The following is a 54,923-nucleotide window of genomic DNA, read 5'->3' as shown; positions in this document are numbered from 1 at the left end:
CCTCCCCACCTGCCCCAGGAGACATTTAGTACATTTTCAAGCACGCAGGCCTTTCTGGAGAACTCCCCTAATTCAGGAAGATTTGTCCTCTACTGTCTTGTAAGGATTAGAAAGCTTCTGCCCTCTGCCAAAAGACTTTCCTGTAACCCGGTGTTAGGGCGCATCATTCCTTCTTAGGCACGCACTAGATCCTGCTGTTCTAATCCACCGGGAGGCTTCCTTTCTGTGGCCACCTAGTCCAGCCAGGGAGGGTGGCTAGGGACGGGAGTCTGTCCCTGGGACACCCCTCCTAAGTCAGTTCCAGTCTGGGTAGATGGTCTTTCTGTCTGGGTTTTCCCTCTCCATCTCCCAAAGGATTCCTATCCCCCTGTGCTGGCCCTCCTCAGCCATCTATTCTTTTTTCTTGATTCACTCACCTGTTCGGGTGGAGCTGAAAAGCCGTGTCTGGGAGATCATTTTTCTAATGATACTGCAAGCCTGAAAATGTCTTGGTTTCACCCTCACACTTGATTTGTAGTTTGCCTAAGCATAGAACTCTACGTTAGAGACCTCTTCCTTCAGACTGTGAAGGCATTGTCTCCTCCCTTCTAGGAGTGTCATTAAGAAATTCACAAGCAAGGGCACCTGGGGGGCTCAGTGTGTTAAGCCTCTGACTTTCGGCTCAGATCATGATCTCAGGGTCCTGGGATTGAGCCCTACATTGGGCTCTCTGCTCAGTAGGGAGTCTGCTTGTCCCTCTTCCTCTGTCCATTCCCCCACTCGTGCTCTCTTTCTAAGTAAATTAAATCTAAAAAAAGAAAGAAAGAAAGAAATTCACAGGCACTCGAATTTACAATCCTTTACCACAGTGGAGGCTTGTTCCTCCCTGAAAATTTTTAGGATCATCTGTTGAAATTTCAGGGTGGTGCCTCCATGTGCCTGGACTTTCTTTCACTATGTTGGGAACTCAAAGACCCCTCAGTCTGGACACTCCTGTCCTCCAGTCCTGGGAACCTGTTTCATAGGTTATTTCATTAATCAATTATTTCCACCAATGACTTGTCCCCCATTTGCTGTTACCTCTTTCTAAAATTCCTATTTTAGGGTGTCAGAGGTTTGAGACTGAACCTTGAATGTTCAATGTATTCTCTCCTGCTTTCCATCTTTACCTGTTGCTCTGCTTTCTGAAGGGTTTCTGCCCATGAGGCTTTTGTTTCTGCTGTCACAGTGTTTAATTTCCAAGAGCTCTTCTTCCACACACGTCTCTTTTTAGAGAAATGTTCTGTTCTTGCTTCAAGAGAGCAATGTCTGAGGATATGAGTGAGAAACGTTGAAGTGTCATTCTCCTGCTTGGTAGGTTTGCTCCATTGTTTCTTCTGTTTCTACCTTCCAGGAAGACACTTTGCATGCTGGCAGGTAGTTTTTTGCTCATGAGGAAGAATAGGCCAGAGAGCTATTTGGAAATACTAGGCTTGTAAGTGGGGCTCATCGAATTTGAGGTTAACTCTGGGGTGCTCAGGGTGTGGGGGCTGTTAATTGGGGAACCCCCATCAGTATCTCTAAGTCCTTCCTTTGGGCTGGCCAGGCTCCCCAGTAAGAGTCTTCCAGTGTCCTTCCTGCAGCATATAGGTCTGGCTGCTAGTATTTTTGAAGCCAAAGAGTGGACAGGAGCGGGGAGGGTCAGCATTCTGGGTACTGGAGACCCACCTCCAACTACGCCTCCTTCTGGAATCCCTGTGTGCAAAGACAGACGTCCAGGCTGCTGCCAGGATGGCACCAGGGCCACTGCCTGTAATCTAAGAGCTTCTTAAACATGAGAATACCTATTCTAATAATTCAAGGTGCTGAGGACTCATCCCGGAATAAAAGACAAATCCCAGCCCTCATGGAATTCAGAAAATGGACATATAAATATATATTAATATGTGATTCTCAATGAAACGTACATGCAAGGGATGCATGCACTTTAAAGGAATGATGTTGGGAGAGGTGTTGCCATAGGAGGACAAGAAGTGGTGTCCGAAAATTCTTACAGAGTGCCCAGACCACAGGCTGACCCCTCTCCTGATACTGAACAGTTTCTGTGGCTGGTCATATAAGCAACCAAGCAGGTCAAGGCGCCCGTGAGTGACTGCCAGGAGCGAACTGCTGTCCTGGGGACCGCAACAGTGGGGAGCAGCTTTTGTGCAACCGCTTGCTGGGCGGGTGGCCCTGGGACCCCCACACCCCCCACACACACTCCTCCCTCTGCACCCCATCCCAGGTCCCGGACAGGGTCCTTGACGGCTGGCTGGTGCACCGCCCCCACCGCCCCCTGCCTGCCTGGGGCTTTTGTCACGGTCGCTCAGGGAAAGCACCTGGATGGCAAGACTCGTCACACTGTGCTGGTCCCGCGAGGTACACCCTGAGTCCGAAGGCATGCACTTAACCACTGCACAACCCCCACGTGGGGACACAAAGCCCTGGGAGGAAACCGGAAGTCATGGGGACCCAGAAATGGGCTGCTGCACTGGGCCTAGGACCAGTTCACAGAGCTGACCGCCTAACCCCTGGCCTTGTCACTCAACCTGACATCTCAGGCAATCTGACCGAGTCCAGTGAAACTGGGATGCAGCCACCCTGCCCCTAGTGTCACCTGTTTGCTGGGAAGAACAACTCTTTCTTTGGGGGAAACTTTACCCCTACCCACTATGGCACCTGAAGCAAAGCTGCTGGTTCAGGGGGCTTCCTTCTCAAAGGTTCCCCTACATGCCATCTGGTTCCCCAGGGTTCAACTCAGCAGGGTCACTGGGCTGCATCTGGTCTACTACAGGGGACACTTCAGCCCACAGATTAAAGATTCTTTGAGGTCCCAAACTCGGCAAAGTGGCCGCTAGTCTCTGGGTTTCTCACAGGTATGCCCATGGTGAGGGCCCTGAAGTGACCCCTGAAATCAAGATGGTGGTGGAGCCCAAGTGGCCCACCTGTTACCAAAGTGGCCAGTTCTTTTCCTACTCAAGATTGTTTGCCAAATAACCAAACCACATTTGATGGCAAGCTGGTGATTTATTCAATGACCAGAGAATGGAGAAGGGAAGTTCATGGTCTAAAGTCATCTTCTTCTCGATTAGGTCTCATGGTCAGGGTTATACGGGTTTAGGGTAATTAAAGGGCTGGTAAGCAAGCTGACCAGGGGTGTTTTAGGGAAGAGGAAGGGAGCTTTCTTGGAATCAGACTGCCACCTCTTTTTTTCCCTTAAATGGGCGCAGTTGGATCTGTCAGGGCACTAGTAGGTGTTTGGGTTTTTTTAAGATTTTATTTATTTATTTGATGAGAGAGAGAGGGGCAGAGCGGCAGGCAGAGGCAGAGGGAGAAGGAGATTCCCCGCTGAGCAGGGAGCCTGATGCGGGACTCGATCCCAGGACCCTGAGATCATGACCTGATCACCGACTGAGACGCCCAGGCGCCCCTAGGTGTTTTTTGTTATTACAGTGATACGGTAATGTCCTGAGGTCATCTGGAGGGTTAGCACAGTGTCTGAACTGAATCAAACTGGTCCAAAACTGGGTCACTGGGGCTTGTTTGGAGCTTGTGGCTTCTGGCTGTACCTTAGTTTCTTGTGGCAAGCAGCACCTGTAAGCAGGGTGAGAACTGTGGGTTATTGTGGCCTGTTTGGAGCTTGTTAGAGAGTCTCTAGGGACACGCCCACTGCCCCTTACAAGGCAGCACGGTGCCACCTTCATGGACCTGACTGTGGGACTGTGAGGGACAAATCTACATGCTCGTCCTTGGTGAAGGAGGCCCCCTAGCACGGGCCTTGGCCACTCTGGGCAGACCAACTGGCTAGACACTGGCCCTCTCTCCAGGTGGCTGGCAGTACCTCAAGGCTCCAGCCCCATTTTCAGGTTGCATTGTCACTGTCCTCGACTTTATCACCCTTGAAATTACCGTGTCATGTTTTCAGCTACCCTGTCCCTTGGTAGGTAGTCTGCCAGTGGCCACCACCAGTGGGCCCTAGTGAAGGTATTCCAATACTCTCCAGGTCTTACCAGTCGTTTTGGTCATAGCCATTCTAGGATGTAGGAAGTGGTATCTCATTGTGGTTCTGATTTGCATTTCCTCAGTGACTAATGATATTGAGCACCTATATGTGTGTGCATTGGCCATTTGTATATCTTTATTGGAGAAATTTCTGTCCAATCCTTTGCCCATTTTTTTAAGTTTATTTTTTTTAGTAATCTCTACGCCGAACATAGGGCTCAAACCCATATCCTTCCAACTGAGCCAGCCAGGCACCCCTCCTTTGCCCATTTTGTAATGGTTTGTCTTTTTATTATGGAGGTGAACATGTTCTTTATATATTCTAGAAAGAAGACCCTTACCAGATATATGATTTGCAAAAATTTTAATTTTGCTGAGGCCCAATTTACATATACATATATATGAAAAAAAAATAAAGGGAAACCTCACCAAAATGGAATCAGGAGCCAGAAGGGGAGCCATGCCACTCCATGGTATTGATTACAGGAAGAATTGTGAATTACAGACCCCTACAAAACGATCCTCAACAGGAGAGTCAACTACAGGCCCCAACAGGGGGTGAGCCCAACAGGTGAACATACAGCCTCCACAAAAAATGGCCCACCCCGCGCCTCAGCCAAGAAGCCCTCTTCACCTGGAACTCTTGCTTCTCTCCGGTGGACTTTAGTTCAAAGCAACCCCTCCCAATGCCCTCCTCCTCCATAAAGTTCCTCACCTTTGCTGGACTGGCACATGGTTTTTCTATAGCTTGCATGTCCCTAATTGCAATTCTCTGCTATTCCCAAATAAACCCATTTTTGCTGGTAAAATACGGGACTTTTATTTTGAAGGTTAATACATTTTTTTTTTTTTTTGGTCACTTGTTCTTTTGTCCCTAATTTTATGTAGGACAACAGCTGCTCGACTGGACACCAGCCCTGGGGGCTTAGAAAAACTTCTTTTATGCCGCAACCATTTCATTTTGTGTGCCTGTCACAGCGGTGTAGCCCACACTGACGCAGTCTCCTTTAGCACCGGGTTGGTAATCTGCATGAAAATGTCTTTATTCTACCCTCAGCCTTGAAATAAACTTTGCTGAGTATTCAATTCTGGTTTGAATTTTACTATTTATTTGGAAAACATCAGTTTTACTTTTCATTTATCTGTTTTGTCTCCGCTATTTGCAGAACCTGAACAAGAATTCAAACGGAGGCCTGGTAATACATGTCTGAACACCTACGTGTTATAACCAAAAAAATTTAAATACATTTAAAATGTCATTGTTAAAAATTAAGTCTTACTTTAATAAGCTACATAATCTTGCTGCCACTTTTTTTTTTTAAGATATTTATTTGACAGAGTGAGTGAGAGCGAGAGAGCACCAGCAGGCGGACGGGGAGAGGGAGAAGCCGACTCCCCACTGAGCAGGGAGCCCGAGGTGGGGCTCGATCCCCGGACCCCGGGAATCAGGACCCCAGCCGAAGGCAGACGCGTAACTGCCTGAGCCGCGCAGGCGCCCCTTGCTGCCACCGTCTTCTCCGTGTCTACGCGCTTCCTTCTGCCTGGACTCGTTTGCAGCCCGCAAACCCGGTTTCCGCTGACTTCGCGGAGGTGCCAGCCCCGCAGCGGGCGGGCTGATAGGAGGGAAGCGCGTCCCTGGGAGCGTGGGGGCGTCGGGGCTCCTGGTTCCAAGAGCGGCGCCCTCGCGTCCAGCCCGGAGCCTGGCCTCCGGCCCCCAGGGCTCGTCCCGGAAGTGGGGGAACGAGCCCCGGACGTGGGGGCAAAGGTCGAAGGCCAAAGGTCAAGAGGAGGTGCGGGCAGGCCCGGGGGTCTCTGCGGGCGGTAAGAGGCAGCCGGGCCGAGGCGCGGCTGGACGCGGCAAGCCTGCCCTCCGGGGCCTTCCGGGCTGCCGCCCCACGGCTCAGGGTCATCGACGACCGGCATAGGGCTGGGGGCACGCCACAAGGCCGACACTCGGAGCCCCGCTCCCCCCCCGCCCCCCGCCAGCCTCCTTGGGCTCCGGGACCCTCGGCCCCGCCCCCACCTCGCCACGCCCCCTTCCGGGGCCCGCTGGTCTCGCGATGCCTGCGCCGTCTCGCGACGCCGGACCGGAGGCGGGCCGGGCCCTGACTGGTGCAGCCGGGGGCGGCTCCGCGGGGCGGGGCCAGCCGTCCCCACAGCGCCATGGCTGCCCTGCGCGCCCTGCTGCCCCGCGTCCGCTGCCCGCCGCGTCCCCGGCCCGGCTGCACGGCCTTGCGCCCCTTCGTCTCGGGTGAGTACGGGACTTAGGGCGCGTGGGAGGCCGGCACCGCGGCCGCCCCGGGACTCCCGGACCTCCCTCCGGGGCCCGACCCTGGCCGTCCCTGGAAGCCCCGTGCCTCCCGGCCCCCGCTCCGGCGCCCCCGATCCCGTCGGCGCCCCCCCGTGCACGCAGGGCCCGGCCCCGCCCCTCTGCCGTCCGGCCGCGCTCGCAGCACCTGCTGCCTCGGTTCGCTGGTCTCTGCGGTTACCGGGGGCCCCTCAGTTGGTGGGACTCCTGACGAAGCGCTAAGACCTCTGGCCATTTCCGTCTGGTTGTCGGTGGTGAAATGGTGCAGGGTTTACGGGACTCAGAGGACGTGCGCTCGGGGCCTCCGGGGTGGGCACGGCCGCGTGCTCCGAACGGCAGCGCCGCCCGCGCAGGCCTGCCCGCATCCGCGGCTTTTCCCAAGTCTGCTCTTCAGACTCTGCGTCCCGCAGCCAGCCGGGCGTGCCCTCCACGCGGGTCAGGGCCCTCAGTCAGGGCCGCAGTGCTCCCGAGGCACTCCGGGCCCTGTCCCTCCCTGCGCCGGGGCATGGAGGCCCTGCACCCTAACCCTCACCCGGGTATCCACTTCCTGCCCCGCTACCGGAGCACGTTGATTTTACCCTGAGTTCCCTTTGCTGACCCGCTTCCTCGGGTCCTGACCTGCCACCAGCAATCACTCCCTGGGCTGCAGACACCCTGCTGCTAAGCATCTCGCCCGTTACTCCCACCAAACCCCCGGGGTGTTCGCAGACACACAGACCTGCGGCTTCTGAGGTTAGCCTTCTTTCTCTCCCGGCCATACTGACCCTCCCCCCGCCCCGGGTCAGCAGCCTGCCCTCTGGCCCGTGGTGTGCCTGCCGCTCTGCTCCCTCACCCAGCTGGTGTTTCTGGAAGGAGCCTATTTCCCCATCCCTTGTTTCTGATGAATCACAGGGTGTCTGTAGTGCAGGTTCTGGGAAATGTTCAAACTTCTGTGGAGGTAGAGAGTGGTGCACTGGCCACCATGAGGCTGAGAGCTGTGTGCTGCTGCCCGAGGACTGGGCAGCGGACGTGTCGGGGTCACTCTGCCCACGACGGGTCTGATGCCTACACGAATGGAAATCCCTTCTTCCCCCAGGTGCTGACTTTCAGTACATCATCGCAGAAAAGAAGGGCAAGAACAGCAGCGTGGGCTTCATCCAACTGAACCGCCCCAAAGCACTCAACGCACTCTGCAACGGCCTGATCACGGAGCTCAACCAGGCCCTGGAGGCCTTCGAGGAGGATCCGGCTGTGGGGGCCATCGTTGTCACGGGTGGGGAGAAGGCCTTTGCAGGTGTGTGGGCAGCATGGCAGCAGTTGCCCAGGTGTGCGAGGTGCGGTCTGACTGCGGCATGTGGCATTGTGAACAGACTTACACCTGCATGGTAGCGTCAGAAGAGTTAGGACAACTTGGGGTTTACTTAAACCTAGTGTAAAAAGACACAGGTACTTCTCAGAGAGCCGCTCTGCCTGTTTAACGTTCACGCATGCTCTGCCAGCAAAATAAGATTATTCAGAGTGATTCGGGTCCTTGACAGTTAGGTTTTGGGTGTGTCAAGCACTTAAGTGACTGATGAATAAGCCTAGCCTTCCCAATCCAGCTTGCATCTGTTTCCCTCCGCATCACCTCCATCAACACATAGCATGGCACGTTGCCACCATCCCTGCTGCCCTACTCTGTCCAGATGGCCAGCACCTCACAGGCCCCTTAAGCATGGGGCCCTGTGTCAACCATTCCCAGCAGCCCCCAGTGCCTACACACAGTGCACACTCATAGCTCCGTGCTGGTTTGGGGGTGCAGCAATAGTGGGGTCTCTGCTCTCTAGTAACTGGGACTCGTTTCCACCCCCAGCTGGAGCTGATATCAAGGAGATGCAGAACCAAACGTTCCAGGACTGTTACTCTGGGAAGTTCTTGAGCCACTGGGACCGACTTGCCCAGGCCAAGAAGCCGATCATAGCTGCTGTCAATGGCTACGCTGTGAGTGTCAGACCAAATCTCTTCTCAGCACACTGGGAGGCATCAGATAACCTATTTTTATTCTGAAAAGGCTGGAGTTTAGTTACAGCCACACCGTTCCTGCCGAGCAACACCACAGATCCAGGATGTGCGGAGAGGAGGTGCTGTAGCACCAGCTTTCGTTAGCGGGTGTTCCGCTGCCAGCTCTCCCATGCTCAGCCCTCCCGCGGTCCCTGTGACTCCTGGGAACGTCTCCCCTCTGCTAGGCTGGAGGCCACACGTTGGCTTTTCTGTATGGTTTTCAGTGGTTCCAGCCTGCTCTGCACCTGTAGGCTGACCTCTTCTGCCACCCTCGAGAGCTCGGTGTCCTCTGCGTGGTGTCTGGGTCTCTGGGCACAAGGACACTCATGGGCACTGGGGCCGGTGGTAGTGAAGCAGTGTGGGCAGCTCAGCTCGTGATCACTTAATAAAGCTCCCTGTGGGTAAGGCGAGGTCAGCCAGTCATGTTCACTGGGACCACAGTCCAGCCTGCTGGTTCACAGACTCTCTCTGGCTGCTCTCGAGCCCCCACAGCAGAGCAGAGACTGTGGGACCCCAAAGCTGAAAGAGCTTGCTGTAGGGTCCTTCTCAGAGGGAGGTCGCCAGCATCAGCCAATTGTAACTAACTTAAAACTTTGCATCTCTTTTAATCTTTGCTACACCCTGGGCCATGTTCATTTTGACGGGAAATTTAAATAAGCAAATGGAGTAAATTTCTGACTGGGTCCCCTGGCGGCGCCTCGTGTTTTGCAGCTTGGTGGCGGCTGCGAACTCGCTATGATGTGTGACATTATTTATGCTGGAGAAAAAGCCCAGTTTGCACAGCCAGAAATCCTACTGGGAACCATCCCAGGTAAAGAGTGATGACATCTCTATAGCCTAAACTCTCCAGGTAATTCTCCAGAATCTCCCCACACCTCAGGAGCTTATCGGCTTTTCCAGTAATAGACAAAAGTGTGTAGCTTACATCTGACAAGGGGTCCCGGCTGTGATATGAGTCCTGGCTGGTGGCCACCTGGCTATGCCCATTGCTCCCTCTGCTGACCAGCACACTAAGCCCCAGGGGCACAGCGGCACTCAGAGAATGGCCCTGGGGGCCTTGGGTCTCTTCAGGCTCCTCTGATGACCGCCAGATCCTTTGTCAGACGCTATTAGGAAATGCTGGCCACATACCACACTATAACTGCAGTGATTCCTGCTTGTGACCCTAAGTTCAGCAGAGCGGGGATTCCTCCCCCACGTGGAGGGTGACGGGAGCCATGGGCAAACAGTGACTCCTTTGTGTCCCGGGGGGCCACCTGATGAGAGCTTCAGGCTTATGGCCCCACAAGTCTCTGCCCTGCATGTAGAGCCTGGAGCCGAGGGCATCTGCTGAGCAGCTGTCAGGTCAGGAGAGGGTGTCTGGGGTCGGCTGAGGGCGAGCAAAGCCCTATATGACCTCTGCTCTCTGCTGGGCTCTTTCCATCCCAGTGCCCAAGGCCTCTGCTTAATTGAGGCAGCACCTGAGTCTGTTGGACTGCGGGTGTCTCCATTAGGTGGTCCCCTTGGCTCACCCTGGCAGCCCGGGGTTCACTGTGGGCCGGACAACAGGGTAGACCACTCTCGGTTCAGCTGCAGAGCGTCAGGTGAGCAGGAGGATGAACAAGGCGTGTGGAGGCACTGGGACAGAAGACCACACTCAGAGCGGCCTGGGAGGCAGAAGCCTTGCTCTCGCGTCAGACCCTGAGGGGAGCAGGCAACACTCGGAGGCCACCCCAGCTGCCCTCCAGGTTGAGCTGGGCCAGGGTCTGAGCTGCAGGGGACCCGATGTGCTGGGCATAGGGCCCGAGTATGGAAAGGAGCCTCTCCTGAGGTTTCTTGGGTTACCTCCTTTCTGTCCACCTGCCCCACCCAAGGGGCCCCATCTTCATCCCTCGTAACTTGCTGGAAGTGTGTCTGGCATCTGGGCATGCGCTGGCCGTGAGCCAACTATGACCGGTAGCCCTCCGCCCCTGCAGGTGCAGGGGGCACCCAGAGACTGACCCGCGCTGTTGGAAAGTCACTGGCCATGGAGATGATTCTCACTGGTGACCGGATCTCTGCCCAGGACGCCAAGCAAGCAGGTGTGGGCCAGGGCTGCCCCACGGAGCCACCCTCACGGGGAGCTGAGTGGAGATGGGAAGAAGGGGGCTGCATCCAGGTGTGCCCATGGGCGATCAGCACGTTGACTTCAGGTGTCCTGAGAACCCGGGGGACAACTGCCTTTATTTGGAATGCCACACGTACAAGAGTAACTGAAGTGTATATCAGCTTCAAGAGTCAAAACCATCTTTTTTCCCAAGCCCAGCGTCAGCAGTGGGGGCTCTCCAAGACCCTCGCAGGCACACCCTCTCCCTGCCCCAGGTGACCCACTCTCCCTCCCTTTTGGTGTGTCTGTAGGAGCCTTGTGGCCCCGCCTCAGGGGTGGTGTGGACCCTGCACCCCCGCAGCCCTCTTGGCCCCCAGAACACCCCAGCTCTAGGAGTGGTCTTGTGACTCAGAGAAGCACAGCCATTGCTGTTTGCTATTCACCTGTTTGTGTTTTAGGTCTCGTAAGCAAAATCTTTCCTGTGGAGAGACTGGTCGAAGAAGCCATCCAGTGTGCAGAGAAAATTGCCAGCAATTCTAAAATCGTAGCAGCAATGGCCAAAGAATCCGTGAACGCAGGTAGGGGTTCTGCCGGGAGGAGATTTCGGAGGGCTGGGAGCCGTGGTTCTAAATGATGCATTTTAAGCCTCCCTGGACAGAAATTGGGAGGATTCTTAACATTGGGATTCTGGCTCTTTGTAGCGTCCCAGTCTTTGGTTGCTGGCTCACAGATTCTCCTGAAATGTTCTGAGTTGTCCTTGGTATCAGGACCCAAGAAAGGAGCCGGCCTGAGGGACAAGAGTGACAGGCACTGGGGTGCAGGGAAACGGTTGGGAAGGGCAGGGCAGTCCCTTAGGCAAAGCCAGTCTGGCTCCTGAGAAGCCCGGCTCGCCTCCTGGAACCTGGTGGAAGATGCTCCTCTCGGCCAGCAGTTGTGCCTGCAGCCTGGTGGCCGCACAGACTCACGGGACACCAGCGTGAACTGGGGACAGTTCACGCTGCTCCTGGTTGCTCTGGACTCTCCGTCCTCTATACAGGCAAAGCAGCTCCAAGCCCTCCTGAGAATTTCTTGAGTCTTAATGTAGCGTGTTGTGCTCAGCATTGGGGTAATACTGCCCAGTGCTGCCTGTTGAGAAGGCCGTGAGCCCAGGATAGCTGAGCTGCGTCAGGTCTGTGTGCTCTTCTGCAGGGAGGCGGTCAAGGCCCCTGGGCTGCTGCCGGCCTTAGTTGGCTGAGCTGTTGTTTGTGACGTGGCCACAAGGGTGAGCAGGTAGCACTCGCTTAAGAGGTGGACACTGCTGTTCGTGCACAGGGCCAGTGAGGCCACGGTCAGAGGCACGTGCCATCACCCCAGCTGCTCACCCAGGGAAGATGCTTCACCTTCACTGGAAGGACGGCCCGGAGCAGTGGTATTCTTACCACCCGGGACTCTGTTCTGGCACAGTGTTCCTTTTTCAGGTTTTCATTCTTAATTTTTATGCTTTTTAAAACATATTTAATTCTGGGGTGCCTGGGTAGCTCAGTCCGTTGAGCATCCTGCTCTTGGTTTTGGCTCAGGTGGTGGTCTCAGGGTTGTGGGATTGAGCTCCATGTCCGGCTCTGCACTCAGCCGGGTATCTGCTTGTGAGCTCTTCCTCTCTCTCAGCCCTCCCCCTGCTCATGCACACACGTGTTCTCTCTCTCAAAATAAAATCTTTAAAGAAAACAGAAAGTAATAAAATATATGTAGTTCTGCAGGTTCTCAAATCCTCTTGTGATTGGACAGAGTTGGCCTTTATTCAGTTCCTCGTGCCTCTCTTCTTGGGGCCACCAGCGGTGAAGCTCCGAGTAGGTTGCTCTGCTGGCATCTCAGCCGGGGTGGGGCATTGAGACGGGGGTGCTTCCCAGGCTGTGGTCTAAATCACAACGAAATTAAGGTTGATGTGGGTCAGTGGGGAGTGTTTCCTATCACCATAAAAAAAGTTGCATGTTCCCACATCTAACACCTGAGTTCATAACTTCAGGGTTCTCTTTTTCAGCTTTTGAAATGACATTAACAGAGGGAAACAAGCTGGAGAAGAAGCTCTTCTATTCAACTTTCGCTACCGTGAGTAAACATTCAGTGGAGACACACATGGTCCAGCTGTAGAAATCACTGGGAATTTCCTTCTAGGTTTTTTCATTAAATAGCATTTCTCTTTGGTCAAACTGTTCGCTTTCCCTGTAGCTGGATCCGATGTGTCCCGTCCACGAGCATGATTTTTGCAAATGAGTACAGTGTGTAGAAGTTCACAAGTGTGAAGGGTGACTTCCTATTACAAAAGGTCTGATGAATCGCACCTTTAAACAGCAAGCTCCTGTATTTAAATGCAGTGTATCTGCCCATAATTTTCTGCATCATTCCAGTTACTTGGAATGGAGTTCGAATGTATTCTAATACTGCAATCTGAAGCTTCAGATCAATGTTTTCTAGGATTTGACAGTCACTGAAAGGGAGTCCTTCTTGTAAGTCATTAAAACCCATCTCTCAGTATCGGATAGTCATGTGTAGGTGTTTCATGAAAGAGAGATTAAGAAATGACTTTGGCTCTTGAGGAAGTGAAGGTGTGTTTGTGTATATATGCACACATGCAGGCGATGAATTAGTGAATGAACCAAACAGGTGCATCTGAGGTTCTCTGTGGGTGACAGTTTATTTGACACACAAATTAGTGGTTTCTGAATGATCACACCTAGGGGCTGGGAGGCGGGGGGGGGCGGCATATAAAAATGTCATTTCCAGGCCAACCCTAAGTGGTCAGGGAATCCAGGCCATTCCCAAGTTTCCAGGTAGTCCTGATGCAGGACCCTCCCTCCCTGAGCTCCTCCACTCTGTGAAATCTGAGTTTCAGAGGAACCCACAGACTGTGAGCAAACCACAGAGACAGGCAGAGCCCCACACCTTGACTCCAGAGGAAAACATGAACGTCTATCCGTGCCTGTTTTCCCTTTCCCACAGGAAGACCAGAAAGAAGGGATGACCGCATTTGTGGAAAAGAGAAAGGCCAGCTTCAAAGACCAGTGAGCGCCTCCACCTCTGCCTAGAACCTTCTACTTAAAGACAGATTTAGAGTCTGACAGTCTTAGAAGCAAGTAAATCCTTCTTTTATAAAGGGCCGTGTAGGTGACACACAGTTTATCTGACGCTTGGGTCGCTCACTCCTGGGTGGTAGGCAGTCTTCACCCAGCGGCCATGAGAGTCCGTATCTGGAGCATGTTCACACTCTGACCGTATTCTTCTTAATCAAAAATTATGGGGCGCCTGGGTGGCTCAGTTGGTTAAGCGACTGCCTTCGGCTCAGGTCATGATCCTGGAGTCCCGGGATCGAGTCCCACATCGGGCTCCCTGCTCAGCAGGGAGTCTGCTTCTCCCTCTGACCCTCTTCCCTCTCGTGCTCTCTATCTCTCATTCTCTCTCTCTCTCAAATAAATAAAATCTTAAAAAAAAAAAATTATGAGGGGAGCCTGGGTGGCACAGATGGGTAAGTGACTGACTGTCGGCTCAGGTCGTGGGATCAAGCCCCACATCGGGCTCTGTGCTCAGCGGAGAGTCTGCTTCAGATCCCTCTCCCTCTGCCCCTCCCCCACTTGTGTGCGTGCGCTCGATCACACTCTCAAACCAATAAAAATCTTTTTAAAAATTCCACTCATGAGTCTTTGGTGATGTGTTTAAGTTTTACTCGATTTCAGGAGCTGAGAGAGATTTGATGCCAAGCAGTCACTTTGTACAGCTGCCTTCAGGTGGAAGCACATCCCCTGCCTGGTGGCTGTGCAGTCTCACAGCCAGTGACTGTGACCGCTCAGAGGGCGGGTGCTACCAACCACGCGGCAGATGCGGATCCCGTTGTGCCTCTCTGGAGGCAAACGCCATGTCACTCTGCAAGCTTGTTTTGTCATTGTGACCTCAGTCAAACAGAGTCCATAAAGTAAGTCACCTGGCACACTCCCAGGGTAACCACTGTTAATAGGTATGTAGCTTTCTAGATGTTTCTCTGCACACGTGTGCAGACACACGAGGATAGCAGTTTTCTTATAAAAATGGAATTGCGCATCCACACTTCTGCACGGCGTGCTGACCCGTTACCTTCTGCTCCGGTCCCACAGGTGCACCCTCTTCTATTTGAATTGTGCTGGAGTCTAGGAAACAAAGCTTACCATCTCAACCATTTTTAAATCTGCAGTTCAGAGGCATTGAGCATGGTGACAGTTACGCAGCCGTCCCCACCATCACCATCCATCTCCACGCTGCTTTGTCCTCCCAAACGGAGACTGTCCCCAACAAACGCTAACCCTCGTCCCCCCAGCAGCCCTGGCGCTGTCTCGGCTACCTTCCTTCTGTATCTGAATTCAGCGTTTCCGGGCTCCATTAGGTTCTAGCAGGTCCTCAAGCTTGCTTGCTTCTCATTGCTCGGTATTATTCCTGTGAGCGTTCCGCTCGATGGCCCTGAAATACGTGATGATACAGGAATGTCGCTTACTTATCCCCGTGGTGTTGGATGTTTAGGCTCGTTTCTTGTTATCAGGACTCCCATGGGTAACACTGCAGTGACCATTCTGTGCATGAATCCTTGCACTGCGGTGCGAGCATGTCTGTTAAGATTTCGAGAACTGAGCCTACCGCCTGCGGTGGGGACCTGCCCACTCTGCCCCATCAGCAGCAGTCGACAGGGCCCGTCTTCTGGTGCTTGTCAGTCTGCAAGATTGGTGTTAGGGCTGCTTGTATCCAAATCCCTAGGGTGCTTGCTTAAATACACATGCCCAGACCTGGATCAGAACTATGGGAGGCCCTGGAATGCGCGGTCTCCAGCGGTTTCTGGTGCCCAGCAGAACTGTGTTCGGGGCTATAACACTTGAGTGTCATTTGCTGTGGGAGACAGAATTTCCACAGCAAGCTTTCTCTGCTGGCTTCGGACTGGTGGGCCAGCTGCATCCCCCAGATCACACCTCACAGGGCACTGGGTGACCGAGGGACCCCAGTTACAGGAAGCCCCCTCTGCCCCACCAAACATCTGCCACTGAATTCGTGGGTCAGCGAGGCACAGTGCTCTAGACCCTCCATCTCTCCAGGCCATTGAGTGAAAGTCCTGAGCATGGGTCAGAGACCATTCTCCTACTGCTTGTGTGGGCTTCATGGGTGAAGGGGGCTGTCACTGTCCCAGGGTGGGGCCCCAGCCTCAAAACATCCTCAGACCCTCTGAGGTGAGGTCAGGACATGGGCATCTCTCCAGGTGGGTGCTGGGCACCATGGGGACCCAGCTGGCTCTTGGCGCTGTGCATGCAACAGAGCAGCTACAGCTTAACTGATGGCCCTACGTGAGGGGTGAGGCCCTGCTGGCTGCCATGCAACCCCCATCCCTCACCCCATCAGTCTTGCTCTATGGAGACGGCCCCAGCTCTCAGTGGAGGTGTGCCCATGGCACTGCGGGATGGCAGATGGAGTGTTGCCACCATTTTTGGAAAACAGTCTGCTACACATTCAACCAGGATCGGGCCCTGGAACCACCATCCTGACCCAGCCCTGGACACAGAGAGGCGGTGGGGTGCACCTCGGAGGAGGGTGGGGTGGGTATCTTCCAGCAGGGAGGTGGTGGCACCCTGAACAGGAAAGCACAGTATGGTTCGTGGTCCCAGGTCTCCAGGGGCAAGGGGCAAGCAGGCAGGGCACTCTGGCCGGCTGAAGGCAAGGTGCTCCCTCTGTTCAAGGGGACGAGGTGTGGATACGTTCCCCACCCCACCCCCAATCTGGACACCCCATCTTCGTGGGGTGGGGGTGGGGAGGTCCAATCCTGAGGAGGACCAGCAGCTGGGGCCCCTGGGTAAGAGGTCAGGTCACTGCTGTCCTGGGATGGGACACTGCACCCCACTCAGGTACCTGAGGGGTGTCAGCAGGTTGGCGCCTGGGAGACGAGGTGGGACCCCCCCCACTAAGGTGCTCCCAGCACACCAGCTTGGCCCGGAGGCCGCTCCTGCCTGCCCTCCAGGGGACCCCTGCAGGGTCCCCTGCAGGGCAGGCCCGTGGGCGCCCTTGTGAAGAATGTTGGTTGAAGAAGTCGGACGGCTCTGGCCACCCGCCCTCCCAGGGACCCAGCGGGCTGGGCTGGGAGTGGGGGTGGGGGTCAGCAAGGCCTGAGGAGCGGAACGGAAGGGGGATGGGGAGGCCGCGAGGGGCGGCAGAGGGACGCCTGGGCCCGGGATCCCGCGAGGGACGCGAGGCCCCGCAAGACGCTGCGGGGCTGTGCCGGGTGTCGCCCCCGGGCAGCACGCGCGAGCCGCGGTCGTCGGCGCGTCCAGCCCTTCCGGGCGCCGCGGGGGGCCCTCCCCATCGCGCGGTTGTGCCCCCACTCCTGCCCCGCCCCTTCCGCCGAGGCCACGCCCCTCCGCTCCAGGCCCCGAGATCATGGTGGTGCTGAAGGGCGTCCCGGCGCTCCTGTCCCCTGAGCTGCTCTACGCCCTGGCACGGATGGGGCACGGAGACGAGATCGGTGAGGGGCGGGGACAGGGCCCCCGCCACCCCAGGCCCCGCAGGGGTCCTGACCCAGGTTGTGCTCCCGTCCGGGAGGCGACAGCTCCCCAAGCCCGGGAAGAGCCGGGTCCTGGCGTGGAGGCATTGCTTTGGCCGCCCCGTCCCACTTCCCAGTAGGACACCCGCCAGCCCCACATTCTTTAGGAAACAGGCCCGGCTGGTGGCCCGAGCCCCTGCCCAGACCTTGGTCGCCCCCAGTTGGTCACGAGGACGGTGGCCCTTGGTCCGGGCGGGGCTGCGTCGGCAGGTCCGGCCCCTCCCCCAGCCCGGCTTTCTGGGGGCCCCGGGGCCAAGTTCCCAGCTCGGGCCTCAGGCCCAGTGTGCCCTTTATTCCCCAGAACCCCTCCCAGGCGGCCCACGAGGGGCCACACCGCTTTCTTTGGGGCGGTTTGTCTTTTCCTGGAGCCATGGACCTGGGGCGGGGGCTGCGCAGCCGGACGCCGGAGCGGGCTGGGGGCGGCGGCACCCGTAAGGGGTGGAGGCGGGGGGGGTTGGGGGGGGGGTTCTAAGCTCCTCGCTTGTAGCCCCTGCAGGTCCTCCTGCACTTGGAAACTTCCTCTCCCCGCCCCCACCTCTGACGAGAGGAGTCGACGGGTCGGGGAGGGCAGTGGGCATGACCTGACGTCGGACAGGTGACCCACCCGGTGGGAAGGTGGGCTGTGCAGACCCGCGGACCCACCGGGGGATGTCTAACCGGGTTGGATGGCTGTTCAGTTTTTGCAGACGTGAACTTCCCCACCTCCTCCATATGCAGGTGTGGCCCAGAGGAGATCCGTGCTGACGGTGAGCGGGCCAACTCCGGCAGAGTGGGGTTAGGGTGCGTACACCGTGGCCCCAGCTCTGGGCTCGCCAAAGTGCTGCCGCCCTAACCCCCATCCCCACTTATTCCCCAGCACCCCCCAGTGACCCAGGAAATCCCAATGGCAGGACCGGCAGAGACCCTTTTCCACCCCAAGGCCCCAGAGGTGACCCTGGGCCTCCTGCTCTATCTCAGATACCTCTCAGTAACTTCTTGCCAGTGGGGAAACTGAGGCCAGATGCCTTGTTGGCTGGCTGAGCGCTGGTGCACCCCTGCCCCCCACAGCCCAGGTCCGTGTTCAGCTTTTACTCTGCTGTAGAAACCCCAGTACTGGTGACCTGACCTCCCAGGCTCCAGGTGCCCCCATGCTCTGTCTCTGAGACCCTCTGACCCTCGGGGTGGGCCGCAGGCTTGGCTGGGAGGGGCCTGGAGTCAGGTCCCCAAGGTGATGGTAGTAGCCGAGTTAGTACCAAGAGTAAGGGGGTGGGGGGTGTGAGGACACCAGCGTCCCCCTGTCCTGCCCTGCCTGGGCTGGCAGTGGGCTCAGCCTGGGCCTGACTGTCTCCCCGCCCTTAGCAATGCTCTCAGAGAGGACACAACTCTTTCTGTGAAACTGAGGCCACTGAGGCACAAAGATGTGAAATGTAGGGTAAAGCAGCCCCTCTGGACAGAGCGGGCCAGTGGTCTGAGGCCTGTCCAGCGGGCTGCTGGCTCCAGGCCCAGTGGCCTTGACTTCCACCCTCTGCTGAGGGAGATGAGCCAGCCATGCCTCAGTTTACACTGTGGGCCAGATGACCAACATGCTCTCCTTCCCAAGGAGAACGGGACAAGGTGGGCCATGGGGAAGGCCAGAATGCTGGAAGATAAGGAGCGGCCAGGCTTCCGAGTGACCCGCACGGCCTACGAGTTAGTGGAAACAAGCAGTTAGGGGTCAGAGCCCCCACGCAGACAAATCTAACCACAGAGAAAAGCAGAGAAAAAGGCGAAAGAAAATGCACCCGGATAGCAGGGTTTCCCACCAGCCGGCAAAAAGATTACAGCCAGTTCTTTCTTGTCACCAGCTCTGTATTTCCCCGTTTTGTACGACCAGGACTTTAACCGTGAGAAACCAGCTTTACAGGAGAGCAGGGATCTTGGAGACCAGTGGGCAGGTTTGGGGACAGCCTGGGGCAGAACAGCCTCTTCCCAGAAACCCCTGTTCTCACCACAGGATAAAGGTGGCAACCCAGGGGTCGTCTGGGGGAGCTGGGGTCAGGGAGGTGGCCCAGGTGCCCCTCTGGTGGATGAGTGTTTGAGGTCACCACCAATAACTTGTTTGTGCAACTAGACTGAAGGGCAGGGCGAGCCCAGAGCCAGGATGGTCACAGGTGCCGTGGCAGGGAGAGGCCAGCGTGACCCCAGTAAGTGTCAGCAGGCAGGCAGCAGGGGCCTGCATCCCCGGCTGTCCTGGGCCCAACACCATCCCTGCTGGCCGGCTTCGTGAGGCCAGGGCAGAAGGCCCAGAGGGCAGGCGGCACTGCCGGTGGCCGGGTGGCGGAGGGCTGCAGGCTGAGGCTGGCCCTCCACCCTAGGCCTGGGCATCCCACTGCTCCTGGAGGCTGTTCTGAAGGTGCTGCCCCTGGACACCTACGTGGAGAGCCCGGTGAGTGCCTGTCGCCACACTGCCCCCTCCCTGCTCTGATCCTTGGGTTCTTCTTTGTCAGACCTCGGAGGACCCATCTGCCTTGAAGGGTGGGGGGAGGACATGTGTCCCCAAAGAGCCCTGAGCCTGATCAGAGGACCCCTAAACTGTCACCCAGTGTGGGGGCTGGAAGTGCCCACGGCAGCTGGACAGATAGAGCACAAGCTGACCCCCTCTGTTCCTAGGCTGCTGTCATGGAGCTGGTGCCCAGTGACAGGAGGACAGGCCTTCAGACTCCAGTGTGGAGGAGCTACCAGTCCATCCTATTTGAGGCTGGCTGCACGGTGAGGCTGCAGCCCCCACCAGGAAAGCACTCAAGGACCCCCTGCACCTCCTTGGAGGCCAGGGAGGAGTAAAAGACGGGCCCCGAATCCACCCTACAGTGTGGCTCACTTGCTCACCCTCCACAAAAGAGTGACCCTGGGGCTGTGGCTGTCCCCTGCCCCCAGCCTCCCACCTCTCAGGTCAGGGACCCTGTCGTGGCCTGTGGCCCCTCACCCACCCCAGCTTGTGTGAGTGGAGCCAGGGGCAAGTGGGGCACCCCTGGCCCCTGTCTTGTGGTCAGAGGCCGGGCCTCATGCCGCGTGTCACCCCCACCTTGTGAGGGGATGAACCTGTCCCCCCCAGGACCTCCCACTGGCACGTCTTGGGCAGGACCCACCTGAGGAAAGGCTGCCTGGGACTCCTCTCCTGGGCAGGGGCCCTCCTGCCTTCAGGCCAACTCCAGGAGACACAAGGGCCCCAGGCAGCTGGCCACCACAGCCCCCCATGTCCCTGCCTGTCCAGTCGTCACAGCTTAGAGGCTGAGCATCCTTGGGACCTCAGCCAGGAGAGCCAGAGACATGAAGCTCAGAGCGGCTATGTCTCCTCATGCCCCTGGCACCTGCTTGGGCCCTGAGGGTTTCTGAGCAAGGCCCCTCAACCATGACATTTTGCCTTCCAGAGCACCCTGGCGAAGATAGAGAGGTTTCAGTTTTATGCGCGGGCCAAAAAGGCTTTTGCTGTTGTAGCAACTGGGTGAGTTCTGGCTGAGTTCACGGGGTCCTGCAGGGTCCTGCTGGTCAGGGTAGGTTCGGCTAGGTCTGGCTGGGTCTGGGTCATATGAGGCACTTCCCCTACCCTCTGCTCAGCCCCTGCCCCAAATGAGACTAGAGGCCCCACTGGGAAGAGGATTGTCAAGGGATTTGCCTGAGGACTGGTCCCTGGACTTGTCTCGTGGGTGGGGTGAAAGTGCATGGGATGGGGGGCAGAGCAGGGATCCCAGTTTGGTGCTCAGCTCAGCTCCTTATGCAGGGAGACGGCCCTCTATGGAAACCTCATCCTCAAGAAGGGGGTGCTGGCCCCTGAGGCACTGTTCTAGGCCTGGCGAAGACCACTGGGCCCAGAGAGGAATCTGGATCTCTGAGCCAGACAACGGACGAACCGGCCCTGCCCTGCTCAGCCCAGACTGCACCCAGCTGAGGACCCCAGGGGCCAGGCCAGTCCTGGGAGGTGGGGGGAGGGGCTGCTGACTGGGGCTGGGACTCAGCCAATTTACGACAACGGTGTGAAGTGTGGTGACTCGTCAGTGTTCAGTCCAGGGGTTTCAACAACAGCCCCGTCCTCACAAAGACTTGTTTGGTGCCCAACACAAGGGAGGCCATTGGCTCCTCAGAGCGCCTCCCCCTCCCCGCCACGCATCCTCAGGTGGGAAGGAGGGCCTCCCTCCTGTTCCCTCTCTCCAGTGGTTGAGTGCCTGCTGAACACACAGGGCCTGAGCCGTCCTGGGAAACGGGGGTGAGGCGGGAAGAGGCAAGAGGACTGGCCGTGCCCAGCAGGCAAAGGGCCAGCCTGCCTGGAGGCAGCATGTGGGAGGGGGGCTATGGTGGCTTCTGGCACGAGGCTGGGGCGGGGGCTCAGGGTGCGCAGGGTGGGAGTATCCTGCCACCACTGCTCTGGGCCCCAGGGTCTCCCCAAACCCTTGCCCTCCCCGCCAGGCCTCCCTCTAGCCACGTGGGTGCAGAAGCTGGTATGAACGGGGGCTCCTGGGCCCTAGGTCCCTCGGTGCCTGGGGAAGGCTCCCCTGCTGGGGACCGGCGCTGGTGTCCCAGATGCCAAGGAGAACCTGGAGGGCAGGCAGGCCCACTGGGCCGGAGGTCTGGGGCTCAGCCTAGGGAAGGGACCCTGCCTGGGCCCAGTCACTGCCAGGACTTAACCTCAGACCCCTGATCCCACGGCCACTGCTAGCCACACAAAGGCCTTTCTTTAAACAGCTTTATTGAGACTTAGCTGACATACAATCAACTGTACACATTTAAAGTGGACAGTTAAATGCCTTTGGATGTTGTCTACACTGGAGAGCCTCTTGCCTCCTCCAGCGTCCCCTGCTCACGAGGCTCACACACCTCAATGGCCCACTCCCAGATCCTAGCGGCACTGCTGCTCCAGGAGCTCTCAGCCACATGGCTGCACCCTTGGGTTGGAGGAAATGCCCACGGGGAATCCTGGCTCCAGGGATGCCAGAGAGAGACTGGGCCACACACCACCCTGGGCTGTCCAGGGCCATGGCCACCACTGACCTTGGATCTGAGCTCGGCGCTGGGCCCCAATTGCCCGTACCCAAATTGCTCAGACGGGGGCGACCTGCAGGCCTACTAACCCTCACATGTGCTGTGCAGGATAGTCTGGGGCCTCCCTGTGCACTTGGCTCCTCTGGTCTGGGGCAAGAGCAAGTGCAAGGTGCACAGTGGTGAGGCTGGGACTCACCATTACGGTCCTGCTGTCAGAGCAGGACCATGAACGGGTCACTATCCAGTCTGGGGTCCCTTCCTCAGTAACGTGGGGATGACAGTGCCCCTACTTGGTGGTACGGTGCCAGGCGGTGAGCACGTGAGCCGTCAGACAGAGCATCAGGGCGTTGGCCAGCATTCAAGTCCTCAGAGGGTACCCACGGGAGGACACAGAACTCTAGGGCACGTGAGGTCACCCTGGACAAGCCCACTGTCCCCAGAGCAGCCGGATGCATCTGAATCTGCCTGGTGCTTTATTCTGTCTTAAGCACTGGAGTGGCTCAGGCTGGGGACTGAGAGGCACTCAATGCTTCCCTCTTGATGCAGGGACATGATCGCCACACACAACCCCATTTGCATTTGCACACACAGTCTGCACACATTCAGTATGTGAAATAACTCCAGTGAGCTCATGCCTGCAGCCTGAGTCCTGCACCGCCCCCCACCTGAGCACTGGTGCACCTGTCCACCTGAGCACCCACCAACGGGCAGCCTCCTGCCGTCTTTTTAGGGCCCATCTGCGGGGAGCTGACTGGTCCCAACCACTGACCTCTGCCATGCCCCTAGCCCCATCCCAATGTACAAGGAGGAGGCCTAAGGGGAACAGATTATTCCAAGAGCAGGGGTGCTGGGTTGGGGGAGCTTTGGGGGCTCTCGATGTGTGGAGACAAGCCTGTGGCACCAGGAGGACACGGGCCTCCCTTCTCCCAGACAGAGCAGGCTAGGACCATGGTCACTGTTCCTGAAGACACATGTGGCCTCCGCCTCTGTGAGGTTTATTTTTCCAGTTGGGGAGGGGTCAGGGGCCCCAGGAATCCCCTCTGGGATGGTAGATGTGGTCTCGATCCTCCTCTGGCCCTTGAAGCACCTGGGGAAGTGACAGCGCCCAGGACCAGAGCCCTGCCTCATCCTGGACCTCCTGGGCCTCCTCGGGCGGTGGGTGGTACAGGTCATCACGGTCCGGCTCAGGGTCCCACCTGGGGCTTGGAACATGGCCCAGGGTGTCCTCGGTTCCTGCCTGGGCCTTGGTGCCTAAGGACAAGGAGATGGGATGGAGGTGTGGTTCCCCTCTGGAGGGAAGCCGACTCCATGGGGGCTCGCCTGCTGTGACCTTGTTCCACACCCCGCCAGGGGTGCTCACCTTGACCTTGTGGTTTCTCCCATGTGGCAGCCGCAGGCTTTGGTGCCACCAGCAGCCCCGTGAGCTGGTTGTCCTTTCTCAGAGTTTCCACCATTCGGGTGCCCCAGGCCCTGCGAGCACGGCTGGGTCAGTCAGGTCTACCTGTTCCAAAGGAGGCAGCCAGCCAGCCTGGCCAGTGAGGGTGCCCACCACCTTCTGAGCAGCCTGGGGGCCCTGGGCAGGAGACCTACTGGGAAGTTGCTCCCCACCAGAGTCCTTGGTGGCTCAGTTCCATCACTCACGACCTGCCCCAGGGGCCCTGGGACAAGCAGCCCTGCCCATCCCCCCCCCCAAGAGCTATGGCCAGGCAACCTCCATGGAAGCAGGCCAGGCTTCCCCACCACATCCCTGAGCTGCAGGGGGCCCAGGAAGGTCAGAGCGTCCCTTGGGAGGCATCCTAAGGGTGTCCCCTGAGAAAACGTCCTGGCCCAGCCCTGGGTCGTGGAGACCCAGAGAACGTGGGCAGGAGCTCCCTCCTGTTCCGGAGGCCAGGACTGTGCACGCTGGGGAGTGGCTCTCTGCCCTCTGGCCTGGCCCAGTGGCCCTGGGGGAGAAACCAGCAGGTGTTGCCTCATGTGAGTGCAGGGAACGGGGCATGGCTTAGGAGGACCTCTGTCTGGGGCCTCGGCCCTGTCCCCGAGGCTGCTAGGAGAGCTAGGGGATCATCCTGGAGCCCCCTGCCCCCAGGCTCTGGTAGGCCTCTGACAGATCCCGTGGGGCCCCATGCAGGCTGGAGCATTGCCCCCTCCCCGAAGCTGCTGTGCGGGGCTTCCCCGCCGTCCACAACGCCCTTAGCTTAGGGGGTTCCCAGAAGGGGCTACTGGGGGCACTCACTCCTCTGTGTCCCGCTCAGGGGCCCCGACGTGGCCTTTGGTCTTGATGAGGACCTGGAAGAGGGAGGTCACAGGTGTGGGGTCCAAGGTCAGAGGACACCTGCAGAGAGATGGCTCCAAGGTCCCCTGGACCACACTTGCTGACTCCACCCCACCCTCTGCGGACTGGACAGAAGCCATGTGGTTCCTGGAGAGACAGGACCACCCCTGAGGCTGCGTCTGCACCACCCCTCCCTGGCTGATGGCCTGAGGAAGGGGGGCCAGCTCCTCTGAGTCCAGCCCTCTGTGGAGCGAGTTGAGCACGGGGGAGTGAATGAAACGTGACCCCTGGGGAGCGACCAGCTGTCTGTTACCAGGAAGGGGTGGGCTTTCCCCTTCACCTGGTCTCTCCCAGATGTGCAAGTCTGAGTGGTCTTGGCCCAGGGTGGGGTCGGAGGGGAAGAGGGATGGGGAGACATGGCCTGGCACCAGTTACCTGCACAGAGAGCATGCACAAGGACGGAGGATGTGCTCGGACTCAGTGCAAGTGAGTGTCATCAAGGGCCCCCTCCTCCACCTGGACCACCTGGGCGTCCGTGAGCCTTGCCCATCGGACCCCACACAGGGACCTGCTCCCCGTCATCCTGAGGGCCCCTCCCAGTGCCCACAAGGCCACCCGCCACACTTGGTGCCCTTCCTTCACATTCCTTGCCGGTGGGGCAGGGCTGGGCGGAGGAGCTCACACATACCTGGGGCAGGAAAGCCGAGCCTGCCTCCTCCAGCAGCAGAGCCGCCAGGCTGGTGACCAGGAGGAGCCTGAGGGAACCAGAGAGGAGAGTGAGAGGCCGGGCAGGTTTGCTCCTGCTCATCAACCTCCAGATGGGACACCTAGGGGGGCAGCCCAGTGTGGTTGGCAGTATGGGTCCCAGCCAGGGAGGCCTGGGGCCAGGTCCACTTCATTGTTTCTCCATCTCATAGACCAGGGACACACAGGCACAGAGATGTGGGACTGCCACAGGCCCACACGTGCTCTCAGGGCCCCTCAGACCAGGGGCCGCTGCCCCGCTGCACCCAACATTCTGGACAGATCGCTGCAAGCACGGGCCGCCAGGTGGATATGATGATCCGTGCCTTGCCTCCAGCTCCCAGCATCTGGGCTAGCAGCTGCACACAGATATGCACCCTCTTGGACACAGAGCAGTGAGGGCTAACAGCATCCTCGCCTAGATGCTGATGGGCTAGGACCTGGGGCAAGGATCTCAGAGTGCTCTGTGTCCGTGGCACCCTGAAGCTGTGCACGGTGGCTCCCTCAGGGCCAGACTGCACCTTGGCTCATCTCAGAGCTGTGGGTGGACTGTGGTGTCAGTGCCTGGGCACAAAGCCCCACAGGAGGCAGGCAGGATGGGTGCTCTTCCTGGACACAGTCAGCCTGACCCCTAGGGAGGCCAGGATGGCCAAGAGGGGAGAGGAGCCAAGGACCAAGCCCCAAGCAGGGAGTCTGCAAAGAAACACACGCAGGACAGGTGACCAATGGACCCAGCAGTAAAGGTCCTAGAAGTCTCATCCAAGACAGGAGAGGAGAGGATGGGAGACTGACTGGTGCCTGGTGTGTGTGTGTGTGTGTGTGTGTGACTGACTGGTGCCTGGTGTGTGTGTGTGTGTGTGTGTGTGTGTGTGTGTGTGTGTGTGTGTGTGACTGACTGGTGCCTGGTGTGTGTGTGTGTGTGTGTGTGTGTGTGTGTGTGTGTGTGACTGGTGCCTGGTGTGTGGTGACCAATGGACCCAGCAGTAAAGGTCCTAGAAGTCTCATCCAAGACAGGAGAGGAGAGGATGGGAGACTGACTGGTGCCTGGTGTGTGTGTGTGTGTGTGTGTGTGTGTGTGTGTGTGTGTGTGTGTGTGTGTGTGTGTGTGTGTGTGTGACTGACTGGTGCCTGGTGTGTGTGTGTGTGTGTGTGTGTGTGTGTGTGACTGACTGGTGCCTGGTGTGTGTGTGTGTGTGTGTGTGTGTGTGTTGCACGGTGTGTGCATGATGCATGTGTGCGTGCATGCTGTGTGGTACATGTGGGCATGGTGTGTGTGCATGGTGCATATGGTGTGCATGGGTGAGCATGTGTGTGTGTCTTGTTAAAAGACAAGACAACAGGCCCAAAATGGAATCGCTCACCCCAAGCCCCAGGTCACCAACCCAAACCCAGAAATGGATCCTTAAAGCAATGAGGCGGGAACACGTGGTCAGCCCTGGGTAGGTCATCTGCCTGACAGGCCCCTGCTGTCCCCTGAGGAAAGGTCACCCTGCAATGACCCACCTGTGTTTTGCTGCAGGAACTTTCTCGTCCCGCTCCCTTCTGCCTGTAATTCCTGTCTGCCGGATGGGATGCTGCCTGATTCTAATTGATTTTGCTCAAATAAACTCAAAATTTTAATATGCCTCCGTTTATCTTTTAACAGTCTGTGTGCTCACAGGGCTCTTCCTGGCGTTCTGGGGAAGGGTTCTTTCTGTGGCTGGCCAGCTGGCAGGCTGGGCAGGGCTGGGAGGGGCCGGGGAGCCCAGAGGGTCAGCAGGGGCCTCAGATCAAGGCTTCCTACAAGCTGCCCCACCCCCGTAGCCACAGATTCCAGTCCCACAAAGACCTTTGCCTCTTCTCTCCAAGTGGCTCAGCACTTCGGGGCAAGGGTTCCTGTGCACAGCACGGGAGCCAAAGGGCCGGGGCATGCCCTGGACCTTGGGGCACTGGCCTGGTCTGGTTCAGCTGCCCTGCCTCTCCTGGGCACCGACTCGGAGACAGCGGCCGGCTCTCGTGCTGGCAGGGGTTGAACTGTGGACCTGTGCCTACGTGTCTGGACTCTACACGCACCACCACGCTGTCCAGCTAAGCCAGGGAAAGCACCTCCCACACCTCCCACATAGGACCTCTGCTGGGTCCAGAGAGTGGTGGGGAGCATGGGGCATCCTGGCTGTGGGCCCCCTGTAGGTCTCTTTCCAGGAAGACAGCTCTGGATACCAAAATGTTCCCAAGACCCCCAAGCCACCCAGCGAGCCACCTCTCTACAGGAGGGTATGGCCTCTGGTTCACACCAGGGTTCCAAAGAGAAACCCCCAGAACAGGAGGGCAAGGGGAGGGCTCTGGCGTAGAGGAGGAGGAAAGGGGACCCCCATGGAATGAAGACAGTGTCTGGCCCCAGGGCCCAGCACACACCCCTGCTTCCAGGGTGATGTTCTCTCAGCGTAGCGTCTGACCCCTGCCCTCAGCCCCTGCCAGCCTCCAGCCTCCTCTTCTTGACCCAACCCTTTCTTTGGGGCCGTCACAAACCTGGTGCCTCTTCCCTCCCACGTGCAGGGGTGATGCTTTGCTGGGTCAAGGGACCCCAAGGGACAGGTGTGCTCTCTCTCTCTCGTGGGGATCCCAGGGGTGGCCCTCAAAGCTGGTGCCCAGACGCAGACACCAGATGGGCCACAATCGCTGGTAGCTCAGGAAGGAGACCTCTGGCAGCCCTGGGGACTGCAGCCAAACACTGGCGTGAGGACAGAGAGCCACACCTTCTTCCCCACCAACTCCCTCCCCTGGAGCCAGCCTGAGCTGGGAAGGAGGTGCCCCAGGGGCTGGGGGTGTCTGGCTTCAGGAGCATTGGGCCTTACCTCCTCATGATGGGGTCCCCTTCTCAGCGTAGACGGTGCTCTCAGGGACCCGTAGTTCCAGATCCAAGCACACAGTGACTCAGACACCTGGCCCTGCTCTTCCCCACCCAGGTTCCTCGGGGTTTTATGGCCCCATGTGGGCGTACCTGGACAGAGGTCAGAGACCAGGGATCCCAACTACACTGATGACTGGTTCTACCCACCTGGCTCTCCACCCATGAGTGCCCCACCACCCACTTCAGGACGGGCCTGATGCAGCGCCCCTCCCACCTCAGCCCCCTGTGCTGGAATCTGCATGCCCCATGCGCATTCCTCCTGGCCACCCACCAGCAAAGTGTCCTGATGTTGCAGGCCAGAGCTTTGTGACCTGGGGGCATTGGACCCCAAACTGGGCTGACTGGTTGGCTGGAAGCTGGAAAACCGTCCCAGCAGCCCCCTGCCCTTTGGGCATTCTGGGCACAGGCCTCCTCCTGGATCTGGGTTTGCTCAGAGACAAGTGCAAGAGTTGGGGCTTCCCACAAGTGAGAGTGAGGAGCCTTACAACCAACCGGGTCAGGGCTCTGGAACGCGACCCATGGCACAGGCGCAACTGAGAAGTGGGTGCTCAAACAGGCGCTGAACCTTGTGTCAGAAGGGAGGGGCCAGCAGCCTCCTCATGGGCGGTGGGCATAGAGGCTCCACAGGGGGGTTTCAGGGAAGCAGCCCTAAAAGCTGCCTCAACGTATCTCTGTGCTCCCAGCCGTCGGCAGAGAGCAGAACCCCACTGCCCAACCGGGCACAGCCTTGAGCAGTGTAGACCCAGGGGCAACCCACAGGAAGCCAGGTGTCAGAGAGCCAGGGAGGGGAAGGTACAGCATGAGGTCAGGGCGTACATCACAAAGAAACAGTGTGCAGATCCAATCCAAGGAAACTGCTAAACAAACAACCATCACCCTCATCAGCAAATACCAGAATCCAAAGTGGCTGCAACATATAATCTAAGACATCTAGTTTGTTTGTTTGTTTGTTTGTTTGTTTTAAATGAAGAGATTTGATTTTTTGAGCAATTTGGGGTACAGAGAAAAATCTAGCAGAAAGTAGAGTCCCCATACACCCTCTCCAGCTCACCCTGTTTCCCCACCACTAGCCTCTGGCATTGGTATGACACACTTGTTCCCTTGATGAGATCATTATTTCTCAACCAAAAATTACAAGACAGACAAAGAAACAAGAAAAGTGTGACCAATATTCGGGGGAAAGCAGGTAATAGAAAGTTCTCTGAGTGGACCCAGATACTGGACTTAGCAGATAAGAGCTGAGTGGGAACCATCGTAAAGAATTAAAGAGAAGGGTGATGAAATGTCTTAAGTAATTTCAATTAACAGAATTCTTAAAAGAATCAAATGGAAATTCTGTAATTTAAAAACGCAATAACTAAAATTTAAAAATTCACTAGAGGGTTTAGTAGAAGACACATTTAAGTATTTAATATCTTTAAGTTAGATGAGCTCTTATTTTTTTAATATTTATTTATTTATTTGACAGAGAGACAGAGACAGCGAGAGAGGGAACACAAGCAGGGGGAGTGGGAGAGGGAGAAGCAGGCTTCCTGCTGAGCAGGGAGCCCGACGCGGGGCTCGATCCCAGGACCCTGGGACCATGACCTGAGCCGAAGGCAGACGCTCAACGACTGAGCCACCCAGGCGCCCCTAGATGAGCTCTTAAAGACAGATCAAAAGAAATTATCCAATCTGGAGAGACCAAAAAAGAAGAAAAATGAACAGCATCTCAGAGACCTGTTAGACCACAAGTGTCAAGCACACGTGCACACACGTGCACACACGTGCACACACACACACACGTGCACACACGTGCACACACACACCATGCATCTGTACACATATAGGTACACAGTCTCAAAAGAAGAGGAGGGAGAGAAAGGATCAGAAAGAATGTATCAATACAGAATGGCGAAAGTCACTCCAAACTTGATGAAAAGCATTTACTACAGACCCAACAAGCTCGATGAGCCCCAACTAGGATAAAACACAGACATATCACAGCTAAACTGTTGAAACCCAAAGACAAAGTCTTGAGAAGAGCAAGAGAGGAAAACCATGCCGGCAGAGCACCAGGAATCTGGCTGACAGCTGACTTCCTAGCAGAGACAGGCCAGGCCGCGGCCCCGTCTTAGCAGACTGTGCAGGGGACAACAACGCTCCTAGGTGGCCAGTGTCACCCTGACTCCAAGGGCAAAGATATTATACGGAAAAGAAAAGTATGGGCTAGTATTCTTTATGAACATTGACAAGAAATTCTTAATAAAATATTAAAACGCCTACAAAGGAATTTATGTTAGGAATGCAAAATTGATTTAATATTCAAAAATGAATTGATACGTTACACTATACGGACAAAATGAAGGACAAAGAACATGTGATCATTTTAATAGATGCAGAAAAAGAATCTGACAAAATCCAATACCCATTTATGATAAAAACTTTCAACTAAGAACATGCTTGATAAAAAGGAATGTACAAAAAACCTACAGCAAACACCGTATTTCAGTGTAGGGTGGACAGCTTTCTCCTTAAGACTGGGTTTGGGATGAAGACGCTGCTATTCAACACTGTACTGTCGTGCAGCAAAAGGCAAGAAAAAGAAGAAAATTATGCTTGAATTAGAATGGAAAAGTAAAACTGTCTTTATTTGCAGAGGATGTGATCCCATATTTAGAAAGTTCTAAGGAATCCAAAAAGAAATTACTAGAAGTAAATAAATTAGTAGCCAGATTTCAGGATATAGGATCAACATACAAAAATCAGTCTTCTCTATATACTAGGAATGAACAATTTTACTGAAATTAGGAAAAAAGTTCATTCATAATAGCACTGAAAACAATGAAATAGAAATAAATTTAACAAAAGAAGCACAAGACTAGGGATGAGAGAAATTACAGATCTAAATACATGGAGAAGTGTTCCATGTTCATGGATTGGAAGATTCAATTTTGTTAAGATGGCAATTCTCCCAAAACTGATTTGTAGATTCAATGCAACTCCTATCAAATTCCTTGCAGGATTCTTTGTAGAAATCTGCAAGCTGATCCTAAAATTTATGTGAAAAGGTGCAAAACTCAGAAGAGTCAAAACAAATTTCTAATAGATGGACGAAGTTGGAAGACACACACTACTTCCATTTCAAAACCTGCCATAAAGCCACAGTGATAAAGGATGTGCCACGTGCATGAGGATTGGTATATAGATGAGTGAAATGGAATTAAGGGTCTAGAAATAAACCCATGTAAATATGGACAACGAATTTTTGACAAAGATGTCAAGACAATTTGATATGGAAAAGTGACTGTTTTCAACAAAAGGTGCTGAGACAAGTGAATGTCCATATGCCAAAAAAAAAAACACCCACAAAACAATTTAGATGTATACCCTACATTGCACACAAAAGTTAATTCAAAATGCATCATTCTAGGGGCACCTGGGTGGCTCAGTCGGTTAAGCTTCCGACTCTTGATCTCAGCTCAGATCTTGCAATTAGTGTTGTGAATTCAAGCCCCATGATGGGCTCCACGCTGGGCATGGAGCCTACTTAAAAAAAAAAAAAAAATCAAAACGCTTCATTCTTAAATGTGAAAGCTAAAATTGTAAAACCTCTGGAAGAAAAAAAAATGAGAAAATTTACAGCACCAAAAACATGGTACAGAAAAGAAAAAAACGGACATTGGACCTCATCGAAATGACCAACTTTTGCACTTCAAAAGACACCACGAAGAAAATGAAAAGACAAGTCATAGATTGTGAGACACTGTTTGTGAATTATGTATTTGATAAAGGACTTGTATGCAGAATATATAAAGAGTTCTTACAACTCAATAATAAGACAAAAAACCCCACTGAAAAATATTTGGAACATTTGAACAGATATTTCATCAAAAATATAAGAGGCTAATAAATCCATAAAGAGATGCTTAGTTAGAATCATTAGTTATTAGGGATTCGATTTCAAAACACAGTGAAATATCACTACTGCCCACTAGGTCAGTGTTAGGGCAGAATCATTCCCCCCAAAATTCTTACGTTGAAGTTCTAACCCTTAGCACAATGTGGCTGTATTTGGATATGGGATCTTTAAAGAGATAATTAAGTTAAAATGAGGTCATAGGGGGCGCACCTGACTGGCTCAGTTGGGGGAGCGTGCAGCTCTTGATCTGGGAGTCCTGAGTTCAAGCCCTGATTTGGGTGTAAAGATTACTTAAATAAATGAACTTGGGAAAAAAAGGAGGTCATATGGGTCAGCCTAATCCATTCTGATTAGTGTCCTTATAAGAAGAGGAGGTGAAGACAGACGCGCACGGAGGGAAGACCATCTGGAAACACAAGCCAAGGAGAGAAGCCTCCGAGGAAACCAGCCCTGCCCTTGGGAGCAGGCTTGTAGCCTCCAGCACCGTAAGGAACCCGATTCCTGTGGTTTAGCCGCCCAAGGGGCACTCTGTCATGGTGGCCCTGCCTGACGGCCACAGGTGGCTGTTTGGCTTCTGGAAAAAACACAGACAATAACAAGTGTTGGCAGGAGGTGGAGAGAGTAGAACCCTTGTCCAGTTCTGGTGGGAATGTAAAACGGTGCAGCCCCTTTGGGAAAAGGTTAGCATTTTCTTAAAAAGTTCAACGCAAGCTACCGTCTGACCTATAGCAAAATCCCACTCTTAGATACCTACCCAGAGAAGTGAGGCCGATGTCCACACAAATACAAGTATGACGTTCCCAGCAACACGGTCTACAACAGACGAAGCTGGAAACAGTCCAGGGGCCCATCAGCGAATCAAAGGGGGCCTAGCCAGACCGTGGCTTTACTCAAATTTTCTTCAACAGCCGAAGAGACCAATCACTGATAACATGCTCTTTTCCTTGCTGTCTTCCACCAGCTGGGAGCCAGGGATGTGGAGCCTGACCCCAGCAGGGCTGAGCCCCCGCACTTGATCGCTGGACAAACGCCCACGGAGCACCTTCTGTATGGGGGCAAGGTGCAGGTGCCGGGGCACAACAGTGACCAAGAAGGACAGGCTTACCCTAGGAAAGCTGACGGCCCAGGGGCTTCAGGCGCTGAGACATGAGGAGGCCTTCCTCTGGGGGCGTGAAGGCCAAGCCAAGGGGAGCAAGAAGGACAGTCTGAGCACCTGACCAAGGTCGCGGGGGACAGCCTCGATACCCCAGGCCCAGGAGCAGCCTAGGCTCAGCTGGCCAGGGCGTCTGCTCCCCTGCAGTGAAGCGGTGGGAGTGTGAGGGGTGTTGCGTGTTTAGTCTATACTCCCCCACACCCCGCACAGCTCCGATGGGGGGGGGGTGGGCACAGTGGGAGTACAGCCGCGGCAGCAGACGCAAGTGCTCCGGTCCCTCCGCCCGCGTCTCCCAGGCAACAGCAGCCTCGGTCTCGGCTCGGCCCCTCCCCCGCCCCGCCCCGGCTGCGAAGCGTCTGGAACCGCATCCTTCCTCCGCATCGTCGTCCTGCGACCGCATCCTGCAACAGCTGCCCGTTGGAGCCGCCTGTGAGCCATTTCCACATTTCTCCTTGTGGAGCGGGGGCAAGGGGGGCCGAGTGTGTGCAGGGGAGTGTGCACGGGTGTGTGAGGTCCGTGTACAGGTGCGTGTGCAGGTGCGTGCGTGTGCAAGATGCGTGTGCAGGGATGGGGGCACTGCGGTTGACCCAATGGCAGCCAGGTCGAGCCGGGGGTCCTCCCTTGGGGTCTCTGCTGACCGGAGCGGGGGTGCTGTCCCCACGCCTCCCCGGCGATCGGGGGGCCTCCGCGGGGTGAGCCGCTGCCTGGACCTTCCAGAAGAACCGTAGGTATCCAGCCTTGCACAGACCCGACGGCTGCCCGGATCTCCGGTCCTCAGCACAGCGGGACAGCTTGGGTGGGGGTCGGACTGCTGAACATCGGCTCCCTCACCATGGTCTGAGAGAGCCCCTAGGATGTGGGCGTCCCCGAGGTGGGGAGGGGGTGCCAGTTCCAGAACCCGTTCAGCTCTTTCTGAGGGTGGGAGAGAGCGGGGGGGGGGGGTGGAGGGGCGGTGGGCGGGGGGCGGAGGCGGGGGAAGCGTCGAGGCAGAAGGCGTCGGACGAACCAGATCACCGAGAAACATTGCTGGCACCGAGATTGGGGTGGCTGTGGCGGGGCAGCTGCGTGGTGGCCAGGAGGCAGGCAGAAGGGTATTTCTCCAGAACCACCTGCCGCAGCCCCTGGACTCGGGGCCACAGGTGGCTGGTATGTGGGAAGCCAAAGCTGGGTGCAGACCTGCGCTTCCCCTCTCGGGACTGCGCTGACGCTCGCAGTTCACCTACCCTTGAACCAAAAGCCAAACCCAGGACCCGCCCGCAGGGCCTCTGGTGGGGGCTGCGGCTGGGGCGGGGGGGGGGGGTGAGGCGGGGGCGGAGGTGTGCGCTCCGCGGGGTTTCAGCAAAGCACGCAGTGCCCTGCGCTCCGCAGTCACATGCACGCTCTCGACACGCGCAGGACGCTCGTGCCCAGCCCGCACAAGCCCGCGCTGGTGCGCACTGGCGCGCACCCTTCTGAGTGACGCAGCATACGAGGGGGGGCGGTGAATGCGAGTCTGCGACCCGCGGATCTGCAGCCGGGCTTCTGTAGTGTTTTCAGCTAAGGGCCCTTGTCCCGCCTCTTCATCGGTGGTCGGTCCAGCAGCACAGCCTCACCGCCCATCCCGTGCCCCCTCCCCAAACGTCGGAGAGGAGCATGCACCGCCCCGACCCAGGAGCCCACAGCGGGTGGGGAGCAGACGACCCGCTGGAGAAGACACAATTACATCGCAGGGTGGAGGGAGGGGGGGCCAGTGGGAGGAATAGGAGTGACCCCCCCCAGTCCACAGAGTTCTGTGTCTGTCGTGTGAATGAGCCCAGCCAGCTTCCCCAGAGGGTCCCCATGACTCAGCGAGGGAAACGAATGTTCGGGGGAGGGAGTCCCACATGTAGCCCAGCCCCTTCCCCAGCATTCTGCCTGGGGCATGAGGCCTGGAACCAGGAGCGGAGAGTCCAGAAGGCCCCAAATAATCTCCTTTCCTTCACGAAGATGTGTCATCCCCGGCTCCGTTTCCATGGAAACCCACGATGACGCAACATGGACGTCAAGCCATGTCGGAGGAGTTGGAGCTTAGGTTTGGCTCCTAGAGGACCCCAGAGGCGGAGCTCCTTGTAGGGAGACTGGGCAGACCCCGGCCCAGCCTTCCAGCGGGCGTGGCCAGCAACCCGAGATTGGCAGGGCTGCGGGGCTGCGGGGCGGCCACAAGATCTTCCCCTCCGCACTCTCCTCTGCAAACCATAGGCTGGATTTGTGAGCCACTGGGGCACTGGGGCCAGAAGGCCTCCAGCCTCCTCCCCCCCGCAATGCCACACCCCTCCCGCCCCTGCGAAGCTCCCCTCAAGCCCTGGGCACTTGCTGCCCCCCCTCCCCCGCCCCTCCCCTACAGTCCCCTGTCGGTCCTTCCCTCCGTGACACTTTCCCAGCACTCCTGAGCCGTTTTCTTCCTCGCGCTGCAAAGCCCGACCTCTTTATATTTATATTCCGGTGGTTCCTTGTCCATCTCTGCCTCACAGAGAGCGGACGTCGTCTGCATGGTCCGCGTGAAGAATAACCCATTGCGCGCCGGTCTGGGGCAGGTGCGGACTTGTCCGTGAGTCCTCCCCAGGCTGCTCCCCTGCCAAGCCCGACTCTCCTCAGGAAAAGCCCTCCAGCCAGGGAGTGGGAGTTGGGGACGCTTCGCTGACCTGAAAGGGCCCTGGGCCAGGCGCGTAAATCCAAGGAAGGGCCCCAGGTCAGGGCCCTAATGGGACCTCCCTCCCTGGAGCGCCGGGGAAGTCCACGATGGGGGTGCCCCTCTCTTGCCTAGCTGGCTGCTTCTTGCCTGCCCCACAGTGCCGCTCCTGGCCACCCCTCCCCTTTGTCCTACACAGCCCTGACCTCCCTGCCCAGCACCTTGCATACTCTCCATCCTGGGCATCTCTCTGCCTCTCTGCCTCTGGGTGGGAGCTCCTCCTCTGCATTCCCACCCTGCCTCACCCTGGCCTCTGGGGTGTGAGACTGGGTCACCTATGGGCCTGGTAGGCACCTGCGCTGGTGGGGCTGCTAGAGTGAGAGGCGTTTGGGGATGGCGAAGTCCCCTAGGGCAGAAGTTTGGGGATTCAGAGGCACAGCGGTCTTTGTAGGGTGGGTGCAGGCAGTGGCCAGGGAGGGAAGCACAGCCCCTGGGGCTCAGCCCTTTGGTCCTCACAAGGAAGGGAGTCGAGGGACAGCCAAGACACTGCGACCAAGGGGCTCACCTTCTCTGATCAGGGTCCAAATCCTGGGGGAGGGCATGGGGTAGCTGTACCTCTGCCACCAGCTTGCTGTCCTTTGGTTGTTGGTTTCGTTTATTTTGAACTCTTTTTGTTGTGAAATATAATGAATATTGAGAAGAGGACATAAAACAAACATGTGGTTTAGTGACTTAAGGTAAGTGCTCCCCGGTCATCCACCATCCAAGTGAAGCCTAGAAATCCCCACCTGTCCCTGAAGCCGCTCCCCTCCCCCAAAGGCACGGCCACCCAGACTCTCCAGACACAGGAGCAGTTAATTGGTCTGGACCCCTGGAGTGCGTGTCCCTAATTGCCCGAGATTGGTTCCTAAAGGTTATGGTTAGAGTTGGCTTGTTCTTGAACCTGCCTTTGTGCCTGGCTGCTTTTGGCCAGCCTCATTTTGTGGGATTCCAGGCTGTGCTTGCTGTGACCCTTCACTTGCTAGGAATGCCTCCGTTGATTGACTTGTTTTACTCTGGGTGATGCGTGGTGCTGTGTACTTCTGTGGGAATAGCACTGCTTAACAAGTTCATGCACCCCGTCTCTTTGCTGGGTGTGCACCCTGGAATGAGGGCTGGTCAAGGTTCGACATGTGTGGATTCTGTGAGTTGACACCACCTGTGTGGCATCTTTTGTGCCTTGAGCTCTCCTGGGTTTGGATGGGCTTCAGTATATCTCTTTAAGCTGGTTCTAATTGGTCTCCCTCTGGACTAAAGAGGGTGAGCACCTTTTTAGTACTCATGGCTGTTTGAAATCCTTCTCTGTCCATTTTTTTATTGGGTTTATCTATCTTTTTCTTTATCAACTTGAGCTGTTCTTTACGTACTTTAGATATCTGCCCTGTATTGGCTTCCTTGGGCAGCTGTAACAAATTACCACAACTGGCTAGCTTAAAACAACAGACATTTATTCTTTCACAGGCTATGGAGGCAAGAAGCTGGAAATCAAGAACTGGGAAGGGCTGTGCTCCCTTTGAGGCTCTAGGCAAGGATCCTTCCTGCCTCTCCCAGCTTCTGGCGACACCAGGTGTCCCTTCTCTTGTGAATGCATCCTTCCAACCTCTGCCTCCATCTTGACATGACCACCTCCCTGTGTGTGTCCAGATTTCCCCCTTCTACAAGAACACCAGTCATTGGGTTAGGGCCCCTGTAATCCAGTGTGACGTCACCTTCACTTGATCACATGTCCAAAGACCCTATTTCCTAGTAAGGTTACACGCACAGGTAGCAGGGGTTAGGACCTGAACATTTCTTGTTGACGAACCCACAAGTCCTTTGCATGTTGCAAATATCTTCTCCGGTCTTGCTTTCTGTTTCCGTTCTTTGAAGGCTATGTTTTGATAAGCGGGAGTTCTTAATTTTAATGTATTCCTTTTATGGTTAGTACTTATTTCTCATATTGAGGAACTCTTTCCCTCCCCCAGACCAGGAAAATACTCTCCTGTATTATTTTCAAGATGCTTTCCTAACTTAGGTGTATCCACCTGGAGTAGATTTCTATGTGTGATGGGAGGTAGGGATCAGGTCCCTGTTTTCCGTGTGGACATCTGTTTATCAAAAGGTGGCCATGCCGCCTGCTTTGCATGGCCTCTCTGTTGCAAATCCGTGGTCCCTGTGTGTGGGGTGTGTCACACGGAGCTTTGTGCACCACACGTCAGTGCCACACGGCTGTGTAAGCTGGGCGCCTGGCCGATGAGTACCCCCTTGTTCTCCAAGATGTCACATGTGTTCTTATTCCTTTCCTTTTTGTATAAAATTACAATGCTTGGCAAGTTCACACACAAAAAAATTCTTTTGGGCTGTTGATTGGTATTTATTGATTCTACAGATACATTTTGGGGGAAATGACATTTTTAAATGTGGAACCTTCCAAAATCCATGACCGTTTTGTTCCCCACTTGTTAAGGCAGTTAGGTCTCCTTTTGTCTTAGTCAATGTTTTGCCTGAGGTCTTCCATGATTTTCCATATGGAATTTCTTTCCATTTCTCTGAAGTCTGTTCCTGAGCATTTGGTATTTCCAATACCGTTTAAATGGAGTCTTTCAAAAACCTATTTTCTAATTTTTTGTCACTGATACATAGAAATATAATGATTCCTAAAAGCCTTGGATGGACCCTGCTGGACTCACTCTTCAAGCTTTGTAATGGATCCACAGATTCACGTGGATTTTCTACACACACAATGTTCGATCCATGAACAGTCAGAGTATTACCTGATCTCGTCCAGGCCTGTTATCTCTTATCCAGTTTTCCTGCCCTACAGCTTGGCTCAGACATCCAGCACCATGATTTATAGAACTGATAATAAAAGGCCTTTTTATCTCCTTCCTCATCTAAAAGGCAAAGCTTTCACTGTTTACATTCAATAAGGATTGCTGTAGGGATTTTTGTGGACGGCCTTTATCAATCAGATTGAGGAAGTTTCCTTCTGCCCCTAGAGTGCTAATAGACTTTTAAAATAATAAACAGATGTTGAATCTTGTCAAATACTTTTCCAGATATTATTTAAATTGATCAGATGATTTTTTAAAAAGATTTTATTTATGTATTTACTTATTTTAGGGGAAGGGGGGAGGGACGGGGGAGAAAGAGAATCTGAGACTCCCCACTGAGCACAGAGCCAGATCCAGGTCTCGGTCCCAGGACCCTGAGATCATGACCTGAGCCGAAATCAAGAGTCTGACACTTACCCAACTGAGGCACCCAGGTGCCCTGGGGTCATTTTCTTTAAGCACAATAGCTGCCCTTAGAATGTGCCCTAGAGCAGGCTGGCTAATGGCACACTCTGCCAGTGTTGTGTGTCTGGGAAGTCACTGGTCAGACACACCACCCTGTCCATGGCTTTGGGACCCACGGGAAGACCAGAGGGCAGGAAGGGACTAGAGGCCTGTGGCTGAACAGGCCCAGTTTGTCCTGAGAGGCTGGCCTGTCCGTGCATGGCCTGCCCTGGCTCTGGCATGAGCAACACTGGGGCCAGCCTGGGGCCCTCTCGCTCCCTCATAAGCTGGCACGGACATCTGCTAGGTGGTGAGTGGGCAGTAACCTGTGTCCACACCTCTGCACAGGACAAGGACCACCGTGCACCATGGTGAAGCTGGGTTGCAGCTTCTCTGGGAAGCCGGGCAAAGACCCTGGGCACCAGGATGGGGCTACCACGGACAGCGTCCCTCTGATCAGTCCCCTGGACGTCAGCCAGCTCCAGCCACCATTCCCTGACCAGGTGAGGGCCTCGGTCAGCGGGAAGGGCCGCCAGCAGGGGCTCAGCAAGCAAAAATGCCCACCCTTCCCTGTGGGCCCAAGACAGGGTCTTTGGGCAACAACTGAGGGAGAGCCTTTTTCTGGAGGAATCTGTAGGAAGCAGAACTCAGCTCTGGTGTAGTCCTGCCTGACCCCAGCTGAGCTCTGGAGCATGGCCGGCATCAGAAGTTGTCCCAGCAGGAGGGGAGGGGGCAGCCATCTGTACCCATGTCAGTCAACTTTTGGCCAAGGGCAGTTCTCCGGGGATCTGGGGGGGCTTCAGTGGTGTCCACTATAGTTCTGGACCTTGTACTCAACAGACAGGTGGGAAGGCTCAGTGCTTGCCCCTTGGGAGCACTCACAGAGCACAGGACTGTACTTGCCTGCACCGCATGTGGTAGGGGCCTCAAGACTCTGGGAGCCAGAGGAGAAGTCAGGGTGGACTTCTTGGAGGAGGGAGCCAAGATGTGGAACAGCTACAGGGGAAGCTCCTGGCAAGAAAAGCTGACACCCTTAGAATTGAAGGCAGCCCTCAGACTGAGGGCCTCCATCTGTGGTGTGGCCAGGCCCCAGGGCTGCCATGGCCCAGCAGGCATCCAGCATCCACCTTCCCTTAGCCTTGGCTCGTAACCAGTGGAGCCTAGCCACTAGACAGTCCTGGCAGCTGGTCAGCACGCACACCACTGCTGGGCAGCTGACCCCTGGACCCCTCACAGTCCTCCCAGTTCAGGGTCCTCCAGGTCATCTCTTTCCACAGGTGGTTATCAAGACACAGACGGAATACCAGCTGTCCTCCCCGGACCAGCCAAAGAAGTTCCCCGACCTGGAGGCCCAGAAGCTGGCCTGTAACCACCCAGAGGAAGGGCGCAGGGTAACCCAACCCTCCCAGTCCCATGCTGCCCAGGGGTCGATTCCAGGGGGGGTTCAGGGCAGAGGAGATGGTGAGCAGGCAGCTGTAGGCATGGGTACCCATGCTCTGAGCCAGGTTGGCTGGGGTCCCCTTGCTCTCTCTCCTGCTCTCACCCATTCAGAGGCCTTCGCCAGAAGCACTCCCCCGACAGAGGCCAGTAAGCCCCTGACCACTGCCCTGCCCTCGCCGCGGCTTCACAGCCCCCTCCACGGGGTCCCTCTCCTTTTCACCCGCCCCTGCAGCTGCCCACCGCACGGATGATCGCCTTTGCCATGGCGCTCCTGGGCTGCGTCCTAATCATGTACAAGGCCATCTGGTACGACCAGTTCACTTGCCCCGACGGCTTCCTGCTTCGGGTAAGGCCTGGCGAGCTGCAGAACGGGGTGGGGCGTGGGGCCGTCCAGGCCTTCCCGAGCTCCGATGCCGCTGGGCAGAGTGCCAGGGAGGGTCCCACGGAGGGGTCCGCGTGGAAGCGTGGGAGGCGGGCTGCCTCCGGTCCCGCCCTCTGCCCTCCTACCCCGCCCCTGACCCGCCCCCTCCCGCAGCACAAGATCTGCACCCCGCTGACCCTGGAGATGTACTACACCGAGATGGACCCCGAGCGCCACCGCAGCATCCTGGCCGCCATCGGGGCCTACCCGCTGAGCCGCAAGCACGGCACGGAGACACCCTCGGCCTGGGGGGGGAGCTACCGCGCAGTCAAGGAGGGGCCCAAGGCGCCCACCCAGGCGGGCGCGGCGGGGGCGGCGGCGGCGGCGGCGGGGGCGGGGGCGGCGGCCACCGAGCCCCCCGGCAAGACGTCCGCGCTGGGAGAGAAAGAGGCAGCGCGGAAGGCGGCAGGCAGCGTCCCGCCCCCGGCCCCCCAGTGAGGCCTCCGCACCGGCAGCCCGGGTAGGTGTGCTTGGGGGGAGGGGCGGGGAGGAGGGGACGGGGGCGGGGTCACGGGACCTGGAAGCGGAGGTCCCGTGCGGGGCTCAGCCATGCACTTCTTCCCACGCAGGTGGGCGGTGGGGGGTCGTGTACCCTCCTCGCAGCGCCCGCCCTCGCCCCTCCTCCCCTCTGTCTCGGCAGCGCCCCGCGCCGGCACCCGTGACAGCCCTCGCCCGACGCTCTCACATCCTGTGGTCGTGCCCCTGCTTCCAGGACCCCTTGCTGATGCCCCCTGCCCCCTGAGCTTCTAGCTCTGTTGCTTTTCTCTAAGTAAAGATTCACATCCACCTGGGTTTCTTGTTTCTCCTGAGCATCCTCCGTCCCCCTGGCCTCTTTCCTGCCTTCCCAACCCCCCGCGTGGGTGAGCACTGGCATCATGCCAACCCCCTACTGCCCAGAGGGACCCCGAAGGATCCTGAAGAGTGGCGGTAGAGGGGCAGTGAGCCGCCCTGGCAAGCCGCCGTTCACAGACAGGGACAAGGGCCAGGGCCACTGTGCTAGCCGCCCTGGGTGTCAGGGCACAGCGCGGACAGGGCTTTGTCTGGTCCATTGCTCAGCTGACTGCAAGGAAATAAGCACACCTCTGTTCAGGGGAGCCTCTAGGACCTGGGCTCCATCCCTGACTACCCCCTACCCTACATCCAGCAAAGCTGCTCCATCCCCTGCTGCCGTTCCTGGTCCCCACACAACTACCCCATTTGACGGGAGCATCTGAATTCCCCTGTTCTGGGCAAGCACCCACATGTGGTTCCTGCCCTCAACTGGCTGCCCACAGGTGTGAGTCACTGAAGAAATGAGAGAATGCATGGATCCACCGGGCCCTGGGCCACAGGAGAGGGGATGTGAGCCTATCCCTGGGGCATGAAAGTGCTCCCTGCTCCCAGAGCACCCCATCTCCCATTCCCTTGGAGCTAGAGGGGAGGTGGGAGGTCTGAGGATGTTGGAGTTGGCAAGAGTCTTTTTACCCAGCCCACAGCATGGCCCACCTTCCCCTCTGCTTCAGCACTGGGAAGCCCAGGTCTGCTCCCGCCTGGCTAGGCCTGACCATGGCCCCCACTCCAGCACATATCCTCCTCTGAGAGCTTTGATCCTAAGCCCAGACACCCCACCTGGTGAGAGGTGAACTCAGGTCCTAGCACTGACAGCTCGGTTGGGAGGTAGGGATGACAGCCTTGGGAGCTCATGCAACAGAAACAGGAAAGAGGCATTTTCAGCATGCTTCCCAGTGTCGGGTGACATGGGTCAGAGTCCCGGGGGGACCCCCTTGGCCCTAGTGCAGTCATGTGGGGGGACACAGGGCCAGGCGCTCAGACAATATTGGACTATCCAGCCTCCAGGCCAGGGAGGCAAGGTTGGGGGGGGGGGTCTGAGCAGCTTTGGAACAGGGGGCAGTGACCAGCAAGTGGGTGAGACAGGGGTTCGAAGGGTTCCAGAGACACCATGGACACACTGGAGGCCAGGTGGCGGGAGTGGGGGTGGGCAGGTCAGGGCTGGGCTGTGAGTACTGTGTCCATCATCACTGAGCTCTTATCTGTCCAGCCAGCCCTCCATCCATCCGCTCATCTGCCAGTCATGACCTGTCATCTGTCCTGTCTTTCTCTAGCAGGTACCTGGCTAAAGTGTTTCTGAACCTTGGAGAGGAAGTTGCCTCTTTACCCTTAAATACCTCAGTGTGGATTTCCTAAGAAGGGCATGTGCTTATTTCATGCAATGATCAAAATCAGGAATTTAACTTCAAAACAATACTCTTATTTAATCTATGTACCTTATTAGTATTTTCCCAATTGTCTCAATAATGTCCTTTGTAGAAAAAAAAAATCTGGCCTGAGATACGGTCCAGGTGCCTGGCCACATCCTCCTTACCCATTTCTCACCTGGGGCAGCTCAGTCTGTCTGTCATGACCTTGACAGTTCTGAAGCATGCAGGCCAGGTGATCTGTAGACTGGCCTCAGCTCACACGCGTGAGGTGTGTTGTCATGATCAGCTTTCCCAGGAGTGATGCTGTGTTCCCCTCAGTGTCACGTCAGGAGCCACGTGAGGTCTGGTTGTCCACCCCTGAGGTTAACTTAGATCACTCGGCTAAGGTGGCTTTGATGGGTTTTGCCCTGTGACCTTACCATTTGCCCTTTGTAAATTAATACACGTTTTGTGGGAAGATACTCTGAGAGTATATAAATATCTTGGTCCTCACCAATCTCTCCCTCATTTTAGCATTCATTGACCATTCTTGTCTGAATCAATAATACTGTATTTTCCAAGTGGTGGTGGTCTAAATTCAGCATTTTTTCTACACCTGATTGGTTGACATTCTATTAGTTTACCATAAAGAAAAGCTCTCCCTCCTCCCCTTTCTGGGAGATTGGCTGTCGTCCCTACCCCCCAATCATTTATTTACTCACTTATTTACATCAGTGTGACACATTGATTCCCATTTTATTCAATAGGCTAAAATCCATTGCTATCAGTATTTATTTTTGTGTTCACATTGTTTCATATCTGGCTCGTGGAAGTCATTCTCTGGGCATGTGTCCATCAGTCTCTGGGCACTTCCTAACTTTCTTGCACAAAGATGCTCCAGGCTTGACTTGTGCCACTGGGATCTGGGTGCTGGTTGTGGGTGTTGCTTCAGGCACTCTGGGTACATAGAGCTGGGGGTGTGATATATAATATAGGCATTCTGTAACTCGATAGCATGACTTACAGAACTCAGGAAAGCACTTACTAGATTACTAGTTTATTATTAAGTATACAACTCAGGGACAGCTGGATGGAAGAGAGGTACAGGCCAGGTGTGGGCACAGGAGCATCGAACCTCCTTGCACCTGAGTGTTCAATCAGGAAGCCCTCCGAATCTCCTTGCTCAAGAGTTCCTATAACCCGTGTTAACCCCCCCCCCCCCCCCCGCCGCACAGGTCAGGGGTGGGGCTGAAAGCCGCCCCCCAAGCAGCTTCTACTCCACCCTGCCCTATCTCATCAGCATAAACTCCGATGTGGCTGAGTATCAAAAAGTTCTCTGTAACTCGGGAAATCCCAAGGGTTTTAGGAGCCCTGCCCCAGGAGCCGGGGACAAAGGCCAAATACATTTTTTATTGCAGCACATTCACTTAACACACACAGAAAATCACCGTGCACGGTGTGAACGCACTCTCCTTCACCGTCACCGACGCACAGCGCCCACTGACAGGGGCTGTTTGGGTGGTTTACAATATTTTGCAGTACAATGCTGCAATGAATAATTTATGCATATGTGCTTTGTACTGTTGGAGATTTATCTTCAGGGCAAATTCCCAGGAGTGGTCTTGCTGAGTTAAAATGTTTTAATTTATAAAATGTTATCATTTACAATTATAAATTTAAACCAGTGTCAGGGAGCAAGAATTCCTGACCTCTCAAAGGTCCTTCTAGCTTGAGTAAGAATCAGATTGACATGAGACAGATTAGCAGGAGAAAATTGAACGTAATGGCGTCCGTCCGTAAGGGGGAATCCATGCAGGCATGGAAATTCTAAAGTCAGGCAAATGAAATCCATTTGTCATCCTGCAGAAGGGGGTGGGGGTCTGGGACTTCAGAGGAAAGGGATGCACTTCACAGGGTGATGAGAAGAGCAAATGCTTGCCCTGCCATACAGATGGGTCACTCAGATGAAATTGATCTGTTAATCACCCTTATCCTGGGAAAGATCCCCAGTTTAGGTTCTTCTGTGTCGTTAAGAGGGGGGCAAAAGTTTCTCTTGAGCCTGCAGGGTCTCAGGTGTCTTCAGCTCACAATAATCCGTATGCCAACATGGCACATTCTGGGGAGGTCTGTCCTGAACCTCTCCACCAGCTTCCCCAAGCTTTAGAGCTCCATTTAGAAGCTTACTTATGAATCTAATCACTTTTGTGTGAGTGTGTCTTCACTTACTCTGTAATTAATATTCTATTAACTTAAGCATTTGATATATTCAGTCTCTAATTTTTTAAAAGACATTTCACAAACACGATGAACTCGATTAATTAGATGTCCTAGGTATTTCAAGCTCTAACCATTCTAAGCATTTTGAACATCATGCAGACCTACAAACCTACCTAACAAAACCTCTATAAGCATTTGTATGCTACTCCATGTTGAACACAACCAAGTCAGAGTCAGTCAGATCTTAAACTGAAATTTTCTCACACATCTAACACTAAAAGCCAAGGTTATTGAGATAAAATTTAAACCTTCAAACTACAACAAGTTGCTTATGCTCCATCAGCAGGAGACAGTATGACTTCATGGTGTACCCAGGGCTTGGGGCAGACCTAACCTGGGCTGCAGGAGCCAGCTCCCCGAAGGGCCATGTGCCAGGCGCCCTGCTGTCGGCCGGCTCCCTTTTCCAGGGTCCCACACATCCTCTGAGTGTCCTTTAAATTTTGTTCTCACCCAAATTTTACAGAAACTGCTTGCAAAAACTCTTTCACAAGCCAGACGCCCTGGAGTGGAACCCCATATTGTTGATAGTGTCATATAAAATATCCGAAAGTTAAAACAATTCTTACACAAACATAGACTGTGTCCCAACTTCACAGGCTTCCTGATGCGGGATCCCACAGGATGGTGAGATTCGGGGACAATGTGAGAAACTTCGTGCTCAGGCGGAGAAGAAATCCTAGACCCTCCGTTCGAGGTCAAACCAGGCAGAGTCACACATAGGGCATCATGGTCTTTGGGGCCGGCCATCCTTCTACTGGACATGCCGCGTGCACCACGTGGGTCCTTTGTGAGTTAACCCTGAGTTCAGGGGCGGGGCAGACCTAAGTAAGCAGATGCACAGTCCGCTCTGCTTCCTCAGGCTGCCCATCTCAGTGTGATCGACGCATGAGGGGATAATTTAGGTAGGACCTGAGTTTTGTTTGGTTGGGTGAGGTTTCCACCATGGAACTACCAAGCAAACACAGAGCGCTGCACCCTTTTGGGGAGGATATACATGCACGCACACGCCACAGACACCCACCAGCCCCATCGAGGTACGCTGTTATGCACCATCACCCCCACCCGCCTCTGACTCTCCCCCACTTCCTATCACACCCTCCCATCTCTTCAGGGCAGCTTTCAAGTGCAACCCTTAAACACCATCCTCAGGGTCGTTGCAAGGTTACATGCCTTTCCCCATCAGGCAAACACTGAGGGCCAGGCCTGGGGATTCAGGGGCGGGATCCAGCAGTAGAAGGCCTCTACTCAATTGGTCATTACCTTCACCAATGCTACCGTCCCAGAAACGGAGACACACCCGCGTGTGCACTCATAGTGCCCGGAGCACAGGGCACCTCCCCCAGCCAGGCCCCTGCCAGCTGCCACGGAGCAGAAAGGTGAGCCTGTGCAGGGGGTAGTGAGGAGGGAGTCCCAGCTCACGGGGGTGACCACACTGCAGTCGGCCTCAGCACCCTGGAACCTCTTAGAACTGCAGCCTGCTGGGTGGCCTTGCAGTGGGACCCTGATGTGGGACCCACAGTGTGGCCTCACCATGTGACCCCCAACATGTGACCCACAGTGTGACCTTAGGTGTGACCCCCTGGTGAGGCCCTGCAGTGGGCCCCACGGTGTGACCCTGAGGGGCTGCAGCTTGAGGAAGACCGTGGAACAGAGGAACCAGAACACGGGCTCTTCCTTCCTAGGAGTCCTATGATGAGGTAACCCTTCCAGGGTCCCCTTTGCATGCATGTGCCACACATGCACACTCACACACGTGCACACTCACATGCGTACACAGAGGCAAGGTGCACACTCACGCGTGCACAGAGGCAAGGTGCACACACACGTGCACACTCGCGTGCACAGAGGCAAGGTGCACACTCACACACGTGTATACTCATTCATATGCACAGAGGCAAGGTGCACGCACATGTGCACACTCTCACGTGTGCAGACACACGCTCATGCACACACATGCACACTCACGCAGGCAGGCAATGTACACACACACAGAGGCAAGGCACACACGTGCACACTCACACATACATGCAAACATGCATGCACATGTACTATCACTCTCTCCCCTCCCCAGATGTCCCCACACACAGATCCACATGCGTGTTCTCTTGGATGGAGACCCTTCCCCAGGGTGGGGCAGTGGGTGGGGGCAAGCAGAAGGTGGCAGCTATCCTGGGGTGTTGAATAGGGCTCCTTGAACTGGCCGGAGTTGACCTGATGCATTGTTTTTTTAAGATTTTATTTATTTATTTGAGAAAGAGAGAGAGCATGAGCGGGGTGGGGGCAGAGGGAGACGCAGACTTCCTGTTGAGCAGGGAGCCCAACATTGGACTCCATCCCTGGACCCCGGGATCATGACCTGAGCTGAAGGCAGACGCTTAACAGACTGAGCCCCCCAGGTGCCCCAGACCTGATGCATGTTTTGAATAGACTCCCTCCAGAACTGGTCTCCAGAACCCAGAGGGCAGAGGCCAGCCAGGTGGAGGGTCAGTGGGGAAGGGGGCACACTAGGGAATCTGGGGAGTCCCGGAAGGACTTGAAGGGTCTCATAGGGCCCTGGGGCCTGTCCACTGAGAGCCCCAGTCACCCCTACAGGAGCCAGGCCCAAACTGCAATGGAGTTTGGAGGCCTTCATCTCCTATCTCATGGACAGCCCCTGGGCTGCCGCAGAGGCCCCACAGGGCGGACACCAGTGGGTGGTGCACCAAGACTGAGTGCTGGCCCCGGACAGCAGCTGGGGTACCTTGTGACCAGCAGCCTGGCGAGGTCCTCCCAGGACTGCAGTGTTAGAGGCTCAGCCCCTCTGTGGGGTTCTCAGGCCCCAGGCTTCCTGAGGTCACCCCACTGAGAACCAGCCCAGGACAGACATCTTCAGGAGATGCAGCTCCCAGGGGGTGCATTTGGGTGCTCTGCAGGGCTAGCTGAGGGGCTGGCCTGGGTCGACAATGGAGGTCAGGCAGGCAGTGGCCTCTCCTCCTTCATGTGGAGGCCACTGCTCCTGGGTGCAGCAGGTATGCCTGGGGGTGGGAACACCAGCAGCCTGGGGACAGGGGCCCTCAGACCCCCGACCACTGACCGCTGGTGTGGGTAAGGACAAGGGTCAGGGCAGGCAGGGTGGCTTGGGGCAGCCCCGCGTCCAGGCTGCTGGGGGTGCTGGGGTCCCTGCCCTCTGGTGCCACGGGTCTGGGTCATGCAACCCGGGGGTAGGTGTTGGCTGGGGGTGTGGGGCAGAGTGCAGCCAGCCCCAGACCCTGCTCCGCTGAGGGCACTGGGGGTGCCACTCCCCTAGGCCTAGCGTCTCCGCAAGCCTGACACGGCCCGGCCCCAGCAGGGGATCTGTGCAAGAACTGGACACATGCCGCATGGGGAGCGAGAGGAGGAGTCCAGGCTGGAGGCCGAGGGCCCCACAGGCCCAGCCTCCTTGGCCTTCTGAGCTGGCACAATCTGAAAGCCGCCAGAGCAAAAGATCAACGGTCCTATAAAGTGGTTCATTTAGACCTTTTCTCTTTATTGTGTGCACAACTGTGTTATTTCATGACCTTAAAAACCACAGCCTTTTGAAGTGACAGGACTTTGTCGTCTCTCTTTCATCCGTCTGCTGTCTCTGGGCCACACGGCACAGCACTGTAGGGTGGGAATACTGCCTGAGGAGTGGGGGGCTGTGTGTGCATGTGGGGGCCCCTGCACACAGCTGGGCTTTGGCCCGCAGGCCCCCAGCACCAACCCCAGACAGAGCAGCCACTGATATGGCCTGGATTGGGCCCTCGGTGTCCGTGAGGACCGTGTGTGCCCTCTGGGAGCTTGGCCCTGGCCCACAGTGGGTATGGATGGGCCTGTTGGGTCCCCGTCCCATGCCACAACTGTGGGGGCTGGAGGGTCCCCACTGCTCCTGGGAGGCTCTTGCTCAGCCTGGGGCCCAGACCATGCCCCCTGCTTTGGACATCTCAGAGACCAGGTGCTGGGGCCCCTTGGAGTGGATCCTAGTGCCAAGCACTGCCCCCAAGAAAGTTCTGGCACCCAAAGCCACCCAGCGAGCCCTGGGGTTCACGGGACCATCCCCTACTTGGCAGGTCCTCCTGTGACCTGGGGTCCTACCTTGTGCCTTTGCTCACACTGCCCTCTTGCCCAGAGCCCCTCCCTTTTCTGCCCCTCACACACCTGCCTCTGGCCAGTCTCCTGTTGAGGGCGACCCTCCTGGGGCAGTCCTGGCCCCAGGAGAGAGGCGAGCAGTCCAGCCTCTGTGTTCCATTAACACGTGTTAAGTGTCCAGGCTGCCGAGTGGGGAGCTTTGGTTTAGCAACAGACCACAGGATCTGCTGTGCTTCCACAAGAGAAGTTGAAATAGAGAAGTTTGTTGCTCACGGGTCCTGGAGGAGGTGTGCGCATGCCTGGAGAGGCCACGTCAAGGTAGTGTGGTCAAGGCAGAGTGCAGACAAGGCAGGATCAGAAGCTCCCACCAATACCACGGTCTCTGGGTGGGGTGCTCTGGGGATCCTGAGCTAGGACCAGATTGGTCAGTTCAAACCACAAGAGCAAGGTTTTGGTAAGACCCATGGTGTGGGCTGGGGGATCTTATCTAAGGGGCACGTAAGGAGAAGGTCCTGGGAGGTGGGCACAGGGTAAGGGCTGCTCGGGGGTCAGATGAGGGACTTGCTGCTCTGTGGCTGTGGCCTGGGCCCGAGCTTGCAAGTCAGCAAACCAGAGTAGCTGAGCCAAATACTCACCAGTGTGGCACCGGGCCACAAGCCCAAGGGAAGCCCAGGCGTTCTGGGGACATGTGCCCAGCACTAACTTCAAATCTGTCGGGAGGTCACCTGCCAACTGCTCATTTACAGACAGATGAGCTGAGGCTCAAGGCAGCGCCCCGGGGGCCACCCCTCATTTCCAAAGTCCTGCCCTGGCGCTCTGCTGGAGCCGAGGGGGTCTCTGGAGCCTGACTGACCTTCACATGGGCACGGGCATGGGGTGTGAGGGTCTCACCCCCACCCACTGGGCAGGGCTCAGAGCGGAGGGGGCCGTGCAGCTCGGCCTCGCGGTGCCCCCTGTTCTGCCCCCACAGACAGAACCAGCTCAAGCGTTTCATGTTCTTGTCTGCAGATAGTTCCCTGTTCTCACGGGGAAGGGCGTCTGCAGAAGCCCAGAAACACCAGGGTGCGGAGTGACGTCTGAGCCCAGGAAGCCAGACTTCAGGGTGAGCGGGCAAGCATGGAGAACATAGCTCCACCAGGCGACAGCCCCCAGGCACAGGCACACCCTCCGCCCTGGAAAGGGAGGCTGGGGACGGGCTGAGGCTGAGGCCGGGAGGGAGCAGAGACCCAGGTCTGACGGGGCGTCCCCACTGAGGACACACGCAGGCCTTATCGTTCCCAGCCATGGACGGCTGTGGCTGGCCCCTCACAGGCTCTCAGAGTCGACAGCTGTGTGTTGGTGCCCTGAGAGCAGAGGGTGAACGGCCCAGGGTCCTTTCGCTCGGCCTGGTGCCCCCGCTCACCCCAGCATCACCATGCTCCGTGTCCCAGGACGAGGGGCAGGTGCCTGGAAGAGCTGCTCAGGGAGGGGGCCACAGGGAGCCAGCATGGTCTGCCCTGGTCCCCTGGACACGAACCGGCCACCCAGACAGCGGCAGTGACCGTCTCCTCCTCAAGAGCAGGCCAGATCCTAAGGGGACCTGCTGCTTTCCCCAGCCTCCCCTCACATAGTCTCATCAAAAAGCCCCTCCCCAAACAGTCAGGCCACCTGGGCTGACGTGGCCACCTCTGCCTTCAGAGCAGGCTGTGGGGCCCTCGGCGAGGGTGAAAGTCCTGACCAGACGTGAGGGTCCCGTGTACACCACCTGGGTCTCGGGGAGGCCATGCCTGCAGGGCCAGCCACGGCCCCAGGGGCCCCTCCTGTCGTCACACGGGGTTAACCCCAAGACCCTCGTGTTTCATCAGCTGCAGAGAGACGAACTGGCAGAAGCACAGGCCCAGCTCCAGGTGGCCTGGAGCCCCCTGGGTGTCCTCGCAGGCGGGGAAGTGTGCGTGGGCCACGCAGCAGGTGTAGCTGGACGAGAAGCGCAGGAGGGCCTCCCGGAACAGGGCCTCGCCCTGTGGGGCCTGCAGGAAGACCTGCCTGCAGTCCCCCAGCAGCACGTACACGAAGTGCAGCTTGTTCATGGTGTCACAGCCCATCAGCAGGGAGTGGGGCGCCAGCAGGACGTTGGCCTCGCCCACTCTGAGCTCCAGCTCCCGCATCTTCTTCCGAGAAAACCTCCTGAACCAGCACAGGCTGTTCACCCCCAAGGCGACGAGGAGAGGGCAGAAAAAGACGGTGGCGGAGATTAGGAGGAAGCGCTCCGCCGGTGGGTTTCGCTGCAGCCCCAGCATCACGGGGAGGAGAAGCATCGCCAAGGAGAGGGTGATCAGGAAGATGCCCAGGGGGACCCGGCAGCCCAGGTACCGGAGGCAGGACCTGGGGGACTGCACCCCATTCAGGATGCCCACGGCATGCTTGTACACCTCGGGGTCCTCCAACACCTCCTTCAAGGGGTCGGGGACACCCAGGGTGCTGAAGGACCCCACCTTCCATGAGGGCAGGCTGTCCCTGTTGATGCAGTTCAGGGTCAGGAGGGTCTTCCCGCTGTAGAGGGAGGGGGTCGGGTGCCGGGCGGGCAGGGCGCGCGTCAGCCTGTGGTTGGGCTGGCAGAGGAGATGCTGCACCTTGAGGTGGAAGCGGCTGTCTGTGGCCTCCAGGTAGGTCAGGTGGCTGAGGTGCAGCGGGATCTGGCAGGGCCGCAGCAGGACCGGGATGACCGGCTTCCTCTCCAAGCAGTAGCCGAACAGGGACAGGTCGGCCTCCAGGAGGCACCACCTACTCTGCACAAAGTCCTGGCTCAGCACCAGCAGCACCTTCTGGCTCTGCTGGATACACTCGGCCATGTTCTCCAGGACGTTCCTGCCCGGGGTGAAGTCCCGCTCGTGCAGGCAGATTCTCAGCCCCGGGAGGTCAGCTTCCAGGCGGCTGATGAGCCCGTGCGTCCACACGGCATCCATGCTGCTGTAACTCACAAACAGGTGGAACTTCTCGCCAGGCTTCAGTGGGGAGATGGCCGGGGCCACACCTTCCTCCGCAGGGCCAGGATCCATGGGTGCTGCCTGCGAATCCAGCCCTGGAAGCCGCCTCTGGTCTCCAGAGAAGAAAACCACCCTCGGGCTGCAAGAGATGGAGACAGACTGACTGGGCAGACTACGGGACCACCAGCTCGGAAAGCCATGCACAGCCCCTGGGACCACTCGCCCAAACCTGCCAGGAGATGGACAGTGACCAGACGTGAGGGTCCTGTGTGCACCAGCTTTCCCACTCACCGCTCCCCCTTCCAACTCAGGAGAAAGCCAGCGTGCTCCCCGGACCAACCTCAAGGGTGCCCCTCTTCTAGCTCTGTGCTCCCAGCCTCCATCGGGGCCCCTGAGCCCCCTTCCCACTACGACGTCTCCTACTCCCCTGCCTGCCCCTGGGTCTCTGCCACACACAAGTGTCATGGGACCCCCAATTCAGTGCACTCTGAGGAATCAGCCTCGCTGTTCTCATCTGGGGGGTGGGGCCTTCCTTGATGTCCACAAGACATTGGCTTTGAAAGGCTTGGTGCACATGGTGGCCACACCTTCCCGTCCTTTCTTTCTCTTCATTTGTGGTTCATGTGGTTCCTGGGAAGGAGGGGTTGCTATACACTGGATGTTTGTGTCCCCCAAATTCGCATGTTGAAGCCCTAACCCCCAGGTGATGGTATTGGGAGGTGATTGGGGCATGAGGGTGGAGCCCCATGGATGGGGTGAGTGCCCTTATAAAGAGGTCCCGGAGGGCGCCCTCAGCCCTCCACCGGTGAGGATGCAGCGAGCAGGCAAGCCAGGAGGTGGCCGCACCAGAAGCTGACCGTGCTGACGCCCTGACCCCAGAATGCCAGTCTCCAGACTGAGAAATAACTGTTGCTTAAGCCCCCAGACTACGGCGCTATGTCCGGAGCCCAAGGGGACGAAGACGGGTCTTCGATAATACTTGCTCCAGGAAAGCAGTCACACTTTCCAGAAAGCACTAGAACTGTCTCTGTGCCGCTCGAGACCCTCATGTCGAGATCTTGCTGTTCAGACTCAGTGAACAGAGCACTGAGCTGCAACTCTGGCCACCAGAGGTCTGTCTGCTCGTTTCTAAGGAGGCTCATCAAGCACCATCTCCCCAGGACTCACGGCGGAGGTTTTCTCGATTTTCTCATGTGCCCACAGCTAGCTGAGGTGACCCTGCCCAGACACCCTGCCCACTGGAGCCCTGCACACCCACATGGCAGCTGGTGTGACGGCCAGCCTCACAGGCACACCGTGGGCCGAGATGCCCCTCTGCCAGGCAGTCCCCCGCTGAGACCCCTCCCCTCTTGGGTGAGAGCAGGAGCAGGGGAGTCAGAGGAGGACCAGTGAGCCACTCTGGGAAATGAAGGAGGAAGGAGCCCATCTGCCCACTCTCTGCTTCCACAGGGACCCCTATCTCCACCTGCTCTACCTGGTGACTGGGAGGAAGGCACCCACATGGGGGTGACAAGGAGGGGACTCATCCCATAGCCCAGCCGGCACAGCACTGGGCTGGAACCTTTGCACGAGGCCACGGTGTCCACCCTTCCTGCCCAGCAAGCCCTGGTGCGTGGGCACCATCCCCCAGACCACCCCCTTCCAGGTGGCATGAACACCAGGGGAGCAAGGCTCTGGGGGACACACTTGGAAAGCCTGCTCTCACAGGGTTCCCGCTCCGGGAAGGCTGGCCACCCCTTTCTCTCACCGAGTGGGTAAGGACGTGTCCAGGAGGCACCTGCACCTGCTCCGCCACGGTTAAGTGCTGGGGCTCGGACACTATCCTGGGCCCCGAGGGTCTGAAGAGTGCAGGCTCTCGGCCAGCGGGCACCGCTCGGTCCTCACTGCTGCTCCTCATGCGGGTCCTCAGGGGAGGCCTGGGAGGCAGCTGGGGACCCTCCCCCACGCTGTCCCCAGACAGGAGGAAGTCTGCACCCAACACTTTGTAGAGGCTCTCTGCTAAAGCACAAGTAGTGGGAAGGCGAAAGAAGGAAGTGAATTGAGGAAGGCCCCGCCTGCAGGATGGGGATGGGTGGGCAGAGGGAGAACAGGCACAGCACTGCCCCTTCTGAGAAAAGATTCTGGCTGGAGCCCCCAGGTCTGGAGATCTGGGGCTCTGGAAATCTGTGTGATGGGGACTTTGCTGGAGCCACTGGGCTTGCTGGCTGCTGGACCAGGCCCCTCCTGCTGGAAGAAGTGACGGGGATGACTGGGTGTGACTCGGTGGCTCCTGGTTGGGTTCGCTGGAGGGGGTCTGGCCAGGCGCAGGGGTGGGAGTGCATCCTCTGTGTCCTTGGGGCTGGCTGCACCCTCCAAGAGAAGATCCCAGCTGCTGGGTGGCCTCCCCAAACGGCCACGTGGGGCTCGGGTCACTTCCCCTGCTCCTGCCCTCTCAGGCCAAGGGGACACAACAGCCTGGGAGCTGCACCCCTCCTGGCGGTTTCGGGAAACCCACCCAATAGCCCCAACACTGGCCCTTTCCCCAATTCTACTCATAACCCAAGGGAGGAGCCATCTGTGTCCCTCGGGGCCCTGTCCCCTCCTCCAAGACCTCCTCCCACCTGAGCCGAAAGTGTGTCTCCAGAGGCTCCTCTCCAATCTGATCCATCACCCTACAGGCGATCACTTAAGGAAATCGCTATTCAAACTCATACCTG

The 54,923-nt window shown here is 56.7% G+C and overlaps 5 protein-coding genes across 9 annotated transcripts; 3 read left to right on the top strand and 2 right to left on the bottom strand.

The window, feature by feature from the left end:
* Positions 1 to 6,099: 6,099 nt before the first annotated feature.
* ECHS1 (enoyl-CoA hydratase, short chain 1) lies at positions 6,100 to 13,783 on the top strand. The gene is made up of 8 exons (XM_027597049.1): positions 6,100 to 6,250; positions 7,383 to 7,580; positions 8,139 to 8,266; positions 9,038 to 9,137; positions 10,282 to 10,386; positions 10,850 to 10,969; positions 12,409 to 12,476; positions 13,368 to 13,783. The coding sequence occupies exons 1-8, from the start codon at positions 6,163 to 6,165 to the stop codon at positions 13,431 to 13,433; spliced, it is 873 nt and encodes a 290-aa protein (XP_027452850.1). The 5' UTR covers positions 6,100 to 6,162; the 3' UTR covers positions 13,434 to 13,783.
* A 2,995-nt stretch (positions 13,784 to 16,778) lies between these two features.
* Positions 16,779 to 22,761, top strand: FUOM (fucose mutarotase). Of its 2 annotated transcripts, XM_027596858.1 has the most exons (6): positions 16,779 to 16,890; positions 17,646 to 17,714; positions 19,302 to 19,372; positions 19,597 to 19,695; positions 20,355 to 20,428; positions 20,705 to 22,761. In XM_027596858.1, exons 1-6 carry the CDS (start codon positions 16,806 to 16,808, stop codon positions 20,769 to 20,771), a joined length of 465 nt encoding a protein of 154 aa, XP_027452659.1. In that variant the 5' UTR covers positions 16,779 to 16,805; the 3' UTR covers positions 20,772 to 22,761. The 2 variants fall into 2 exon arrangements, with proteins under 2 accessions (XP_027452659.1, XP_027452661.1); XM_027596860.1 differs by lacking the exon at positions 17,646 to 17,714 and having other exon boundaries at positions 16,780 to 16,890.
* Positions 22,762 to 22,915: 154 nt separating this feature from the next.
* On the bottom strand, positions 22,916 to 27,956 carry PRAP1 (proline rich acidic protein 1). The gene is made up of 5 exons (XM_027596857.1): positions 27,811 to 27,956; positions 24,921 to 24,987; positions 24,194 to 24,246; positions 23,321 to 23,430; positions 22,916 to 23,211 (listed from the first exon to the last, which is right to left on the bottom strand). The coding sequence occupies exons 1-5, from the start codon at positions 27,816 to 27,818 to the stop codon at positions 22,979 to 22,981; spliced, it is 471 nt and encodes a 156-aa protein (XP_027452658.1). The 5' UTR covers positions 27,819 to 27,956; the 3' UTR covers positions 22,916 to 22,978.
* Positions 27,957 to 33,192: 5,236 nt separating this feature from the next.
* CALY (calcyon neuron specific vesicular protein) lies at positions 33,193 to 41,510 on the top strand. Of its 4 annotated transcripts, none has more exons than XM_027587835.1 (6): positions 33,193 to 33,349; positions 39,212 to 39,366; positions 40,141 to 40,254; positions 40,536 to 40,649; positions 40,839 to 41,184; positions 41,365 to 41,510. In XM_027587835.1, the coding sequence occupies exons 2-5, from the start codon at positions 39,232 to 39,234 to the stop codon at positions 41,160 to 41,162; spliced, it is 687 nt and encodes a 228-aa protein (XP_027443636.1). In that variant the 5' UTR covers positions 33,193 to 33,349; positions 39,212 to 39,231; the 3' UTR covers positions 41,163 to 41,184; positions 41,365 to 41,510. The 4 variants fall into 4 exon arrangements, with proteins under 4 accessions (XP_027443636.1, XP_027443630.1, XP_027443646.1 ...); XM_027587829.1 differs by having other exon boundaries at positions 41,294 to 41,510; XM_027587845.1 differs by lacking the exon at positions 33,193 to 33,349 and adding an exon at positions 33,375 to 33,644 and having other exon boundaries at positions 41,294 to 41,510.
* A 4,274-nt stretch (positions 41,511 to 45,784) lies between these two features.
* Positions 45,785 to 54,192, bottom strand: LOC113918929. The gene is made up of 2 exons (XM_027587860.1): positions 53,975 to 54,192; positions 45,785 to 52,366 (listed from the first exon to the last, which is right to left on the bottom strand). The coding sequence occupies exon 2, from the start codon at positions 52,297 to 52,299 to the stop codon at positions 51,070 to 51,072; it is 1,230 nt and encodes a 409-aa protein (XP_027443661.1). The 5' UTR covers positions 52,300 to 52,366; positions 53,975 to 54,192; the 3' UTR covers positions 45,785 to 51,069.
* Between the last annotated feature and the right edge of the window lie 731 nt (positions 54,193 to 54,923).

Source organism: Zalophus californianus, chromosome 15 (genome assembly GCF_009762305.2).
Source record: "Zalophus californianus isolate mZalCal1 chromosome 15, mZalCal1.pri.v2, whole genome shotgun sequence".
Taxonomy (NCBI): Eukaryota; Metazoa; Chordata; class Mammalia; order Carnivora; family Otariidae; genus Zalophus; species Zalophus californianus.
The sequence above is the reverse complement of the archived record's forward strand: the minus strand, read 5'-3'. Positions and strand labels throughout refer to the sequence as shown.

Coding starts and splice junctions, on each gene's coding strand:
- ECHS1 (XM_027597049.1), top strand. CDS start 6,163: ATGGCTGCCCTGCGCGCCCTGCTGCCCCGCGTCCGCTGCCCGCCGCGT. Junction 7,581..8,138: donor TGGGGAGAAGGCCTTTGCAG/GTGTGTGGGCAG, acceptor TTCCACCCCCAG/CTGGAGCTGATATCAAGGAG. Junction 12,477..13,367: donor TCTATTCAACTTTCGCTACC/GTGAGTAAACAT, acceptor CCTTTCCCACAG/GAAGACCAGAAAGAAGGGAT.
- FUOM (XM_027596858.1), top strand. CDS start 16,806: ATGGTGGTGCTGAAGGGCGTCCCGGCGCTCCTGTCCCCTGAGCTGCTC. Junction 19,373..19,596: donor ACACCTACGTGGAGAGCCCG/GTGAGTGCCTGT, acceptor CTCTGTTCCTAG/GCTGCTGTCATGGAGCTGGT. Junction 19,696..20,354: donor TATTTGAGGCTGGCTGCACG/GTGAGGCTGCAG, acceptor TTTGCCTTCCAG/AGCACCCTGGCGAAGATAGA.
- PRAP1 (XM_027596857.1), bottom strand. Junction 24,247..24,920: donor GCTCGGCTTTCCTGCCCCAG/GTATGTGTGAGC, acceptor TCCCTCTTCCAG/GTCCTCATCAAGACCAAAGG. Junction 23,431..24,193: donor CCTGAGCGGGACACAGAGGA/GTGAGTGCCCCC, acceptor CCGTGCTCGCAG/GGCCTGGGGCACCCGAATGG.
- CALY (XM_027587835.1), top strand. CDS start 39,232: ATGGTGAAGCTGGGTTGCAGCTTCTCTGGGAAGCCGGGCAAAGACCCT. Junction 39,367..40,140: donor AGCCACCATTCCCTGACCAG/GTGAGGGCCTCG, acceptor CTCTTTCCACAG/GTGGTTATCAAGACACAGAC. Junction 40,255..40,535: donor ACCCAGAGGAAGGGCGCAGG/GTAACCCAACCC, acceptor CCGCCCCTGCAG/CTGCCCACCGCACGGATGAT.
- LOC113918929 (XM_027587860.1), bottom strand. CDS start 52,299: ATGGATCCTGGCCCTGCGGAGGAAGGTGTGGCCCCGGCCATCTCCCCA.